Source organism: Diadema antillarum, unplaced genomic scaffold (assembly GCF_040938485.1).
Source record: "Diadema antillarum isolate AM-2024a unplaced genomic scaffold, OU_Dant_1.0 seq00001342_RagTag, whole genome shotgun sequence".
Taxonomy (NCBI): domain Eukaryota; kingdom Metazoa; phylum Echinodermata; class Echinoidea; order Diadematoida; family Diadematidae; genus Diadema; species Diadema antillarum.
This window is the reverse complement of record NW_027272108.1, coordinates 52,585-116,390: the sequence shown is the minus strand read 5'-3', so window position 1 is coordinate 116,390 and position 63,806 is coordinate 52,585. Positions and strand designations below refer to the sequence as shown.

The 63,806-nt window shown below is 37.7% G+C and overlaps 3 protein-coding genes and 1 long non-coding RNA gene across 4 annotated transcripts in view; 2 read left to right on the top strand and 2 right to left on the bottom strand.

The window, feature by feature from the left end:
• Positions 1-8,304: 8,304 nt before the first annotated feature.
• Positions 8,305-36,854, bottom strand: LOC139708473 (solute carrier family 22 member 15-like). The gene is made up of 12 exons (XM_071620425.1): positions 36,778-36,854; positions 32,988-33,068; positions 31,418-31,597; positions 29,990-30,195; positions 27,455-27,584; positions 19,075-19,166; positions 17,973-18,203; positions 16,417-16,551; positions 14,896-14,978; positions 12,005-12,119; positions 11,410-11,482; positions 8,305-9,512 (listed from the first exon to the last, which is right to left on the bottom strand). Exons 1-12 carry the CDS (start codon positions 36,790-36,792, stop codon positions 9,327-9,329), a joined length of 1,527 nt encoding a protein of 508 aa, XP_071476526.1. The 5' UTR covers positions 36,793-36,854; the 3' UTR covers positions 8,305-9,326.
• Positions 36,855-40,026: 3,172 nt separating this feature from the next.
• Positions 40,027-45,632, top strand: LOC139708472 (neurotrypsin-like). Its single transcript, XM_071620423.1, has 4 exons — positions 40,027-40,095; positions 40,810-41,023; positions 42,606-42,932; positions 43,842-45,632. Exons 2-4 carry the CDS (start codon positions 40,915-40,917, stop codon positions 44,249-44,251), a joined length of 846 nt encoding a protein of 281 aa, XP_071476524.1. The 5' UTR covers positions 40,027-40,095; positions 40,810-40,914; the 3' UTR covers positions 44,252-45,632.
• A 5,715-nt stretch (positions 45,633-51,347) lies between these two features.
• Positions 51,348-58,169, top strand: LOC139708471 (selenoprotein S-like). Its single transcript, XM_071620422.1, has 6 exons — positions 51,348-51,552; positions 53,287-53,424; positions 53,915-54,021; positions 54,687-54,776; positions 56,259-56,319; positions 57,725-58,169. Exons 1-6 carry the CDS (start codon positions 51,468-51,470, stop codon positions 57,796-57,798), a joined length of 555 nt encoding a protein of 184 aa, XP_071476523.1. The 5' UTR covers positions 51,348-51,467; the 3' UTR covers positions 57,799-58,169.
• A 3,909-nt stretch (positions 58,170-62,078) lies between these two features.
• The window catches only part of LOC139708477 (uncharacterized), a 3,001-nt gene continuing 1,273 nt past the window's right edge, over positions 62,079-63,806 (bottom strand). The window contains exons 2-3 of the long non-coding RNA XR_011709360.1: positions 63,034-63,171; positions 62,079-62,443 (exon numbers count right to left, since the gene is read on the bottom strand). This is a non-coding gene — a long non-coding RNA (uncharacterized lncRNA). The remainder of the gene's footprint in view (positions 62,444-63,033; positions 63,172-63,806) is intronic.

Genomic DNA, 63,806 nt, shown 5'->3' with positions numbered 1-63,806 from the left:
TCAAATATTAATTTTCACTATCCTCATAAGCAACATTTTTTTAAACAAAAATGCGTTAGCAGAATTTACGATTGTAACATAATGACACACGTACGCCATCCCTTTAATATCAAAGAAAGCTTCGATAGGGATTGGATACACCAGTTTGGGGTCTCTGAATGATAACGCATTTTAATTGCAAATTTTCGTTATATAGGTGAATAGTAAGGGATAATAGTGGATAATTTCATTCCTGCACAACTCAAAGCATGAGAAATTGGCATTAATCTGCACTGGACAATATATATATATATATTATATATATATATATATATATATATATATGTATATATATATATATGAATATATATCATTTTTTTTTTGGGGGGGGGGGGGGGGAGTTGTTAAATTTTGTGTCTGCTCTGCTTGAAACCATAATAACGAAACACTTTATTCCAGGAGATGACTTCATATAATATTTCATTATACATTGTTATAAAGAATGAACGGCAGCTGATTTTACTGTCATGAAAACAAATAGTTGGAATGGGTTTTGAATAACTCATTTTGCTACACAGCAGAAATGAAAATTATAATCAAAATTCAGATTGCTCTCACGTTTAGGTACAAATGAGGAACTTTAAGATAAAGTAGTAATGTGTTTTTTATCAGTTCAAGTCAGTAAGTTTTATATTGTACTACTAAGCACAATATGTACGAATTGGTACAAATGACATTTTCTTTTTCTCAATTACTAGTAGTCATATATTTCACTCCTTTTCCAAGAGCAACATAATGCAACAGCTCGAACAATATTCCAATTTAAGGAAGTCCTGTTTTTCAAACAAAGAATTAACTTGCGCAGATCTATCAGTGACCAGTTAACTGTCGTCCGTCAATAAACACTTTGGAAAAGCATCTACTTATTTGTTTTGTATTTAATGAAGTAACATTTGTTGTACTAATGTTAGGAGCATGATTTGGAAGAACGGTAAAATCATTTGAACATTGTTTGTTTGTTCATTTTACATCTGAAAAGATGGCTGGATAGCCCATATTCAGCTACGTTAAGCTGGTCTTCCATGGGGTCCAGTTGGATGAGAGGCGGGTCCCCTTCACCGGGTTAAACACCCTGCTCTTCGCGATGAATGAATGAAGCGGGATCTTTTACGTGCATGAGTTGTTACTCTCTCATACACGGGACCTCCTTTTTATGTCCTATCCGAGGGACAGAGTGTTTTGCCTCTTGCTAGAGGGGACGGTATGCTTACACACAACATTGCTCAGTCCAGACTCTGGTTCGAACCCGGGCCGCGTGATTGTGAGGCAGACGCGCTACCGACTGAGGCAACTCACCGCCCTTCACAAATTTCATGTGTATTAACCCTCGAATACCCTGTGAATCGGAGGAGTGAATACGCCTCGCATTGTGTAATATTCACACTTAATTTCCAATTTAGTTTTGATTTGAATGATCAGTCAATTAAATTATCCATGTGCAACAAATGTAATAAAATACCTTTTTGTGATATTCACTTGAACATGTGACTCTAAGTGAAACTAGAATATCCAAGTACATTGACATCTTCTCATGCTATGTCTACTGTTAATGTAGTTATCTCGAATTATTAAAACATCACGATTGTTTTGTTCAGCCGTTTTCATTGGGACGTGTTATGTTCTTTGGTCCAATCTTTTCACAAAGTTGTGATTTGTGTCCACTTAAACCTAACATGCACGCAGAAGACAAAAATAGAAGTATAATATCCCACTCCCCTCCCCAACAACAACAACAAAGGCCTTTGGTCAATGCATTCCCACACGTAAAGGGGAATTCCACCCAAGCAATGCGTTTGTCTGAAAAGAAAGAGTCAAATGATACAAGCACAACAGTGAAAATTTGATCAAAATCAGATGAAAAGTAAAGAAGTTATGAAATTTTGGTAAGGATTCGCTATCATTTTTATTCATTTATTACTTTTAACTAAACAGTTCTAAAAATATATGAATAGATAATCCATGCCTATTGTCAGGATGGTGTTATTATCTCACAATCTTCCACTGATCGTGTACCAAAAAAAAAAGAATAATAAATAAATAAATAAATAAATAAATAAATAAATAAATAAATACACCGTACTTAATACATAATATCATATAACGGAAATTGAATACTTCTGTCAAAAGGGTGCAAATCCTTGCTCTTCCTGGCCGAATATCTTCAAAATAATGAGCAAGCAATTATCATTATTTGAGATTGTGGCATAATACCGTACGAACAAAATGACTGATTTTATGTACAACCTACTATGTACACGGCAAGTTGTGAGGCAGTAACATCATTAACTCACTATTTGCATATCATATTAACTGTTTTCCTAAAAAGGAGCAAAACTTCACAATTTCAAAAATGCCCCCATCTTTATCCCATTTCTATCACAATTTCACTGTTGTACTTGTAATGATCTACTCTCAATTTTCAGACTATTATTTTAAGTGGTTTGGAGTTCCCCTTTAAGGAGCATGAACCAAATATCAAAACATACCCAGGCAAAAGACAACATACCGTTAAATGATTGAGCATTTCAAGCACATCATGTCACATGTACAAGTTACTTTATTATATATACAATTCACCACATGAAATCCACTTTACATTCTGTTGTTAACAGTATGCAGTATTTTATTTTTTCTGTACCTGCTTCGATGGCTACATAAAACTTGGAAGACATTATTTCAATTGCCATTACAGGTAGATGTTTTTTACAAGAAGAAAATAATATTTATGATATGTTCCCATGGTCCATAAGCTTCCATCATTGGCCCCTCTTTACACTGAGACAACGTAGCTTCATTTTACTTGATGATTCATACTTTCATATCACAATTACGAAAGAAGAAAGAAATAAGTACATTCGCCTATGATCACGTACAGCATACTTAATTGTCACTGATCACAACTACACAAAAATAGACATTGCTATTGTCTGCCATACTGGCAGTGAGTTCTTCATAAAATAAAAAAACAACAACAAACATAATATCTACATTTAAGAAAATGAACACGAGTGAGAGTGACTACATGTGATATCAAATGCGCTGTCTGTTACATTAGGGACAAACAACTTTAAAGTGACAAGCCAAAATTGAGAATGCTTGGAAACTCTAAGAGGAACTAATTAAAAATACTAGTAATGAGAACATATAATATCTCAGATAAATAGCAATATCATGGTCGTTTACTACAAAGTTTTATCACAGCAGTAATAATATCATAATAAACGCATTATCAATAGGCTGTGCCATATCACATTTCAAACACTGATTGCAGAGGAAAGCAATGTAAAAAAAATAAAAATAAAAATATGTTTGACTGATTTTAAATAGACATCATTGCATGGTCTCTCAGTGCGAACCAGCATCGTATTTGACTGAATTCCAAGCACTTAATACTCTTTTGCAGAAAGACGGTCAGTCAATCTTATATAAAAGTCAATACAGTGAGTTGTTTAATACAAAACGATAAGCTTTCTTGGTTTTAAGATTTACTGAAGTCCATCCAGTGCAAATAATTCTGAAGTCTTAGCTTCAAACATGAATACTAGTTTCCTCTGACAAAGACCCTGTTAACCTGAAACCTGTCGATGCACAATGATAAAGAAGACAATACAGTAGTGAACTCATGTACAGAGGAACCTTGTTATGACAAAGATATACACACCATAACATTTGCTGTGTTATATCTGGTTTCTCGCTATATAAGGATACAAAAACAATTAAATTAAGACATGCAGGGATGCTAACCTTGTAAACAGCACTAAAGTATTCCGAGGGCTGAAGAGGTGTAATTTTTGGTGAACATTAAAGTGGACTTCCGTTATAATGAAGTCCTTTTCTTTCCTTGTATCAAAATTTTGTTATAACCAAAGAAATAAACAACAACAACAAAACAAGAAATACATAGACCGGATAATATTGTGACCTGAATCTTGTTGTTACCGGCATTTCATCATAACCGTGTTCGTTACAAAGGGAGTGCACTGTATTTTTATCTTCCCTGCAATAGTCGTGTAATACATGTATCACAGTTTTTTGGGGAAAAGTATTTTTCATGAAACCTTTGATATTCTAGGCAAGAATGAAAAAAAAAAAACCTTTTCGAAATACCGCCCCCCCCCCCAAAAAAAAAAAGGTAACAGTTGGCATTTCTGAGAGTTGGTTCTTCTAAATCACCTTGTTATAAGAATTTTTGGTTAATATATCAGACCTGTTTATGACTAGGTTCCTATGTACTTGTGAGCAGCAAATGCCGAGTTTGATTCCTCTCCAGTGAAGACATCTTCGTGCAAAGTGTTGAACAGCACACTACTTTCTCTGACCATGGTTTGTAGAGATGGTCACCTGGTTTATTAATATGCACACATAATACTGTCATAATGGCAATGTCAAATCGAAGGACATAGCCCACACTTTTGATAAGCCTATATATGAATAACATCCCACCTACATTCATGACACTAACTTCTACAAAACTCTTTCTTTCTGTGATATACTTCTCATGGTTCTCTAGTTACTGTGTTAATGAGATGCTGCTCAGATGAACAAGCCTCTCAAAAGACTCACATTTTCACCAGGCATTCAATTGCTAACTCCCTTGGAGGAGTCTACACCTTTAAATGTTTTACAACAGATATATTGTGCTAAACAAATCTGCCCTACTTTGGCAAAAAGGAAGCAAGTGACAAAAGTGACATTTCTCGTAAATGAGCAAAATGTGTCTGTCATTTACACTGACGTCAATGGACTATCATGATGTCTTATCTAACATATCTCTTAGTAGGACGAGTGTTTCTACATGAAATTTGGCCTGGAAGAAGATCTCGTTATGTGAATTATGAAAACACCAGTAACTCAAATTTGGATGGTATGTCACTTGCTTCCTTTTGCCAAAGTAGGGCAGAAATGATGTGGATCATCATCATCATAATATGACTCATTAAATAAACACTAACCGTTCCAAGGCCTTCAGTAATACTCTACTGTGGGGTAAATTCCTACAAATCGTTCCTTCAAGCACTACTTTGTGCATTGTTGGCAAAGGCACAAGAACACTTGTTTAGTAGCACTACAACACTATAATACTCCATTTATGCTATACCTATTTGACTTTGTTGCTACCACACCCATATATCAAAATGTTCAAAAAAGGCTCTCTTTCAGGTACAACAGCCATTCTGAGTAATATTTCCTGCATATTGCCATGGTCAGAAGAGATATCCTTAATAATATTATCTGTACATTGCAAAGGCCAAATGAGCCCTCCTTTTTCAAGCCACAAAACATATGAATATAATGCATTTCCAGATTTCTGATTGGACACTTTATAACAGTACACATTGCAGAAATTGGCAAATTGCAAAATAATATCCACACAGTGGAAGTCTGAGTGAATATCAATGAAGAGACATAATATAACCAACCACTGATACAGTCAAACCTGTCTATAGTGGCCACCCAAAGAAGATGAAAAAAGTGGCCATTATATTATACAGGTGGCCACTATAGACAGGTGGTCACCTGTTTGAAGACAGGTTTGACTGTAGTTCTTTTTTGGTCCTAAATGGGGAAAGTCTGTGTATAGGAAATATTGTCAAGTGCATTAAAGTCAACAGGTATTATGACATTGATAAAAAAGAAACAATACGACAAACAGCATGCTATATCATAGGCAAATTCTCTGTGATACTGACTTGATCCCCATGTACCCAAATGTTGCATGCAGGTGGTATGCTATAAGTATGCGGTGATGGTGTGAAATGCTTGCATATGTGTGTGTGTGTGTTCACTAATACCCATGATGTAAAACGAGGACACACATACGAACATTACATTTAAACCAGGGACACACACAGAACGGAGGACGTCCTCAGTACGTATAGACCATTCCATGCAGCCTGTTTTTGCATGCTTTTGCAGGTAGGGGTACACGTTTGTAGGTCTTCGATTATTATTATTATAATAAGTACTCGGTTGGATGGTAATACACGTATATGAATAAGTCCTCGGTTGACAAGAGCCCTACTGACACACGTTTCCTCGGTTATGTGGTAAAATTCTTATGGGTAAAACAGGTCCTCGCTTTCCACCATAGACGCGTATGTGTGTGTATGCTGTATTCTCAAGGGCACAGTTTACATGTGTATGTATTGAAGCAGATATTGATTAATTCGATCAAGTTGATCAAGATTTTTTTTTTTAGGAGTTATGCAGAATTTTACATGTTGATATATAAGGTATAGCAAATATGCTCTGCCAAAAAAAAAAAATATATATATGTTAAAAAAGAGGTGATTCAGCAGCACAAGTGCTTGCATAATGACAGATGTGGATTGGCTTGATTAAGTTGATCAAAATAGCTTTTTCTGGGATTCATGCAGAACTTTCATTTAATTTTTTTTTTTACACATGGTATGATTTGTAAAAAAAAAATACATATATATATAATATGTATATATATTGTAGTGTATCTTTTAGCAGCACAAGTGAGAAGAATACAGTCGTTGTTCATATTAATTTCATTGTGAACATTGATCAGCTATTGAATGAAATTCAAATAAAAAATATCATAAAACAAAAAAGTGTGTGTGCGTGTGTGAGTGTCTTAAATGGTCTGTGACAGGTGCATGGTCACCTGTTACTCACCATTCCAAGGCATTCAGTGAAACTCTGCCGTGGGGTAAATTCCCACAAATCATTCCATCAAGCAATTTTTGACAAAGAGGGAGTTTGTGGTTGATGTGATTTGATAGTGAATGCATGTTCAGACGATTAGGTTGTTGGGAAAGGATTGTAACATTAAAGCTGAATTTACTTCCGGGCTTGTGTCTATGTGAAATGACAAGACTCGTGGCTGAGCTTGCCATGGAGTTCATTTCAAAGGCTTCTATCACAGGATATTATAAATGGTATAAAGTTCAAAGGTCATTAACTTCCAAGCGTTAACTCTTTATGTGCCATGTTCGCACGTCCGACTCAGTCGACGGCGTGCCAACTTCGCATATTCTGCTCAACACACAAAGCCGCCAAAACCGATCGATAAATCGCTAATCCCGCGGTACAATGAAAGCGTTTCTCGCGCTTTTGTTCCTCTCACATCAGTCTTGCATTCTACGTGGTGATTGACTATCAAACGGTGTTCCCGACTAGATTTACGTGTATATTGTAAGTTTCTGTCACGGTTTTATGTGCAAGAGTCATGCCTTTACAGTAATGTAGCAACTGGTCATTCAGAAGACAAATTGAAAAGAGATTTGTCATACAAATTATATCGAAGCAAAGTTTGGCATTTCTCTTTAACTTTGCTTACTATTATGTCCATCTTAACAGAAATCTGTAGAAGTTATACAAATTGGAAAAGCAGAATTCTTTCTCAAAGCATGGCTACCTTCGTGTCTCAGAATAACGTGGCACACAGGGGGTTTCCACCATGGCACATAAAGAGTTAACAGCATCACCAGTCAAAAAGATATCATCCCACAACCTCACTATACACAGCCCAGTCGCTGTAAAAACGCGACAGGGCTGTACCAAGATGGTGAACAACAACAAAGTGAACACAAAGCAAACATGCCGATTGCTTTGAGTTTTGGTAATTAGCATCATTTTTGTCACCTCAAACTCATTAAGGACAATCTTCATTAATTAAACTTCATGTCTACATTATCAATAATGACATGTACACAATTTACAACTTACTGAAAATGAAGATTATATGTAGCGGGTGTGAATGGTATATCGTCTTTCACTGACAACCATTTTGAATAATTGGGAGTTCATGCGATCGGAGCTGCACTTAAGTGCTGCTCCGATCATGTGAACTCCCGACGTACGTATGTATTTCAAAGTAGATCCATCATCGCATAGACCAAAATAAAACCTTTTCCAGTGATACTGCACTTGTAAAATTTCAAGGCATAATCTTGAAGGTTTCATCGAAGATATTCCATATCTTCTTATAAGTTGCTTTTTTAACAAATTTCATGGCAAATATCTCAACTTCATTAAAAAAAGAATGGAGTTAGCTCCTTTTGCGATCAAACTCTTCAACTCAAGGTGAAAGAAGATGGTCCTATATATCTTTGTGTACACATGTAAGCATCCAATGCCATGTGCGTATAGTAGATGGCTCTTCTTTGGTCCTTTTTACAATATGCACTCTTACACAAGGTGTACTGCATCTTGTAAAACATAATCTTGTATCTCTACAAGACACGCAGACATACAGGTTTTCAGCCAATGTGCAACACTGAAATAATGCTAGTAGTTAGAGATGAAATACAACCATAATAGTTTCCAAGGTGGATCTATCAGCACACTTTGTTTTTAAGACACTGTATTATGTTTAACTTGAATTTGACTTATACCCATTTAGAGTCCCACCAAACACGGCACAACCTCTAGAGGTTGTGCTGTGTTCACGCCAGACGATGGGGACTCTAAACGGTCTCAGCACAAAGCATCTAGCACGAGTCTGGAGTGAGTCTGGCGTGAGTTCGGGGTGAATGTCGTGGTAGACAGCCTAGCACAAGTCTAGCACAACCTCTAGAGGTTATGCTGTGTTCACGCCAGACGAGGGGACTCGAAACGGCCACGGCACAAACACGGCGTGAACATAGTCTGATTTTCAGACTCTTTGCCAACTGCACTCCTTTTACAAAATGCGCCCTCCGCGGATTTTGTCACTGCCCTTAACGAAGTCACCGTTTTTGGCAAAGGATAAGGCCCATCAGCTAAACCTGCTACTTATCTTGTTGTTAGAAGAAGTTAATATTCTGAAAAGGAAATTAGTGTGAGAAGACGGTCTGAAAACCAGACCAGCGTGAACACAGCACACACTTCCAGTAGCCAGCACTGTTTGTGGTGGAAAAAATACCCTTACACTGATTTCCATAGAAAGGTATACGGACTTCACTCTAGACAACAAGGGGACTCTAAACAGGGGTCTCTCTTACCACCCAGTGAGTTCATTTTAAAAATGGCTAATTTTCATCTAGCATGTCCTCCAGAGGTCCTCCTAGACAGGGGGACTCTAAACGGGGTATTACACAAAATTAAAATACTCTGTCATGTCAAAAACGAAGCAAGAATATGGTGTGTGTCCCACATCATTTTGCAGTCCTTGTAATTGAAAAGTATTCTATTATACACGCATGAGATGTTCATCATTGTTTTTTTTTTAGTGTGCTTTACAATATGACGTGGTTGGCTTATTTTACTTTTTCTTACATTGATATTGCAAAGAGTCAATGATAATGAACCAATGTCTGTGATTGCTGGCCCATGCCCGGCTAGTCCTCATCACTTTTTCTGTAATTCATGAGTTCCTCTTCCTCTGGTGTTGGTACCTTTACCGAGCCCTCTACATCTGTGATGGTCTCGGGGAGAGCTTTGTTTAAGGTCTCCGGCAGCTTCAGGTCTAGCACAGAGCAGATCAGGCCGGTGGTTCCAAAGACAAGATATGTTGTTGCTTCTCCCTGTAAAATAATTACACAGAGCTCTGCTTATCTGATGACTAAACAAAACAAAAACATTCTTTTTTTAATTTGCAACAAATAAACCTCAATCAATCAATTAGTGACAGCCGTGACATAAATACTATCAGATATATGTAGTTCTTGAAGCCGTTTTCTTTCTTATTCATATCACATGGCAAGATGACAATTACTGTGGTAGATATTGTCAAACCATCATGAGATAGTATACTCTTTTCAACTATCTACCTGCTGCTAGTACGATGTAATGTGAAAAAAAGAATAAAATAAAGAATTTCCCCTGATGGTTAATGACATGTTAAAGGTACATTGTACTTATATGCTTAATTCACTGTAATTCCATGAAATTACTTGTACAACACCCTGAGTCAATTCCAACATTCTTACGAAGAGCTTGACAACCAAAATCCTCTACTCATCATACTCATCCCTCCCCCTTATTTCTGACATTTTAGGAGATAATCACATCAGTACATTTCAAATTAGAACAAACATAAAAAGAATCCTTCCTCAGTTTGTATTTTTGGCACCATTGTGGAGACAGTAGAACTTCACTAGAAATGTCGCTTTGGTGACGGATATGCCTCCGCCATAATGCATGAAATGACAAGTTTGTCACAAATGTGTTGAATGTTCACCTTCCTTGACCTAGGTTTAATTGGATGAATAGGAGAGCATGTATCTAGGGATTTAAGGACTTTAACTTGACTTTGACCCATTCATACATTTAGGCATTGAGTAATTTTCAAGGTACAGGTGTGGAGAAAAAGTGCAATTTCTGAATTGAATAGTAAATTGTTACCATTTTCATCTGGCCCTTGACCCTAAAATTCATAAGATAATCACTTTCAGGTAGAACATGCATAATATGTACTAAGTTTCAAGATAACTTGAGCCACTTCCGAGATATGGAGGAAAAAGTTGGTTAAGCACTTTCACTTGATCTTTGACCTTTTGACCTTTGAGGCAAAAAAGAAGAAAAAAAAAACTTTCCAGAGAATTTCTATTACAACTGTAGGTTACACATGCATACACCAAGTGTAAAAAAAAATAACCCTGCTGGCATTGCATAAATATGAGGGAAATAGTAAAATTTTGGAGTGTTGAACTTGACCTTTGACCCCTGACCTTTGACCCCATGAACCCTACATTCTCTAGATAATCACTTCCAGTCAGTACATGTATATATTATGTTCCATGAAGATACCTTGAACAATTTTCCAAGGTACGGAGAAAAAAAAAGAAGTTTTAATATTTTTACTTGACCTTTTGACCTTTGACCTTTGACCTCATGACCCAAACTTTCACCAGAGAATCTTAATTGGGTAATACATGTATACACTACGTTTCAAGAAAATATCTTCAGGCATTCAATAGATATGTTGGAAATAGTGAAATTTTATGTACTGCACCCTGACCTTTTGACCTTTGACCTTTGACCTCATGACCCAAACTTTCATCAGAGAATCTTAATTGGGTAATACATGTATACACTAAGTTTCAAGAAAATATCTTCTGGCATTCAATAGATATGGTGGAAATAGTGAAATTTCATATATTTGACCTTGACCTTTTGACCATTGACCTTGAGCATTGTGCACCCAAAAGTTGATAGGCACAACTTCACCCCCTAATACACATACATGCCAAGTTTCATTAGGATACCGCAACAGGTTTTTGATAGTTACCTTGTCCACAAAATTCATTACGGACAGACGGAAGGACGGACGGACGGACAACCCGAAAACATAATGCCTGTGGCACCACTTCGTGGCGGAGGCATAAAAAACTGTATCTATGAATATCTTGTTACATTCAAATGATTATAAATGAAAATGTAAGAAAAGTAAGGATGCATGAAAAATTGATTCCAACTTACCATGGGGAGTACCTGGGGTGCAACTATTCCCCCTATTCTGGAGGCCATGGAGCAAATTCCCATACCACTATTCCTGTAGAGTGAGGAAGAAGACAACACATTCTCAAATGTAAACTAATAATCCTACATTACAAAGCACCATGAGGGATACCTAAAGATGCAGTTTCAGTGTAACTTATTTTCAGTACTTGCAGTGTTTGTACTACAAAAGTGTTTTCTCTGATAATGAAGATGACATTATGATCCCAAAAATATATCCTTCCTTCCTTAAAAGGCAAAATATCTTATTAAAAAATTCAAACAGAAAATGAAATACCCTCAATTAAGAACTCGTTTTGATCAGAACCAACTCTGCTAGAATATAAGAATGTTGTCCGATAATGTCTCATATGGAAACTGTAGATTTTATCCTAAGAACAATAAATCATCTACTTTAAGAAAAAAGATTCATTTGCTTGCTTTCCCTACGGAAAACAAGCCTCATACGTCATTTGTTGAACCCATGCATCAAACTGCCCACGATCATTATAATACATACACCACAGATGAATGTAAACGTATTTCATAGTTTGTTCTGTGTTCACATCAAACTTACCTCAATACTGTGGGAAGCAACTCCGCTGTGTAGATGTAAACGATGTTGAATGCAGACGAAATTCCCATCTTACCGACAAGAGCCATACCAGTTCTTATATTTACCATTGTTTCATCTATATGCACAAAGACAAATGCTTTAACATCTTGTCAAAAAGTAAAGGCATAAACAGTTCTGTGGGATCTTCGTGATCTTTGAATAAACCAAAAAGACTGAGAATTGAACTGCTCTAAGACATTTTTCCTATTAATATTTGTTTTTCTTTGCGTGCTGGCAGCAGAAAGAGGATACACAATGCTACATCATAGATGGTACAAAAGACATTTTTCTGTCACCTACACATGAAGCAACTGCCCAACACACAGACACAGATAATTTGTTTGCTAAACACGCTTAAATGTATATCATGTAAACATACTTATTTTTTATTTCTTTCTATATTCAGCATTACCCTCAAATTGAACAGATAAAAATGGTTATCATATCACATATATCTACTAAGTGAAGTATACTTACAGAAAGTGAAACACATAGTAGTATAAAATCTAGATTAACAATATCAATCATGAATTCTAGAAAGGAAAACATAAATTCTCTCTTTTTTCACTTCTCCATCAGTTAAGTCCAGTGTGGCTAGCAGTCACAAAATGACTTTAGCGTAAGCATGAAAATACAGAGCTTCCACCTTGTTATACTTTATGCAATTTTGCAATATGGGGAGGGGGGTTGAAGGACATGGAAGGGAGTGTCCCGAATCACCAACATTTAGAAGCTTTATATTTTACACTCAGAATCCTGCAATCTGATGTATCAATTCTAATGAAGAAAAAAATATTTCTTTATGTGACCATGCATCACAAAACAAACAAAAAGTCACACTCACTGATTTTGTGTTAGGACTCAAAAAAGTTGAAATGGGTTAACCAACCAATCCTGAGTTTTTCATATTTTCTGAAAGAGCAACTCTTCTACATTATACTAAAGTTTGGGATCATAAAACGAACAGGAACTGGTGTTTTTAGCAGATTTTCTTAAACACTTTTTGGTGGAATAGTGTGATTAGGTGTTTCTCATAGAGCGTGTTTCTACTGAGCGACGAAAATTCGAGGTGATGCCAGCCGATGTGTGGTGATACCGGCCGATGCGTGGTGACACCTCAAATTTTTCCTCAGTAGAAACAGATCGGGTAGTGGCCGATGCCGGGTGATGCGAGGTGCTCCGTCGTCCACCTATTGAGGTGGTCGATGCGTGGTGACGCGAAGGACGATTCTCAGTAGAAACACACCGGGTAGCGAAATTCGTGGTGTATTGGACGTCTACAGTTTCTCCCCGCGCTTTTCAATCGCACACACTCCTTCGAAACATGTGTACAAAATACGTGTGTACACACAGCGACCGTGTTCGCATCATGCTTTGTCAGTACCAACTCGCTTGTGTACTTGTTACCCTATACGTTACGTTACATGTGAATTGTGGCATTCATCGTCTATTGTTCGCGTGATTAACAGCCCAGCTTATTGCATTACTAAGCCCTCATCACTTACTTTGATTTTACACCGCGTTATTTCATTTTATATTGTCTCGAATCGCGAGAGTACTACATTACTTTGTCGCAGCCTTGAGAAAATCTCAACTGGACCCTCGATTTCCAAAGATTTCTCATCAGTCAGTGGCAGGATATCAGTATGTTAGTTCGGGCATTTATTGGATGGGGAGATGAAGAGAAATGGCTTATCAAAAAATAGCCGACGCAGTAGCAAAGCAGGCAGGGTTCGGATCGTATTTATTAACCACTGATCAGTGGTATTAACAGGCAGTGCGCGCCTGACCCAATCTGTGACTAAAAAATACCTGACTTCCGGAATCGCCGCATTTGCACGTCACCTTTGCATCACCTCGTATTTATCGCTCAGTAGAAACAGCTCGAGTGGTCGTAAGATACGAGGTGCTGCGTTGGACAAAATTTGTGGCGATGCCAGGGATGTGAGGTGCTCTCAGTAGAAACACGCTCATAGAGACCTTTTTTCATTTCTTAAAAACCCTATCCATACTCTTCACTATCAACTCCAATTGCTTTGGAAAGAATAATGCTACTGCATTGAAAGTTGGCATTAATCACCTACAGAATGTGTAAAGAATGCCTAATTTCAGCTTACGGGTAATCTGGTAATCACTTCATTGTTGTTGCTGTGGTGGTTGACATCCTGTTTTTTGTTCCATTCAACACAAAGCTAGCATGGCTTGGTAAAGATTAAGTGCTTGAATAGACCCTGTACTTCAGAGCCTCTTTTCTCAGTTCACACTTTCCAGAGTGTGTGCTTTCTTTTTAAAATCAGGATAGGTTAGGAGAGTCTGTTTGAATTGAGTTATACATCATTTTAAAGCTTGAAGTCTGCTCTTTCAGGATCTGCCCCTAACTAAAAATCCATGCATGGTGACTTTTTGTTGGTTTTGTGATGCAGGGTCACATATACAACGTACAACTGTACAATTATGAATCACATGAAAATGTGACCTTTTACTGGTTGGAAATACTGTACTTGTTTTAATGCAGTTTCTGTTTGTTTGATTGATTGTTTGTTTGTTTTCTTTGTTTGTTCTGTTTTGTTGGGCATGAGAACATTTTTGTCAGGCATATGAGCTTGTGAAATGACCTTTAAAGCGCAAGTCTCACGCATCAGGCATGAGAGTCAGGCATGAGCTTGTGAAATGCCCTTTAAAGTGTGAGTCTCATGCATTAGGCATGGCACTTATTGGTGGGTCTGATGCATTCGTTACATAAGACTTGGTGGGTCTGATGCATACACACATGCATACATACATTCCTACACACATGGAGACATACATCCATGAAGTAATACAGTATCTCTATATATTTGTATACAACTAACCAGTGGCAGGAATAATGAGCATACTAAGACAGGCTGCACCACCGATGAACATGGAAGCACACATCGCTTTCTTTCGACCAGTTCTACAGAATCAAGAGAGGATGAAAAAAGTGAGAATATACACAAAGTACAATGTATGCTTTGTCAGTTGGGTTTAGTACAAAACAGAATCCAAAGCTTTGCAGCAGATGGATTTCAATGGCTACTTGGCAAGAGAATAAAGAGCTAGCTGTTTTACTACACTGGCAACTGAGAATATGTTTCACTAGATATTCTATATTAGTGCAGCTAAAGCCATCATTTTTTTTTTCCCATGCCCCTTACTGAGTGAGGGAAAGAAACTGGCTAGTATGGTAGTGTGATTCATGGAACTTTGATATTTCATATTTCACTTTCTATAACCATATTTATTTTTATGACCAGGTAATCTCGTATGCAACAGACCTCAAATGCAGTCTAAGATGCTTATCAAAGTCAAAGCCAAAGGGATATGGGACAATCCTTCAACTTACATCAATTTCAACTTACAGTGATTTAACATTGATTTAACATGTTTATATTCATCCAGGCAATATTTTTCTTCAGCTTAAAGGGAAAGGCTAGTAACTGATCGGTGGGAATCAGTGGAAATGCTGGGAGATGATTGTTCCAATCCTTATGGGATTCATTCAAGAGTTCATTGTATATCTATTGTTGTGTGACAATGATTTGCTTCAGGATGGTCTCATATTCAAGTAATGTGCAGTTTAATGCTTCCAGGTTAGCGTCCCTGGTCAGTGACGGAGCATTAATCTGCACATTACTTGAATATAAGACCGTTCTGAAGCAAATCATTTTCACACAACAATAGATATACAATGTACTCTTGAATGAATCCCATAAGGATTGGAACAATCATCTCCCAGCATTTCCACTGATTCCCAGTGATCAGTTACTAGCCTTCCCCTTTAAACCATTTTCTTTAACTTGTGTGAGGTCAACTTGCATAGGGAAGGTTGACGGTACTTTATAGGGGTTATATTGAAGGTACTGACTCTTTCCGCCAAGACACAATTACCAAAGATTACACCAAAATTACCAAAGGATATTGGAATTTTTGCCGGGAAGATATGCAAAGACACTGTGTCCTATCAGGTCTTCCTGCATGTTCAGTGAGATTTGATTTGAGAGGTCAGAAAATCTATGACTCCTCTTTAATAATGCACACAAAATGTGCTAACTGTGAGCATCCATGACAAGGCCATGATGTCACTTTCATACAAAGTGTCATTTACCATGATTAAGGGACTGGCATTCTATGGGAAAAGATTTCTTTTCTACATACAATTGTATCCTGCAAGGAAATCAACAGACTGGCATCTCTAATTCACTGCTCTCCCTACAACAACTTTCTCTTCACTGCAAGATTTCTGTGAGAGGGGAATGTACAGGTGACTCAAAGCTGCAGAAGAGATTGGCAGTGTACAAATAAAAGAACCATCTGAGACTAATCATCATGTTTGATGAAGACAAAAAGCTTACCTGTTTAGTAGGAAAAAGCCGAAGACGTATGCAGGGATTTCCACCAACCCGGACAGGGCAAAACTGACATACATGTTGCTCCCAAGGTTGCTTGCATTCATCGTAAGGCCATAGTACACTAAACTGCTGGTAAACCTGAAGGGAGCGTGGGTTTAAAATGAAGAATCATATCAAGCAGCTTTCTTCAGCGTACAAGAAATGCATCCTATTAACACAAGAATGTGAGTGATACCAGGGGCCCGTTTTATAAACGAGGCACCCCCCCCCCCCCCCCCCCCCCCCCCCCCGTTGACGTTTCGCGCGATGTATCGCGATCGCGAGAAGCTATCGCCGCGACGTTTCATGACTTCTTTCTTTCGAGTCTCCCGCATCTTTTGACACCAAATTTGTGATGCCGGGGCGTGCGTTTCCGTAGTTGCGCATAAATATGCACATGCATGTCAGACCAGAAATTGCTTAAAAATGTTAATTCATGTACAATTTCAATGCAAACTGTGTTTACAGGTAAATTTCATAAAAGCATGATTATTTGGGGGTTTTATTGATCAAAATCAATTAATAACATATTTTCTTGTTCAGAACAATATCATGGACATATTTCATCGAAAAAACAATGAAATACATAAGAAATTAAAAAAACAATAAAACACTTAGGAAATTTTTTCTGATTGCACAATTTTTTTCTCTTACCTTTGCTAAGGACACTAAAAAGAATAATTACACAAAAAATTAGCCTGTTTTGAGCTTTATTTAGTGATTTATACCAAATTGTCCGATTTCATGCATCATTATGCATAAATTGGCATAATTTAGAGTAAATGATAATTTTTGAAAAAATTAACTTCATGGTAATTTAGATTACATTATAGACAATGTGTATGCCAATTTTCGTCACAATCGCGCAGTCGACGGCCGAGATCTGGAGGGGGGGCCTGGGAGCCCCCCCCCCCCCCCCAGCTCTATCATCTACCTAAATAGCCCGGCCTAGTTAGGGTTAAAAAGTAATTAAGTTTTTGAGCACATAAAGGATCAATATGTCCCACTTGAGAGTACTCCCTGTCACTAACTAGTTATAGAAACCTATAGAATTTCAAAGAATATTCAAGGGAGGCTTATAGTTGTAAATGTGACAATTTAACCCATTGGAAACTACCGACACTGTACCTTAAAGCTGTCCGCAAAGTTAAGCACGACTTTACGAACTACTTAATTATGGCAAGCCAAGTGGGTTTCGAAACCACTGTTAATTTTGATAACTAACATTTGTAGATCCTAATAACTATTCTTACACGTTTTTAGTTGAAAGTGTATTTTTTGCCCCAATGTGAATGAAATATTGGCGTACAGTCGTACTTTGCTAAAATGTAAAAATAAAAAAAAAATGGGCACACATATTGGTACTTCATATAACAGTCGTTCATAAAGTCATGAGTAATTTTACAAACAGCTTTATGAAACAGGCCATGGCAGTCCCCAATGTACTTGGGCAGTTGACAAGAAATGTTTGTTACAGCAAAATCAGCTCATCCTTGAAGGGTTAAAAATAATGTATTCACCAGGAGCAAATGAGGATGAGCATCCGCATCCTTAGGACCGGTGTCCGGAAGCAGTCAAGGAGACTGGCATTCTGGCTGCTTGGCTCCGCCTTCTCCTTCTTCGTGTCGGAGAGTTTGATGGCTGATCGGGGGACAGATCTCCCGTTCTGGAGGCCCAGCTTGTACAGCACGTCCTCCGCCTCAGAGACTCGACCCCGGGTCATTAGCCATCGTGGAGACTCAGGGATGACGCTATGAAAAGAAAAAATGGGACACATGACAAGTACAATGTATATTCAGTAGAACTTTTGTATGGAGCACTTCCGCAAAGTACATCAGGTTAAACAAGGTTTTCTGATAACATATGCAGGCATATGATTTGAATTGATGAAATTCTTGCATCAAGTTGTTTTAATTGCAAGTGATTGACAAATGTAGGGCAATTTGTCTGTAAGCTGCAACTATATGTGACCCGCTACAACAAAAGGATCCATAAGTCGGGGGAGGAAAATTTTCTGAAAACGGCATGACATTATTCCCTTACTCTTCTACTTTAATTTCATATATAACACAACTCATAAGAGTACTCGCTTGCGGAGATATCGATGGTTTTATTAGCGCATGTTAAGTGGTTTTGAAATTAGAGTTTCGAGAAAAACGCCTTCAAAGTTTTCCTTCCGACGCTATCGTGATCAAGGGTTGGCGAGACATTTTTCACCGCTTAACAATAGAGGTATGCTCCTAGCGATCTCCACGATGCTCATTCAAGCTTAGCACCAGCGGTCTACGCACGACCAATCAGTAATCAGTAAACCATAAAGGAATTAAAAGAACAAAAGAATAATCCAGGGTCCACACTTTTCATATCTGAGACTCAACTATGCATGTATTAGTCATTGCCATTGCTACCGTGACACCAGGCAAGCCTTGGCAGAACTTCACAGTTATAAGGCACTATTTGACTTTGTTTGTTAGCTACTCAAATCATGGCAATGGATTCAACATTGGTCTTTCTTCTTCGCCACCACCTTTTTTGTCTTGAGAAAAGTAGGAAATCCTGTAACAAAACTGTACCGGGACTCTTTAAAACAAAATCAGAAACATAGAAAACTTTGATACTCACAAATACATCAGTAGATACGCTGACACAGGAAGTGCGGCTGCCAAAAGTAGATTTCGCCAGTGACGTATGAAGTATGCCATAGCAGCAAAGATCTTGGTAGAGAAGTGAGACATGCATATGAAAACCCAACAATGAGGGAAAATATTCTGCATGCTACAACTGTCATAAGGGAAGAAAAATCAGCTATGCATACTGGTCTCTTCATGTTTAACAAAATTGTCCTTTTTTCAATAGATTATGAGTCAAGTGACTTGACTATTAAATACAGGGGTTATCTGTGTGTGTGCTTTTGTTGCTTTTTCACGGCTACAAACTTCGATGTATTATACTTTGAACAAGAAGTGGACAAAATAAAAAGACAAAAACAGAAAATCAAGTCAGGAAAGACCTCACAATATACACATAATCCTACTGAATAGAGAAGTAGAAAATATGATAATACATCTATCCATGCGTCGCTTAATGCAAAGTTAGTATGTATCTCAGAAATCTCCACTAGGACCCTGTTTACAGTGCGAGGCTCGGCCGCCTTCATTTCAGTGTCAACACACAAAAGGCCAAATGCGGGGTCAAAATTGGCAGCGCATATGGCCACGCTCTGGAGGTGGCGGCCACGGCCAAGCCCGGCCTTTTCTCAGTGTAAACGAAAACTGGGCAAAATGCGCGGCCAATTTTAGTTTGGCTTCCAAACCCTCTGCCCGTTCTATTTCGCTATTCAGGATATTAACCCCCTCAATGTCGAAAACTAGTATACTTTAAGGTGGTTTTGCGCTTGTTTACAAGCAGAGCGCCACTACGACAAAATATTGAAAGGTTTGAATTAAAAGCGCGGCCGAGTCCGGCAGTGTAAACTGACAAAATTGTGGGGCTCGGCCGCGTCTCGGCCCAGCCCCGCACTGTAAACGGGGTCCATTAAATCATAATTTGAACATATTTTATATGAATAATACACTGGAATTTCTAGTGTTTCTTCACCTGTGGTTTAGCCAAATAGTCTTCTGTTACATTAGTATTTGATCTGCCAGTTAGCAGCTTGCATATCATACATAGTAACGTGAATAATACTAACTAAGTGAGCAAGACAGAAAAATATTGATTATAGATTTAGTGCACGTACAGATGAAAGTAAAGGAATTGTGCAGGAAAATGACAGTTTTAGGACGAAATGTAGCAGATGGTACCACATGGTTTTTTGGAGGAATTGCAATATTCAGTGGGTTTGTTTTTTTCTTCATACTATTCTTTTTTCAACACTTCAATAGCAATGTGGGCATGTGACCATAATTTGAAAGAAACATTTAAAGTTTTCACAAAGATTGTGCAATGAATACAGTAACAGGCTGAATGGAAAATGGCAAGTGAAGTAAGGATCTGACAAAATGTGCCAAAATGAAAGAAAAAGTTTACCATTCACTGGTCAGTGAAGGGACATGGCATTTATATGGCAAGTTTTAGCAGGGTATTAAACAGCTATTCCCCACTGTGCTTCCTACAATGTAATTGATGACAAATTTTGAAGAAAAAAAAATGGAACACTATCACTTTATTTGGTATGGTAGCAGGTTGATGAGAAACATGTATTTTGAGCCACAACATTGATAAGATTTTTTTTTTCATTGTTTTAACCACATTTGAAGCAATCACCACCTGAGGTCTGTGAGTCAAAGTTTTGGATTCAAGCTTTGAGGTTGCCTATTCCATCTGGAATCTGGGATTGAATATGCAGCAGATTCCAATTTTAAATGGCACAAGACCAGAAAACACTGAAAAAATCATGGAACCCATGAAAACACAAAATAGAATTATACATTATTCTCCCTAGCTTTATTTCATCCCCTTCCCAGGCCATTTCCACAGGGGTATACAGTGTACAAGGTGCATGTCAAAGCTACATGAGGGAGATGTCAGGCACTACCATGGCTGCCAACCTTAACACATCAACTACAATGTATAAACATTCTCAGACTGATGCAAAGTGATAAAAAGAAAAATTAAATTCAAAATTCAAATCTTGGTACATATGCTTTTTTAGATTATAATGAAAAAAGAAAAAGAAATGAGAATTATGAAAGAATTGCATTACACATGCTAACACTGATTTCAAAATACATGTATGTAAAACACATTTTTCATCTTTTGAAAACGTATTTTCTGAATAATTCTTAAAGGGATGATATAGTATTGGTTGTGATGAGAATTCAGTGTTTATTTTTTGGCGATATACTTAGAAACCCCCTTCTAGAATGTTAAAAAGCATACAATTCTCCATAGAATTCAATGTTTATTTGAGGAAGAAATGGCTTTTTAAATGGCCGAGATATCCCAAAACAAGGTAAAACAAAGCAATCCCAATTTGTCTAAAAGGTGGGCCCTACTTTTGATTAGGATAGCTTTGTTTTGGATATCTCAGCCATTTCAATACCAATTTTCATCAAATAATCTTTGAATCTCTCTTGGAATTATATGTTCTTTCATATTTCATGAGAGGTTTCTCACTATCTCAAAAAAAATAATCATCAAAAAACGTTGGGAAGCTCAAGTCCCATCTCAACCAAAACATTGTACCATGCCTTTAACTCGTTGAGGACAAGTCCAAAGTACATACTCGGCCAGGGGTCTACGGGAAATGTGTGTTGTAGCAAAATCAGCCCGTCCTCAACGGATTACATCGTTAACGAGAAAGTCATAATGGCTGGCAGCCTTGCATTACCATGACTCCAACTGAGAAGGAGAGTTGGCTGAGGCAGGCGATGAGAATGCGTCGTCTGCCCGTCAGGTTCTCCGTTTGCAAGATAAACGTGGTTACCATCCCGCCACACGTATAGCCCATAAACAATCTACGGTGCATACACAAGAAGACATGCAGGAGGAGAGGTAAAGGAATGGCTGTGAGGTACCAGGGGAGGGTCATGCTTTAGCACACTACTATAGCAACCACCTGCCTCTAAATAAATTGTCTCTAATTACTGTCAAAGTGGAAATTTTCGCGCATTTCGTGCAACCAGAAACTAGCGCGAAAATAAAAGCACGCGAACATTTTTGCTCGCCATATGTTCCTGTACTTGCTGTCTTGATTCCGCGGAATTAAAAACATGCGAAACTCTTCTTACCGGGCCAAGCGCGAAAAATTAGTCGCACAAAAATATCCACTTTTACAGTACTACGTATGTATAGCAACCACCTGCCTCTAAATTGTCTCTAATTAGTCATACAATGTACATTTGTATTTCATGCACAGAGACATCTGCTCAGGTAATACAGATAATTTTTCTCTACACTTAACTGCCAGAAAAAAATGTATTCAATTTGTATGTATTTCTCCCCATTTCTGACTGAAATCCAAGTTACGTAGATCTTTGTGAAGAAAGGATTTTCCTTGATCATCACAACAGTAACCTTTCACAAACCAGATTGTCTTTCAAACACAAACCATGTACACTATATTCATAATTTCCTAGGGCTGTATATTAAAGGTGAGGTGTTGCATACTGTGTTACATGTAGCATCATACTTTAATACACACGATGTACTAGATTACTATCATTCCTGGGGTATTTGGAGGGTACATGCTATCATACAAACCCCTTCCATTATATATATATTGTAGGTTTTCTTTCTTTTTACTATGATTAACAGACCAGCCCCACTTTCTTCTCACTCTGTCTTGTTTCCTTTAATAGTGTTTGCTTGTTTTTTTTAATGACTGTTTTCTTTGTATCATTCTACTCTATTCCTTAATGTGCTCTGTCCACCACCCCCCCCCACCCCCCCCCCCCCCCGAACTGACATGATGTCAGAAAACTAATGGCTAATGAATAGAGATTACCTAATCTCCCTAATCTCTATTATATCATGGCCTTCCTGATGGACTGAGGCACATGCCATTATTACACTTGAGTGGGTTTGCTATCAGAAACCTTATAACTACATGCGACAGTTTTGGAGGGTTATTGAATACTAACGAAAGAAAACTTGGCAAGCAAATCTATTGAGTGTCTGGTCATACATAGAGTTAAATGTGTCTATCCTTATCTATAGTATGATGTTCCCTTAATAAAAAGCAATTAAATCAATTAAACCACTGCAGGTGACTTTCAGTGATCTAAAGTTGGAATTCTTTGCTTGTTTGCTTGTTTGTTTGTCTATCTGTTTGATTGTTTGTTTCTTTAGAAACACTTGATTCACTACCCAATGTCATTCCTTCACATCATTCCTAAGAGAGAATTATCAATGCTGGCATGTTACATCTCATGGTCAAATTATACCTATCTTAGTGGTTGGGATCCATGTGTTTGTAAATGACAAGAAATAATTATGAACTAATGTAACACTGTGAAAATCAAACTGCTATTAGCTTTAAGCCTTGGAATGTCTCAAAAAATAGTCGGAAAGCACACTATCTCTTTCATTTGCACAAATTCATAAGTACACTGTATCTTTTGTCTTTCTTTCTTTTCTCTTGGCATCTTTCAACTATTTTATTTAATAAAAATAAAATATACAAATATGTCTGACGTCATTGAACACCAAACATGCAAATGCCTAATGCAATAAAGTAAGAAAATACAAACAAATATCATGGTTTTAACAACATTTCTACATATTTGAATACTTCAGCATCGTTGGTGGCAATAATGTATCATAATGCCAGCCAAGGCTGGCAGATGGCAGATGGTACCAGCAACAGTGTCAATATCACACAAGTGGATGTTCTGGTGTGAATTTCAACTGCTCTTAAACATGCACTCCAACTGTCAGAAATATTAGTCCAATAATGAAATTCAGTTACAGGTACAGTATTTGTGTTTCGAGTGCAGACATGATATTCTATACATCAAGTACAAGGAATGTGAAGAAACACATTATGGGATAAAACACTGCAACAAGAACAACAACAAAGAGGTGGGATACAACTGTATCTATTTGATTTCATTGTTAGGCAGACATGCAACCTTCACTGCATTGTCCACATTTCTATGCTATAAAAAGTATAAAATGCAGACAAATTTTGTGTTGATATTTCTTGTTTAATCTATTATTTTTTTTCCCATAATCTGTTTTTTGCTGTGTAACTCTCTGAAGATTAAATCAAGTTGGGATTTATTCTACATCAATATGGACACCAAGGCAGTCCCTGCAATGAACTATGTAATGAGGATGATGTAGGGCCTAAAGGCACAAGTGTTGTTGCAGGTGGACTTGAACCAGAGACTTCTGAGAGCCTGTTGTCTGAACCACTGCATCATCCACATTTTTGCCCCTCTTGCCCTTTTTTCCCCGAAAGTTTTATGTTGTTTCTTCGTTTTGGGGGCCTTGTTTGCTCACAATATTGTGCATGGAAATTCAGTCAAACATTTCATGTAATTAATTTGGCGGTCTAATAGACCACACCTACATCTGTACACATCCTGACCCATGGCACAAGAGTCATTTCAATTCACCGGATTCCTGATCAAATCATAAATCTTGTACATTGATTCAGTGCAAAATGGTTTGCTAACAATTCAAACCAACCCACTCATGGATGATATCATAAAATCAGTGTGAAAGTGAGCAATACATTTTCCCTTTAACTTGCTCAGGAATGTCTGATTTGAAGATTTGTCAAACACTATACCAGTAAACTAAAGGCCAGTATCATCCATGGGCCTTATTCGTAACATGGAGCTACTGTACATCACAAGCTAATGGTAATATCACAGCTAAATGTACCTTGCACTTCAAGGAAAGCAAACTTATGAAATGATTTATAAAATACAAATATTTACCATGCAATAACCTATTAATGTGATTCAGACAGTGCAGACCTACTTGAGTAACAATCTCAAGTGTCTTATAAGAGTGAATACACAAAGCCACAATCCCTGTCCTAGAAAAGATATAATGCTCATTTCTGCAATTGAATGCTGAAAATCATGACTGTGTTTGCCAAGACATGAAATTTCTTTGATGTAATAGATTCTGGAAAGACATGTAGATACATGTATGATGCTTGCTGGATAACATGATATGGCTACAAGGATATACACACATGGGACTACAGAGATGGGACTTCAATCACTGTACAACCATGAAGCACAATGCATTGTACATTGGAGCATGCCATCGTGACAATAGATTCTATATCAAGGCGTTTCCCTCATGCATTTTGCTTCACTGCATAATAACTATAGCCAATATTCTCTCTCTTTCTTTCTCTTTTTCTTTTCTACCTTCCAATCCCTAAAATTATTCTTATTCTGAATGCAGGCAAATTAGAAAAAACAATTCTGAAATTAAAAGAAACACAATGAATATTTGGGTTCTGCTATGACTGTTATCTTACATCTTATGACCTTGGTACTTTAATTGCTCTTTCTTTAAAAGTTAGTGCAGTCTCTTTACTGCTGTTTTTCCTGTTCTCTCACTGATGTTATTGTGCATTTGAGGTGTTAGATTGTTCGCAGGTTTCACTAGGCATTTTCACATCAGCCCAATAAAAATCCAAGCTGGAGATATTTTTTGCGATCGCAAATTAGCGCGCTATTTCATTTCCTATTCACATCAGCCCGAAGAGAAATAGCCCGATTTTTTTTCGAGCTAATTCGACAGCTGAGCATGCACAAACAGTGTCGGGTATACCAGTAGAGCGCGCGATTTCAAAAAAATTACTTGGTGATCCCCATCACACACTCTAGGCATGATGGGATGCATCACGCTAATTTCGTTAGGCAATTTCACATTATCAAACAGCGCGCTAGTTCGCAAATTATCCCGCTATTTCAGAAATTTTTCTAGTTGGACACGAGAAATTTTCTCAATCAGAGTGATAAAATTAGCGTGCTAATTTGTATTCACATCATCAAATAGCGCGCTATTTCGTGATTGCGTTAATCTCCCAAGTCAGAAAATAGCACGCTATTTCGAAACATCGGGCTGATGCGAAAACGCCTAGTATGTTTCTGCTTCATTGCCCGTTCCATTTTATGCAAGTTACGCAATTCCTGTGGACCACACACTGCTCTCGTGATGTGCAAAACTACTGCATTAAAGTGCTTTGACTTTCCATGATATCCCAGCAGGTCCAAGCAAAATGTGGTGTTTGATGTATGGTTGCTATGAAGAACAAGGAGGAAAAGGACTTGGGAGAAACGGAAAGTGATTGAGACAGGTGGTGGAGGGACTAGCGTAGAATAAGCCAGTTTGGAGAGTAGCTCATGTCTACATGAGTGCAAATGATTTTTTTCTTTTTCTCATCTGGTCTTGAAGGCCCTTCATTCATTTCAAAGTGACAAAATGTATCAGCATGGATGACTAACAATGCATGGAATTATCAGCCATGTTAAAAACAAATGATGAACTTGTGAAGACCAAGTGACCAAACGGTCCATCAATTCACACTTGGCAAAGCATCTACATTGTATCTAATTATTTTGCATCACTCAATGTTCAATGTTATAAAAATCTTTTTTCTATTAAGTATTGCCAAATGCCTTTTGGTGATCAGATGGATGTGTTGGCAAGTGCCACCTATCACGACTACTTGAATAATAATTGCATCTCAGATGCTTATCTCAGTGAATTTAAAGGACAAGTTCACCTTCATAAACATAAGAATTGAGAGAATGCAACAATGTTAGTAGAACACATCAGTGAAAGTTTGAGGAAAATTGGACAATCGATACAAAAGTTATGAATTTTTAAAATTTTTGTGTTGGAACCGCTGGATGAGGAGACTGCTACAGCTTGTGAGTCATATGCGTACAACAGTATAAAGAAAATATAAAGAAAATTCAACATATTTTCACTTTTTTCACATAATAAAAGAGCACTTGACTTGGCTCTTTCTAAAGGCAGGGGGAATAATATTACCCATAACATTTGTTGGTAACGAGTCGGGGGAATGTGAACTTTTTTCATAAGATGAAATTTTGTGAAATTCTCTTTATATTTTCCTTATATTGTTGTACGCATGTGACATCTAAGTTATTCACACTGCAGTAGTCTTCTCATCCAGCGGTTACTGCACAAAAACTTCAAAAATTCATAACTTTTGAACGGATTGTCCGATTTTCCTCAAACTTTCAATGATGTGTTCTACTAATATTGCTACATTCTCTCAATCCTTATGTTTATGAAGGTGAACTTGTCCTTTAAAGACCAACATGCCCTCTTGGTACAATGTCCAAGGCATAAGTGACATTGTTTTGGTTTTTTATGCTTTGTTTTTGTTTTGTTCTTATTTTTTGCTCATGTGCAAAATGGAACTCCAAACTGGCTTAAATCAGCTCTTATATGAAACACATGCGCTAATGTGACCACAGGTTAGGACAGCATGAGGCACTCACACCACTGGTACCACATTACAGAAGCCACACCCGAGAAGCCACGCCCGACATACCATCACTCCGCCGGCAAAGCATGCAGGAATGCACGACGCTACCTTGGTGCGGTAGCTGGACGTCAGGTTCTCCGTCTGCAGGACAAAGGATGTCAGAATGACCCCTCCTGCCCCATAGCCAACTAAAAATCTGCGAGAAAGGCATTATACATCTGTCTAGCAAGATGATTGGCTAATGATAGGCTAATCATTTGCCTTCACACAAATCAGCTCAATGAATGATAGTATTTGGCATTTGAGTGCTGTTAATGGAGGTTAGTTTTCAGTCTTTCTGAAAGGTAGATTAATTTGGGAAAGGAATGATTAAAACTGAATTTACCCTCAATAAGAAGCAGTCAAATCCTTACAACGAAAACTTCCACGTTCCATGTGATAATCCAATATGGTCCAAGGCTTACAGGCTCATTCTACCTATACAGTATACTTATTAATTGCCTGTCATTACTGTATTCTTCAGCAATATCAAAGTGGAATTACTTTCCCAAACTTTCAACCTTATTCACCAGCGATAAAGCTACGGGAAAAGTTATGGCCATTCCTAGAACCTGAAATTGGACAACTGACATGAAATATCATACTTTGTTTAATTTTCTTAAAAGGGTCTGAACTTCAAACAAATAAATGACACATTGTTAGGTGTTAAGAGTCAAAAGAAAGGGACAGGGTTGGGGGTTATCACACTGTACCAAAGCTCACCAAAAACTGAATTCTTAGTTGTATGTTGCCCACACTTCCTATGAGAGGCAGTCAAAACTGAGTCTCACTTTCAAATAAACATAACAAGCTCCTAAAGCTAATGTCAAGTTGCAGAAGTTCTAAAGGAGTAATATCCAGTTTAATATTGTTTTTTACAGCACACTACATAATATGTGACCGGCTACAACAAAATGATCCTAAAGTCGGGCGAGGTCGATTATTTGAAAATTACTTGATATAATCCCCTAATCTTTCTGCTTTAAATCGATATATAAAACATTTTATGAAAATAATCGGCTGCGGAGATATCGATGTTTTAAAGAGAGCATGTCGAGACGTCTGGAAAATCACTGTTTAGAGAAAAGCGCCCTAAAAGTCTTCCTTGCGACACAATCGCAATCGAAGGACACGAAGTCATTTTTCACCTCTGGACAATAGAAGGTGAGCCCTAGCAACCCCCGAAGAGTTCATTCAAGCACATCAGCGTCGGCGGTCTCCTCACCAACCAATCAGTGACCAGGATGTGAGAAGCGGCTGAGCATAGCGCACCCCGCCCGCACGCACCAGTCTACTGGGCAGTGTGCGAGCTCACGCTTCGGTTAGCAGCAAGCAGCAAACTGACCAATGAGATCACTATGGTCGTTGTTAGGGGCGGAGCCTATCTGTGGCGCTCAATCCAAATTTTCGAACCAGTTTCTGCTCAGTTGAAACGCCAAAAAACATAGCTCAGAAAAACGCTATTTTTTATCTTTCCTTTGATCATTTTGCTTCAAAATTTCGACAGATGATAGAAGACATGTTAGACTCCAATAATATGTCAAAATCAGAAAATCGTAAGTTTTGACCAATTTTAATGCTCTGACTTCAAACTCGATTTTCACGGCTTCGACCATGCACGACTTTAGGACCTTTTTGTTGTAGCGGGTCACATATGGTCCTCGGTCAAAAGCCATCAATCAACTACCATTTACTCAGTTGCCAGTAATTTGCAACATCTATACTACTTTGTGGAAAAATACAAACAGCTGGATAATCCCCATGACCAGTACACATACTGCAAATGTTTTCTGTAGCCTTATAGACACTGTTTGAAAGGTTATACCAATTAAAAGTTCTGACAGAAGCAAACAGTGAGAACACACTGAGCTTGATAATCTTCTATGAGGTGTGAGGAATAATACTGATTAATGTATATTTAATTAGGACAAAAAAAGCATGGATGGAGATTGTGATTGCGACTACAGTGCACTCCCGTTATAACGAACACAGTTATATTACAAAATTATGGTTACAACGAAATAACAATTCAGGCCGCAACATTATCCTCTTTATGTATTTTTTTTTAGTTTTTTGTTTTTGTTTTTGTTTTTGTTTTGTTTTTTGTTTTTTCGATTTGTTCCATTAGAACGATATTCTGATATAATGAAAGAAAACTGCCAGTCCCGAGAACTTCGTTATAAGGGAAGTCAACTGTATCGGTGCAATGAAATTTGCTTTGCAGACAACAAAATTTTACAAAAAAGTTAACAGCATAGTAAAGCTGGCTTATCAATTTCCCTGAGTATGTACAACTACATGTATAAAATCAAAAAGCAATGGATACATGTATGGCATTATTGTATGTTATTACAGTTTTCTCCACTGTGGTCATCACAAACCTAGCAGCTGTACAAGGTACAACTTAGATGAAATTAAAATTCAAATATCTGTTGGCTTGTCACAAGAAAAAGAGTAATAAATTCATTAACAAATAATTGAAAGTGGTAGAGAAAACAAATGCTACAATTGTAGAGAGAACACAGAGAACTTGGGAGTATTACGGTCAATTTTTGGACCCACCTAAATATAAAGAAGAGTTTGAAGGACCAGAGGACGGCGCTGAGTGTGCCCAGTGAGGTCAGCAGGAAGAGTGAGATGAGGGTCATCTTCAGACGGCCGTAGCGGTCAGAGAGTGTGCCGAAGTGAAGATTGCCCACCAACACTCCAGCCATGTACATGCTCTGGGCATAACCAACGTAGTGGCTCTTGTCACAGACCAAATCCCACTGTGGGGAAAATTGATAAAGACAGATCACAGTCAAACAAACAGTCAGGTAGACAGACAGATGGACAGAAAGACAGACAGAGGAAAAGATAAGAAGAATTCTTGGATTTTCACAAAAATTCATACAGTGGTTGTTGGCTCCAGAGGTATACCTGATAATTTCCATTGTAAGAGAGTACAATTGTATGGTTCACCCAAGACTTGTGGTGCACAAATGACGGCAACCTTGTAAACAAAATTGCTGTATTCTGAGGGCTGAAAAGGTCTATTCTGGCAGAAAAGAGTATTTCCACCTTTACTGACATGTGTAGCCATAAAGTCTGGGAAATGCAGTATTGTCCACAAAAACCTGTAGTAATTTTGGCAATATTCAGTAGAAAAGACTGTAGAAAAAGTAACTTTTTTTTTCCAACATATGCACGTACGCCATAATGAGTAGTGTCTCTATCCAGACTGGAAAGATGGTAAATGTTTAACAATAATGCAGTAAATGATATTGAAAACAAGATCCGTTGATCAGATGGAAAGTGTAGACTGTACTCAAAACATCTAGAAATAAGAGCTGCACAATACAATGAATAAATATTATGCCACTGAAGAAATAAAACACATAAAGCACAGAGTTAAGGAAATGTTTGTTGAGCTTGCATTCAAACAGATAGACATACCATTGTCCAACACTAGATAGTATACAGTAGCTTTACTGTCCATTAAAAACAAGAGACCTGGGGATCTCGCGTTCACGTAATCCGAGTATCGCAAGTTTACCTTCCATGCATTCTGGCAGACTCTTACAATGTACCTGAGAACATTGGAAACTTGTGGTAGGGTAGCTTTGAGAGCTGGGGACATGGTGTCCATTTGCATATTCCACTACAGTGGTAAAATACCTGCAAGGTACACTGTACTTCATAGAATGTTGGACTATGCAGTTTTTGAGAAAAAAAAAAAGACTTGATAAAGCCCTATCACTTTTGATTCTAGAGAACAATATTATTGAATATTCCTTAATTTTGGAGGTGTGTTTGGACCCCCCCCCCCCCCCATTGTTCAAACTTGGAACTACATTGTACAGTCATCAATGTACATGTACAAACTCAAAGTAACTTTGCTTTATCAAGTCTGGTTCTAGAGAAGAACTGTAAATCCTTAATATTGGGGGGGGGGGGGGGATTAGGCCCCCGGGAGCATCATGCAAGACAAAAATTATGAAAACATGGTACCTCAGAAACAATTGAAGTGAATTCTGTTCCATATCTGTACTCTTGGCAAGGAGGATCCATGTCACAAACATCATCGTACACAGGCGGCTTGCCTTCACAGTACACTGTGGGTGCCTTGCCAACAAACGCCAGGGATAGCATCTGAAAGGCGGAGAAGAACTGCAGGGTGCAAAGAATGACCTGGTGGGGAAAGGGCAAAGAGCAAAGGTCATGACAATATCCCACTTCCAGTCTACATTTATAACTCCAACTAAATACAGTGTATTTGCGCAGACATGGATCACCTACAATAGTACGGCAGTCATCCAACCATCAGTGACATAATTACAGTCAAACCTGTCTTAGGGGCCACCTGTCTATAGCGGCCACCTGCCATATAGACCATTGTAAACAATTCCCTTCCAGAGAAAAATTATGTTTAAGACCCTGTCTAGTGGCCAAGTGTCTATAATGGCCACTTTATTTTGTCTCCCTTGGGTGGCCAGTATACCGTAGACAGGTTTGAATTTGACCGAAAGACTGATCGGTTTCTGGTTGTCAGGGATACATGTACCAGGTACATTGTATGTTCCACAGAGACTGTGTCTGGCTTCAGGGAATCCCCTCTGAGTGATAACGTCAAAAAATGAAAGACTCCTCTGGACAGACGGATCTTTCTGTTTAGGTTGGAATGTACTCTTTTCATCCCCAGACAATCATAATCTGGAACTACATTGATTGTATGTACAGTGTACCTACTGGGCATCTCTCTTTCTCGGAATCCTGTCATACATGTACATTGTAGCACTATCAACTGCTCTACAATTGTATCCAGGAGGCTGCCCCATCCTGTCTTCAGAGGGATGCAGCTTGCTGTAGACTCAGCTCCAGTCTACTCTAAACCCAGCCCAAGATTTCACTTGTAAACTCATCTTTTTACTGTACATAATTGTATTGTACAACTGTATTTCCTTATCATTTCTTTTATTTTCCACACTGCCTTCTACTGGACAGTTACTGTAAAACATGATATATTCGCGGCATGAAATTTTTGCAAATTGGAGCCGACAGCCTTTTTCGTGGCATGAAATTTTCGTGAATTGCTACTGGCATTCAATGCATGTAGTGTAGACAAAAGCTTTCGCGTGCATTTTAATTTCGCGAATTTTGGCGCTCGCGAAATTCGCGAAATTAAAATGCACACGAAAATTCCTCATTTCACAGTACATTGCGCAACCATCAGAGTTTTACTAGCTTCATGGACAAACTGCTATCCGAATTACAGGATATCTTCAAGGTTCGACTTCACAAGGTCATCAACAATTATTCGGAAGGACCTGGCAATTATACATATTGTAGAGTGACATAGCATCAAGGAAACAGGATTATAGACGGCATGTAGTGTATACCCGAGGGTTTTTCAATTATTTCCTGCTACTCATATGATCTGCATGGTTGGAAACACATTCACATTAGCCTGTGTAGCAGCACAGATTGTACATAATGTTCAATGCAGCAGAGCTGTGTGAACAGTTTGTAAGCATCAAGAAATTAGTTTCCACTCATTCTTCTCCATCAATTCCCAACCCACCTGATGAACGACTTGTGCACGACCAAACTCTCCAACTTTCTTCAGAGCATCGTCAAAGTCCATTTTTGCTTCCAGTCCTTTCTGTATTGAATGCAGGTACAACAGCAAGGAAAAATATTAAAAAACAAAAGCACAACAGGCTTGCCTTCAGCATCAGTTTGATTTCTCGATCTTAATACACTTGTACATACATTGTATATGCATCTTGCGTTTTATGCACTATTTATACAAGTCGATAATAGTTCAGTTCAAACCTCATGCTTTCACAGTTATCAAACAGGGCAGGGACTAGGCTCCTACTCCTATTAAACCCCGGGTGGGGGGGGGGGGGGGGGGGGAGGGATCCTGCTGCAACTATGCAGCCCGACTGCGAAGCAGTTGGGCTGGTCGCAGTTAGGACTGCTCCATGCCTCATAAATTTGTTTTGTGTGAAATGGCTCACAGCCAATAGACAATTACATTACCATTATTATTCATATAAATCGTAGTCTTACAGCATACGAATTTCAAACTCCAACATGAATCACAGCGAGGATATATTCAATATATTTATTTGGGTGATTGAAAACCTAAGATATTATTGAGCAGGACACAGCTTTCATAATATCAACAATTACCAATGGACAGTTTAGTGACAAGGCCAAGGGTGTGTTTGACTCAAAAGACACAGAAAGGTCAACTCGACTCAGAAAAATACCATACAATATAATACAATTATTGCATATATCATAAAAGCAAGTGGAAGTAGCCTGACCAGACCGCTGTGGCGCAGCTGTCGCTTCGCGACAGCGGCTGCGTGTAGTTAAAAAGCAAGCAGTCCTATGATATTGTGTGGATATACAAACAGGGCAATCCACTTAACAAATGTTACAGTATATACCAAAAGAAACTTAGCGTTAATCAACATTAACGTTTCATTAACGCAAGCGCTTTCACCTGAATCGTTAGTAATGCTTGCATCTCCGCTTGCATCTGTATCAGATCTCCGGTATCTAGGGTTAACTTTTTCATCCAACCTATCCTGGCAAAGTCACATCAACAACATCACATCCCGGGCCAATCGGATGCTAGGACTAGTCAGCAGAAACCTACGAAAGACCTCGCAAAGGATCCGCCAACAAGCATACTTCTCCCTAGTGAGACCACACCTAGAATACTGCAGCTCAGTCTGGAACCCACATACAAACAAACACATTTCCCAAATAGAAGCCATCCAAAGGCGAGCAGCAAGATTCACCCTCCAGAGGTATTACCGTCCAGACAGTGTCTCTGCCATGATTGATCAACTTAAAGGACAAGTTCACCTTCATAAACATAAGGATTGAGAGAATGCAACAGTATTAGTAGAACACATCAGTGAAAGTTTGAGGAAAATCAGACAATCCGTTCAAAAGTTATGAATTTTTGAAGTTTTTGTGCAGTACCCGCTGGATGAGAAGACTACTGCAGTGTATGAATAACTTAGATGTCACATGCGTACAACAATATGTGACCGTGCACCTCAAAACGAACATAAAGTCGCACACACTGATTTTGCGTGAGAACTGAAAATAAGTGAAATGGGTCAACCTAGCCGAACTTGACTTTTTCATATTTTCTGAAAGAGCGGGTCTTCTCTTACATTATGCTAAAATTTGGTATCATAAAACGGGCAGGAAAGTGTGTTTTTTAGCAGTTTATCTCGAACATTTTTGGTAGAATAGTGTGATCAGGTGTGTCTTTAGAATCCCTTTTTCATTTCTGAAAAACCTTGTCCACACTCTTCACTTTCAACTCTAATAACTTTTGAAAGGATAGTGCTACTGCTTTGAAAGTTGGCATTGATTATGGACAGAATGTGTTAATGAGGCATGCTTAATTTCAGTTTAATCTAATAATCCCTTCATTGTTGTTACTCTGGTGGTTTACTTCCTGTTTTTTGTCCCATTCATCCCACAGCCAGCACGGTTTGGTAAAGATTAAGCGCTTGAATAGACACTGTACTTCAGAGCCTCTTTTCTCAGTTCACACTTTTCATGAGTTTGTGCTTTCCTTCCAATATTTAGATAGGTTAGGAGAGTTCATTTGATTGGAGTTATACATCATTTTTAAAGCTTAAAGTCTGCTCTTTCAGAATATGGTCTTATTCTAAAAAGTCATGTCTGGCGACTTTTTGTTTGTTTTGAGGTGCACGGTCACATATAAGGAAAATATAAAGAGAATTTCACAAAATTCCATCTTTTGAAAAAAGTACACATTCCCCTGCCTCGTTACCGACAAATGTTATGGGTAATATTATTCCCCCTGCCTTTAGAAAGAGGCAAGTCAAGTTCTCTTTTATTATGCGAAAAAAGTGAAAATATGTTGAATTTTCTTTTACATTTTCTTTATACTGTTGTACGCATATGACTCACAAGCTGTAGTAGTCTCCTCATCCAGCGGTTCCAACACAAAAATTTAAAAAATTCATAACTTTTGCATCGATTGTCCAATTTTCCTCAAACTTTTACTGATGTGTTCTACTAATATTGTTGCATTTCCTCAATCCTTATGTTTATGAAGGTGAACTTGTCCTTTAAATGGGAAAGTCTGGAGAGGAGAAGAAATGCTGCTAGCCTCTTCCTCATGTACAAGATTCAGCACAACATGGCAGCCATCAATGCACAGCACTACACATCACCCATGATTGTTAGCAACACACGACAGTACCATCCAAACAAGTTGCTGGCAATTCCTACCCGAACCCAACTCTATCGGAACTCATTTTTTCCACGTACAGTAACTGCTTGGAATGGGCTTCCTAAAAATGCCCTTGAAGCCACTTCATTGGAGGCCTTCAAGGGAGCTCTTCCACTCAGCATCTAGACTGAGGAACTGGATTTTTACTCGCACCATATATTTTTAATGCACCAACAAGCATGCACTGCAAATGAGCAGCTAAGTTCAACTCCTTAGCACTACATCCTGACTTATGGATCCTGCTGAGTATCTTCGTAGAAGTAGAAGTAATGCAAAGTAACGATTGGGGAAATTAACGTTTGTAGTAACGATGAGTAACGATGAGTAACGATCCCTCACGCAAATTAACGATGTTTCGTTAGAATTTCTTGCCAGTCCACATGACAAGTCCGCTAACGCAAGATCTAAAAATTAACGCACAGTAACGATCTGTAACGATCTGTAACGATCATTCACGCACGGTGATCGTTAATTTTGTAACGCAGAAAGATTAACGCAGTACCGATCGGCGCTTGCGCTACACGTAAATTTAACGCAAAGTTTCTTTTGGTATATACTGTAAATAACTTCAGTAGATTACAAACAGTGTAAAGCCAAATTATAAACTGTGATTACATCTTTAAAATTTGATACTGTGATAGACAGCTGAACTATCTCAATGAATCTAACGTTACTACCATCTATAAGCTTATCACATTTCACAACCACCAGACATTGGCCATTGCACTGGCTAGTCTTCAGCCTATAAATTTACTACATACTAGTCTAGGGCTGGCATCACTCTTTCCCCTCTCTCAAACAAACATACACATAGATTCCATCTGGCTTTTCTCACGTCAATAATGGAAGTAAGACTTTCACGACTTTGTGAACCGCAAGGGCCCCAATGTTAGTTGTGATGGATTGGTTCTAGCTATAGCCATTTCAGTTTGAGTAGCCAGGCCAGGCCAGGCTAGCATCAGGGAGCACCACCACACAGCCACAACACAGGCCAATTAGCTGGCCGGAAGCCTCGGCTACTATGAACAGCAGCAGCAGGGTTTGTGCAGCGGGAGCGTATGGGCATACACACCTGTCGATCTTGCATACTCTGCAGAAACTACACGTAAATCTACGTCTGTTCGTCCGTCGGTCCTGTCGTAACCCTCTGGAAATTCAATAATCGGGGTTACAACTTCTCTTGTTCCTTTTGCATAATCTAGCAAGGAAATCTTCCTAGCGTAAAACAGCGTTAGTCACAAAACACGTACAGTACAAGTGTAGGCTCTACTTGTTCAGTCTAGATACCACACTCGTTTGTGCAGATCATCGCGGTACAGGTGGCCGTGGTGCTGTGCTGCCACGTAATCTTGTTGTTAGCATGCAGTGGGAAGATAAATGCAAGCAGCGCAACGAGCAATGCGGAATAACAGGACATTCCGCTGTGCAGTATTCCCATTCATTCGTTCATTCATTCATTCGTCCATATTTGTTGTTGTTGTGTTTGAGACGCGTCACTCACATAAGAGGAATACTGATTATTTGAGCCTACTGTACTTGAAAGCTGAAAATTGAAAGTTGAAAGTTTATTTTGCTCATAACAACCCATACCCTGGGTACTATCGGAGTCCAATGTAAAAACATATACATATGTGTACAATGCATCACATTATTAATTCAATAATACACAATTGCAAATAACTTTAAAAAGTCAACGGTACAAAACAACTATAACAAAGTAGATAAGAATGAAATACGATTGGTGAAACGAAAAAAAAGTAGAGAAATATACCATATAGTGATACACGATATTCTGAAAAAAAAAGGAAATGACGAGAGAGAGAGAGAGAGAGGGGAGAGAGAGAGAAAGAAAGAGAGGAGAGAGAAGGGAAATGGAGGTGAAGAGGGAAGAGTGAGTAGGACACAAAACTGGTGACAATTCAAAGTACCTATACAAATAAACAAAAGAAACACGAGTGGCATATAGTTCAGAAAAAAAACAATAAAAAAAACAGGAAATAGAAAAAATGCAAAGATATACGGAAATATATATTCATACGCTAAGTGAACAAGGAATGAAGGAAATAATTATGGAGACGAGAACGAGAAGAAAAAAAAAGAAGGGGAGAGTGAAAAGACAAATAATTTATGAATTAATTGTAAAGAAGGTATACAGCCTGTAAAAAGGCTTATATAGTATTATCTATTTGATACAATACACCACGACGTCTGCAGGTCTTTTATGAGACGTCAGGGTGGACATACCCGTTTTTTAGTCACTGAATGATAACACTGCCTGACTGTGAAGCAAACTAATATCCACGAAATCATCATAAAACATCATCCGAAAAATTAAATGACAGAAATTAAAAAGAAATAATTCCTAATTTACATTGACGTCTACTTTTGTCTTTGTCGCTTTATTGTCAAGACACCAGCCTACGGCTCATAAATTTAAAGAGTCAATAATATACGTCAAACGTGCACGCGTCAGGGACAACCAGTGCACGGTTATACATACGCCTTAAATGCTTCAAATTGAAAATAAAAATATTTAGGAACTTTGTCGAAAAATATTTAATCTTTATGATCTAAGAGTGTATTTCCCTGACCAGGGGTGATTTCTCACAGTGCTTTGCCTCTCGACTTCATCTCAGTGTATAGAAGTTCAAAGAAATTACCGAGGGCAGATAGCTTTAATCGTTACGCGAAAAGAGCAAGAGGATATTTGCTTTTTAGCGCGTCCTTCCTAATATACAGATATTTAGTTGTCGGGCAACAGAACTGAGGTATCGAAATAAAGCAGAATTTCACAATGCGCCATAAGATCCATAATATACGAGCGCAACATAGGATCATCTTAAAAACAAACAAACAAACAAACTGACTGCCGGGGCAGCATAGCGAGAATTAGTGAATGCACGTCTCAATAATCGGAATCGAAGATTCATTAAAAAAAAAAAAAAAAGGGGGGGGGGGGTATGTAGGGCCTACTACAGCCAGTATGTTGACTAGATACTACATAAAATATAAGAATATGTCTTCATGTTGGAGGTAATATTACTTAAATATCTTCACCTTTTGTGTATAAAGTAAAATTTGTCCATCTGATGAGAAAATGTGTGAGAAAGAGTCGTACCCATGTATCTTAAAAATATGTTGTTGTTTTTTTTTAAACCAGAATCTAAATTTGAAAATGTGTAATCAACACTCTAACAACCAAATTGAGAAACATGTGTGTGTGTGTGTGTGTAGTGTGTGTGTGTGTGTATGAGGGGGTGTAGAGAGGGGGGGGGGAGAGAAACACACCACAGAATACAGAAGATATAAGCACAATAATGTAGGAGTGTATTTACATAATGACTGTGTTATAATAGCAAAGCAATTCATGCCATTTGTATTTCATACTGCTTAGAGCTTGCTTTCAAAAGGCGATAAATCCATCATTTTCAATGGATTCAGTGCCTTTTGGAAGCAAGATCTTCATTCATATAATAATTATATATATATATATATATATATATATATATATATATATATATATAAACACACGCACGCACACACACACACACACACACATACACATACACATACAGTACATAAATATACGCGTATATAATGTTGAGAATTCACGCATTGGCTCCACGAAGAAATGAAGAAATAAACTGGTAATGCATTTTTGCCAATAAAGAATGAGTTTATTCTACTCATAAGATAATTTGAATAATGAAAGTATGAGTTTCATCGTAAAACGAGCTAACTCCATTCTTGATAAGTTGAGAAATTTGTGATTAAAGCTGCTAAGAAACAAAGAAAATAACAGGATTTTTACTCATAACTTCAAGAATATTTCTTGTCATGTCACAAGCGAGGTATTACTGTATCTGGTAAGAGTTAAGTTTGCTCTATTTGATGATGGACTTACTTTGAAATGTTTAAAAATGACGCTTTTATATTTAGCTCATGCATTTTGCAATAAAACTCTTCATATATCTATACAGATAATCATACAAGTATACACGGCACACATACGTATGTTATACGTATACATTATATATATCTATATACTACAGTATATATATATATATATATATAGAGAGAGAGAGAGAGAGGGGGGGGGACATACTGCCAATAGAGAAAGGGCAACGGAGGGAGAAAGAAATTGAATGAGAATTGAGAAGTGCACGTAAAATAGCCTATTATTGACACTGAACGTATTTCAACAGCGTTATTGAACTTTCAAAAAGGCAAAGTTTACTTTTTGTTATTCCACCCTTTTGTCAAACTTCGTACAAGGTCAAATGCTGAACTGTAGACTGGTATAATGAGCTGTATAGTCACAGTTACTACCTGTCGTTTGACCACCATACGTGGTCTGCATTTCGTCAATTTGCTGGCAAGCAATAAAGTGGTACGTATGATAGTGCCTTGGTCATTTTGATGAGTCTTTGATCTTTCTTGCTGTGTTTCTGTACCAGAACCATCTTATTTTTTTTTTAATCTCTTCTTTTCTTTTCTTTGCTGTGTAGGCAAGACCTAATTTTGTTTGGTAAAATTTCAATTTCCATGAGCAAATACCATGATGCAGCTAAACAACGCATATCCTTGATGTCAATATGAAATATCAATTCTACAAGTTTTATTACACTTTGATTATTTTTCCATTTACACGCTGAAAGACAAGAATTGATTTAAAATTTCCCTATTTTCATTTCATTTTTTTATTGTTGCTGTTATCATTATCGTTTCTATCACAAAAACTATATAATTGTAGTAATTTTCTCTTTATAGCATAATTTGTTATGACAGCAAGGCTATTGATGCTGTTAATAAGGCTTTGCATGAAAAAAAATTAAAAAACTTCTCCTTTCGATATTGCATTATCAAACTTTTTCACATTAAATCAAATCTGTTCGGAGTGTTAATGTTTGCCCCTAACTTTGCTTCATTATGTGAAATTCCTCTATGTTTGCTCAGACCTATATACATCACGTACATTATCAATATGCTGAAGAAAAGAGAAGACCATGACTAGCGTTTCCGTCCCTCCTTTGTTCAAGTTAGTACGTCATCATCTATTATTTTCTTTTCATTTTTTTCCCCTCTGTAATCAAACAATACCGAGCACTCTTGATGTAGAGTAGCCGAAATTCATCATTGCACTTGCCTGGACTCGAACAGACTACACACACTGTAACTGAAAGAGCGATTCAGAACCTTTTCTAACAGGATGGCAGGAACAATGTCGAAGGCGATTGTCGTCCTGCTGGTCGTCGTCCTTTTCGAAAACGCCAAGGCAGACAACACTACACGCACAGTACCTGAGGATGTTCTATCAGGTAGGAATAAAGTTTCAAGCGCTCAGTTTGAAGTAGATGTCCGACGTTCTTTATTTTGTGTATGTTTGTGAATTTGCTGAACCACCTCCAATTTCTGCCATATTGAGTAAGATAATTGTTAAAGATGTGACATAAATGACAAGTGACTTTAATATCTGAATGAACGTTTTGTATCATTTCTTTCTTTTCTCTCAAATTTTGCTTTTCTTACTTGAGTTATTCATTTAAAGAATAATTATAAATGATTAAGTTTCTCCAATTTTTTAAATCAATAAATTATATAGATAAAAATAGTCTGTATCTACTCGTAAAAATGATAAACATAAAGATATTCAGATTCAGAAATGTCGCAAATTTTAAGACACTGTAACGGTAGTGAGAGAAGCACGCAAAAGGCCGGCATGATGTGTCATCGTCTATATAGATGCAAACGTCCCCTGTATTGTCATAATTCGAGCTAGGATTATACGTAAATACATTATCAACTATATTCCCCCGTAACATCTTGAAATGATTTTTTTTATTACTATTATTGTTGAAAATCAAGAAGAAATTGCTGCAGTTTATGATATTAATATTTCCTGTTTGTGTTTGCAACAGAATAAACGAAATTTAAATATGCGTGCAAGCGAATTGGAGTCTCGTGATACCATTACATCATCCCCTATTTATAGCCCCATACCTGTATACAGCTATGCACATTTGGTGATATTATTATCAAAGGTGTTGGGTGGGGTGGGCTGGTCTGGAAAAATACAGAGCTGGTGCGCTAACTTTGACATTCCTTGAGCTTCCTTTTCTGGTTTGTTTGTTTGTTTGTTTGTTTTCTGTTGAGCACATTTTGCTTACTAACTGCAGTAGTAGTACTACGCGAATTATAGATTTCCAGTGGTTGCGTATAGTGTCACCTTATCTGTCTTCGCTGCTAATTTAGTCTCTTTTAAAGCTATTTTGATAAACACATTCTCCTCTCTCTCTCTCTTTCTCTCAATCTCGACACACAAATTTGTATGATATGCACACACACACACATACACACCACCTATCTAAAAAATGTACTCGCGTGCTGTGTCAGAGTGTCAGAACGCATAAATGTATCTTCATGATAGTTTTATGGCTATAGTTATAAACTTTTATCGATGTGTATCATTCTTATATCATGCAATATTATTGCATTCTATTAATCATAGTTCGTGATCATTTTTTTTTTGGTATTTCCGTTGAATGTTAGCTATTCTGTTCTATATTCTATTCTATTCTATTCTATTCTATTCTATTCTATTCTATTCTTTTGTTTTGCATTCTATAGTCCAGTGTATTCTTATACTGGTCTGCAATAGTCTACTTTCCTCTATTCTATTCTATTCTATTCTATTCTATTCTATTCTTCTCATTTCTTTTCTTTTCTTTTTTTTCTGTTCTATTCTTTTCATTCATTTACCTTCTTAATTTATGCTTAATGCTATAATAACACCTATATTGCGATAATAATTCAGTCCTTATTATTCTAACACGTGACTTTGTTCATTCACTATAATTTGTTCTGTTTCTTTCCATTCGTTTGCATATTTCCCCCAAAAAGGTTCAGTTCGCCTTGTCGAATCTAAGAATGACTACGAAGGAATAGTGCAAATTTTCTTGAACTCCACGTGGGGCACGGTGTGCGCAGACTATTTGTGGGACGAGGTTGATGCTTCGGTGGTCTGCCAACAGTTGGGGTACTCAGCTGGCGCCTATCGGGTGGCTCGCTGGTGGGAGTACGACCACCTGGATGAGTTGGGCAGTCCTGTCCACTACTCGCGGGTGCAGTGCTTTGGTTTTGAAACAGAGCTGTCTGAGTGCCGTCATGAAGAGGAGGGGTATGAATGCGAGTGGGAGGGGCCTGCAGCTGTCGAGTGCTATCACGAAGGTATTCTATTTTTCTTTCTCATTGTCGTCCCCCCCCCCCACACACACACACACACTTAAAAAAAAAAAAAAATCTGGGTTCGAAATCATTATCTGAGTACCGGTATTTTTTGAAAGTTTTCAAAGTGTTCTTCTTTAAATAAAAAAAAAATTAAAAAAAGTGTTTTAAAGGTAATTTTTGCATTTCCCAAAATAATTACTTCAGACAATAATTATATATAAAAGCTCTAGCTAAAACAGATCTAAGACTGAATGACATTCTTTGAATGATATTTTAGTAAGATGAAGTTTGAATGTCTATAACTTATGCTAATTGCTATAGCTGACAGCCAAGAAAAGGTTTCTTGTATGTTTGTTCCACCTAAACACGTTACAATGATTATAAAACGTTGGCATATTATACATTTGTTGTGTGTTCTTATTATCATTATTATTATTATTATTATTATTATTATTATTATTATCACAAGACACACTGTTTTTAGCAAACAAAAAAATGACATTCTCAGTGCGATAGATCTATGCCATAATTAATCACTTAACCCGTTCAATATCTGAATTCTAAAATCCCCACAGACTTAATGCACGGGTTACCAAGTTCCCGTATGGAATGGGTTAACAAAAATAACTTGTCAAAAATCCAACGTGATTCAAACATATTAAATTTAGGCATCGGGGCGGCGGTGACAAGAAATTTGTCAGTGACTTACTGTAATTATCTGCAGCATTATTAACAACAGTGTATAGGCCATCATGTAAACCCACTTTCAATACCATGTCACCTCGAGAAATATCAGGAAAGTAAATTAACAAAATCACATGACTATTATGCAATAATGGAAATAAATTAAATCAGAAGGTGTAGGCTCTGTTGAATATCTCGGCCTTTCTCGTTACTTTAATTGCAAAGGATCACTGCGTCTTGTGGGCGGCCAAACGATCTACGAAGGCCGCGTCGAAATCTTGCATGACAACGAGTGGGGCTCGATCTGCTATGACGACGAGTGGCATTACTACGAGATGAGCACGGTCTGCAGGCAGCTCGACTTCGCCGGCGTCAACGCTTCGGAGCCGATCAGCGTGGCGGGACTCGACACTGGGCCCATCCACCTCACCAACGTGGACTGCCCCTGGAGCTACGGGACGGATCTCTCGGAGTGCGAGCACGACGATTGGGGTAGAGGCAACTGCTCGAACCAAGAGATCGTCCGAATCTCCTGCTATCCCTTCTTTGTCAACAAGGGCACAAGCCTATACCTGGCAGCTAACACAGTGTTTGCCATCTTAGCTGCATCTCTTCTTGCACTGGTTTACATGTAGCTTAAAGATGTTATGCTGAGAAGTTAAATGGATGGTACAGTATTAGTGGAGATGAGAATTGGGCTTTTAACTTTTTGTGAGATACCAAGAAAACACATATGATATAGTACAGAGCATACCATTTTAAGAGGAATTCAAACTTTATTTGCTGAAAATCGGGTTTGGAATGACTGAAACATCCAAAAACAAAGTAAAACAAAGCGATCGTAATAAAGTGTGGGTCCCACACTTTATTAGAATCGCTCTTTTTTGGATATCTCAGCCATTTCAAAACCAATTTCCATCAAATAAACGTTGAATTCCTAATAGAATTACATACTCTTTCATATTTCATAAGAGGTTTCTCATTATCTCACCAAAAAATGTTAGAAACCTGAAATTAGGTCTCAACCAAAACTGTACGATCTCTTTCACAGCCAAGGCCAAGACAGTTACAACCATAAGACCAACACAGTTACATCTTTCACGGAAATAGTTCGTCATTTAGGACAAATTCTATGCATCTTTCCATTTAAGATTATTCAAATAATCTAAGCTCTATATCAATACAGTAATGTGTCTCCTCCGATTATTTTCTTCTCGCTGACAAGAACATTAATCTGCATGCTAAATCAGGAGTATCAACTTGTAAAATTTACCCAAATATGATTATTTTATATGATAGCTACAGAAATCGGGGTCAACGTTGTCGGTAAACGGTTCAAATTTGCCAGTATACTTATGTGGAGATAACACCTCTTTTCAATCATTTAAGTTGACCATACAATAGGGCCCATGTTTTATAATATGCATGGCTTGTCGGCATTATACCGTCAATCATTGTACTGTATCAAATTGATCGACATTTTTTTTTCTCATTTGCCAATTCATATCTTACAAAGTAACTTCTACCGCGCAGTTTCAAACTTTGTATTGTAATTCATAATGTTCAGAATTATGAATCATTATTGTGAATAACATATCGGGTTATGATATCCAACAGGTTAATTTTCAAAGAACAATTTTGAGAATCTGTACTATGTAAAGTCTGCATTCTTCTGTATATTTTCCACTAGATTTGAGCGGAGTTTTTTTTTTATTATTAATTGGTAGTGACCGTGTTGAGGAAAAAAAAAACACTGATTGAACATTTTTCTAAAGGGCATGTTGTACATCTGAATGATAGAATAATCAACCATTGTCACTAATGTAGAACCCAGTGGACAGATCTAGTTTTGAATCAGTGAAGTGATTGTCTCACTTGATTTACATTAGAGTGTTTGTGAACAATAATGGCTATCACTCTTCTTCTGAAGCAGTAAAACTTCGCTAACTTTTCATCATACTGTAGTGAAAATAAAACGTTTGTTTGAATTAACTTTCTTCGGTGAAATGAACTTGACATTGCGTGTTTCATTGGTTTAATTCGTGTTTCAATGACTGTTAAGATTTCAATGCATCTCAGTGCACAATATTGATAGAATTGAGTGACATTGATATGTTTGATGATGATGCTTTATAAGTGATAAAACATATCAGTTGCAGACACTTTAATGTTTGTACATGTATTAGCAAGCAACAATGATGGGACGAACGCAGTGTCTTTAATTCCCATGTTGCAGTCAATGGGCATAAATTAGAAACTATACCTCGACGAGAAGGTATGTCCCAAAAATTAACAGTGGGGACCTCCACAATGATAACTATAGTGAATCAATCCAAATACAATATCTAAGGGTACGAAACTACAGCTTATTACTCACGTACAGAAAAAACACAATCCGTTTTGCTTCAGTGGTCGAAGAGAATTCGATGAGGATCTTTGTATAGAGCATGTCAGACCGGTCCTCAATCCCCTCCACGTTCTGTCTATAGATTGTGTTCAGCCTTGTCACACACACACACACACACACACACACACACAAGCATCGAAGTTCTAAACTTGGGAGAAACAGACCTATGTAATTAATGACATTAGGTTTTTCACAACGATCCGCATTTCTGTGTGACCACTGAATAACGAGATTGAATGCGGTGTTCTTCATAATATACACTGTAACTCATTTCTAAAAGGACTGGTAAGATGTTACGTTTCAGACCCTGAAATATAGCGTTCAGACAGTTTAATCACATTTGTTGGGGATGGTTGTAAATATACATGTATAATGTTGTTAAGAAAGACAGTTGGGGAAAACTGTTTAGGTGAATGATTAGTTTTATGTTGGATAGGACCCTATGATGCACATGTATAAGGTCTACTTCCATTTCAATTTTTATCGGTAATTAATGGTGTGCTATATTGATTTCATTATAATGCATGTTTCATTCATTGCCCCTGTTAAATTTTCTTTTCCAAAAATGCAGAATCGATGTTATGCACCAGAATAGCTTATAAAATGTTTTGCTACGATGTGCAGTTATACCAAATTGTTTGTTGTTTTTTTTTTTTGTCATTGAATGAAGGTAAATAATGGTATTTGGAGAAAAGTGTTTTACAAGGCAGTTCAACGGTGTATAGGGAGAGAGAGAGAGATCAGTATAGAAATGCTATCATGGACTATACCACATAGTCATATGTGTAGGCATCCTATAGCTGGCAAAGAGAACAATTAATATTCGTATTATGGCGCGAAAAAAAAACACTCGCATTTGTCCATTTCAGGAGTGTCGTTGCGTTTTATAAAAGCCCAACGAAAACACGTCGGCGACTCATCAGTGAGGTGTAATGACACAAACTCACATAGGTGACCGTGCACCTCAAAACGAACATAAAGTCGCACACACTGATTTTGCGTGAGGACTGAAAATAAGTGAAGTGAGTCAACCTAGCCGAACTTGACTTTTTCATATTTTCTGAAAGAGCGGGTCTTCTTTTATAAATTATGCTAAAATTTGGTATCATAAAACGGGCAGGAAAGTGTGTTTTTTAGCAGTTTATCTCGAACATTTTTGGTAGAATAGTGTGAATATGTGTGTCTTTAGAATCCCTTTTTCATTTTTGAAAAACCTTGTCCTCATTCTTCACTCTCAACTCTAATAACTTTTGAAAGGATAGCACTACTGCTTTGAAAGTTGGCATTAATTATGAACAGAATGTGTTAATGAGGCATGCTTAATTTCAGTTTAATCTGATAATCCCTTCATTGTTGTTACTCTGGTGGTTTACTTCCTGTTTTTTTTTTTTTTTTTGTCCCATTCATCGCACAGCCAGCACGGTTTGGTAAAGATTAAGCGCTTGAATAGACACTGTACTTCACAGCCTCTTTTCTCAGTTCACACTTTTCCTGAGTTTGTGCTTTCTTTCCAATATTTAGATAGGTTAAGAGAGTCCATTTGATTTGAGTTATACATCATTTTAAAGCTTAAAGTCTGCTCTTTCAGAATATGGTCTTAACTAAAAATTCACGTCTGGCGACTTTTTGTTTGTTTTGAGGTGCAGGGTCACAAGCATATCACACACAAAAAGGCATGCCGTTCCACGCAGACACGCAAACAAAAACACACACACAATACACACACACACACACACACACACACACACACACACACACATCCACACACACAAACACACAAACAAACAAGCAAACACACACACACAATCACACAATTCAAGTTAATGAGAATGGTATGTGAAGTTGGATCGCAACACGAGTTAAACGTCATTTTTTTAACATTTTAGAAAATCCAGTCCATCATCCCTATAATAAAGCAAAGTAAATCCTTTTCAGTGATACTTCAGGAAGTTGATGCAAAGGTCTAACAGGGACTATTCTAAAAGCTTTGATAAAAAAGGATATCCCAAATTTTCTTTTATATTTTTTGGCAGATTTAATCTCAAAATAATAGATTTGATAAAGAATGTTCCGAAATTTCTAAATTAATATATTATTTTTTTTTCATTTTCGAAGAATAATCAATCTCAAAATAAAGTGATACCATAATATATCCATTTGCTTATTTATCAGCGCATAGGGATCTTTGAAGCTAAAAAAAAAAACTTTACCCATTTTTTTAATCTACTATTTTTTCATTATACTTTCATCATTTTTTCCTGTATCAATACACCGTAAACAGTGGAACAACTGTGACGCAGTCAGAGGGTGTCGCTTTGTCTAAAATAGATGTAATGAAAATATTATGCAATTTATGTGCTTGCTGGGAACTCTTGATTAGAGGTAAGTATTAGCAGGGAGGTGCTCACCTCCCTGGTATTAGAGATTCATCGCAATTAGATGGGCTAGCGCCATAAAGTGCCATTTTGGAACCGATTTTTAAAGTGACTCCATTGCAAGTTAGAGTATAGGGCCTATATATTTTTATCAAGAAACTGGAATAAACCCTGACAGTGATCCTCACTTGGAACATAACAAGGAATATTCCTGAAGTTATGATTACATAAATCCTGCATTTTCTTATATTTGTTTTGTTTGTTTGTTTGTTTGTTTGTATGTTTGTTTGGCATATCACAATCAATCGCAAATATCATGCGTAACAAGAATACAGTTCGTTTTGCGCCAAAGCCGCGAATTCATTCACTGACCAATTCCTGAACTCCGAAATTTATAGTTCATGCAGTTCTTATACTTGCTCATGCATACCCAGTCACTATCCTGGGATGATAGCGAATGCAATAACGATATGATACTTTAACGGCCCTACAAGCTGGCAGGAAAATATATTTCTAAAGTCAAGAAGAAAAAATGCACCATACCAAGTATATATTCAGCTTCAACAGTCATGTTTTGTATAATTGTTATTCTTTACTTGAATGTGTACATATGGGAATATTTAATAATTCTATAATTATGTACACATGCAAGTTAAGAATAACAATTATACAAAACATGACTGTTGAAGCTGAATATACATTTATAAGAAGAAGTTCACCTTCATATAGAGTTGTGGATTGAGTGAGTGCAGCAATAATAGTAGGCCTAGAATGCATCAGTGAAAGTTTCCAGGAAAATCGCACAATCCGCCGTCAAAAGTAATGAATATTATTATTGGTCTTTTTCAGCTCAGTTACAGCTGGATGAGAAGATATATACAGCTTGTAACGTCACACGTGTTAACACTCTCGCCGAAATAAGTCAATGACACATCTAAAGAACGATACATTTTTTAAAGAAATATGAAGAAGATTCAATATTTTTCACTTTTCTCCCATAATGGAATAACAATTTATACTTGTCTCTTTCAGAAAGCAGGGGGAATAATATCAATTTCACACGCCTGTGACAAGTCGAGGAAATGTGCACTTTTTGTTTTCAAAAAGTAAAATTTTGTGAAATTTTCTCTAATTTCCTTTTGTCGTTCTATACGCATGGGACATAGTCTTCTCACCCAGCAGGGACTGCGCATGGATGGTTATTTTTAGAAATTCATAACTCAAGAACGAAAATTCCTCAAACTTCGGATTTGTTCTAATAATAATGCTGCATTTTCTCAATCCACACGGGAAAGTGGACTCGTCCTTTAATACATTTAGTACATGAATATAAGAACGACCCAAGTCCAATTTTTGGCCAAATTCAGTTTGACATTGGAAATTGTAGCTTATGCATGGACTCATCTTGTGTATAAATGATAAATCCTATTCACCGCCGGAAGTGCCTGAAATGAATGAGTTAAGGACTTGGGTCATTCTTACATTGATATTATAGCGCCCTCTCTCATCCTTCTCTCATCTCTATATAATAGCAGAATATCATTTATATGATTCAAAGAACGACCCAAGTCCACCACACAAAATGGCCTCTGCACAATTAATGTAAATGTTAATTGTCATAATAATATATGTTCTAATTTTCATATACAATGTTGCCTTCCCATCACAGTTAAATAGAATATTATTGGACAAATAATAAAGAATATGAAGTTTTTTTTTAGTTTACTCGAAATGGTCTTCCATGGACTTGGGTCGTTCTTATATTCAGATACTCATTTATATTGCACAACGGTAACCAATGGGCGTTCTTGATCAACTAAATACAAATTTGACTTTGAAAATAGGAAAAGTAGTAGAATTTACAATATATCTAAGCGTAAATGATCTAGCTATTCAAGTGCAAATCAACCAACAAGGCCCTGAGCACTGTCTGAAATCTTAAAAAATAAAAAATAAACAAAACATAAGTATCAATAGCATGACTCTCACTTGCAGTAAACTTGCATGATAATACTGTGTTGTTGTAAAAGAGAAGAAGACGGAGAGGAAGAAGAAGAAGAAGAAGATTGAGAAGAAGAAGAAGATTTTACAATTTCCATGCGGTAGAATCGAGGTGTTAAATGCAAATCAGGGGATTCAGTAGACGGTAAATGGAAATGAACAGACTCTGTGTAACTGTCGGGTCGCGTGTTTTTTTTAGACGGCACAGATTGGGGAAACTAAAAATCTATCGGGGACCCTATCCCTAAACCTGACCCTAATCCTAATCCTAACCCTAACCATCAAACCCTAACCCTAACCCTAACCCTAACCCTAACCCCAACCCTAACCCTAACCCTAACCCTAACCATAACCAAAAACCCTAACCCAACGTTTTTCCCATAGGTTTAACACGCGCCATGCCCCAATCTGTGCCGTCTTAAAAAAAAACGCTGTCGGGTCCAACACTGATCAAGGACTGCGTTTGCAGTCGGCATAAGAAGAAGAAGAAGAAGAAGAAGAAGAAGAAGAAGAAGAAGAAGAAGAAGAAGAAGAAGAAGGAGAAATAAGAAGAGGAGGAGGAGGAAGAGGAAAGAAATAGAAGAAGAAGAAGAAGAGGAGGAGGAGGAGGGGGAGGAGAAGGAGGATCGAGGAGGAGGCCTGGGTAGACAATTATAAAATTGGAATTTACCTGTGGGGAATACGAGTAATGGTGGTACATGTATACTGTAGAAGACTGTACAATCCCCAATGACGACCGATACTCTTTCTGGAAACGAGGTTGCCACTATACTGATCAACAACACGTCATGCTTGGGACTTTGAACAGAAACGAATGGGGTCAGCAAGCTTTTCTCGCGGAGCGAATGAGCGTGCAACGAACCGTTTGTAAACAAGGAACATTCTACACGTATTGCAGTACAGCTAGCTGTCTACGTAATCAAGTGCATGCGACTTGTGACAACAACTCGTCCGTAAAACAATTTAGAGGTCAAACTTATCCGATCCCGATGGTCCCATGTGACAGATTTACAGTCTAAAGATTAAGATGCAGTTCTAGCGAGTCAGATCTGAACTTTCTTCGCAAAAATGTCGGGAATCTTTGAGCATCGAGAGCTGAATGAGGAGGAAGGAAACACAACTCCAGAGAGTGTGTCTTATGGCTTTGCAGCAGGTAACGGTTTAACATTAGCAGCTGAGCTGACTGAGTAAATTTAGACCAAAATTAGTGAATCGTCTCATGTAATACAGTATCTGGGCCCCATTTCATAAAAAGAAAGACTTCCTCTTGAGACAGCCACCCCAATCATAAGTGCAGATCTATACAATTCTAACACAGGTATGGGGCCCTGGAATAATTGATAACTGGGTACTGATACTTGCGCATTGCGTTGGCTATCAACTGTGTACAATGGAGCTACAGGGTTAACTTTCTGATAAAAGTAAGCTATAGATATCTACATGTAGAGTCTATATAACTAAACTGTATAGAAATCTAGGTATGCTGTATCATCACTGAACTGCCACTGGGGCACTGCACTGCACTGGCACTGCTAGTGCTAACCCGGCCGGGGCACTCCGTATCACACAGTTATACTCTAACGTTACAGTAAAAGGTCTAGTCTACATGGTGTACAGGTGTACTTAGGTTTGTATACTGTGTCTGTCTGTCTGTGGGATCCCGAACGGGCTGGTCGCAGTGTGTGCCACTGCATGCACTTGTAATTTACTAAATTAGTAAAACATTGTAACAAAATAGCTCTAGATGTCGAGTGTACAGTAGATGCTCAAGCCTCAAGACATTGGTAAAATGGTAACAATACGTGTACCCTTGGTACATACGTAATACAGTGTAAATATAATGTTAGTTGCAATCAGTTGCAATGAAAACATCTTGACGGAAGAACTTTATGAATTTGAAAAATCTTGAGTCTGTGCAGGAGTGCCAACATGAAAATTTTGGGGCGAACATCACCATACGTAACACTGGACTGTCATCTGTGTACAAACAATGGTCAGCAAAAAATGTTAATTGAAAATTTGTTGATACTGTATTTTCAACTGAATGGCCTGATGATAGTGTCTAGAAAAGCTGTAATATTATCAGCTCTCATACCTAGAATTGTATTGACTTTATTGTGGTGACCATTGTATACTGTAAAACGAGAAATTTTCACGTGCATTTTAATTTCGCGAATTTCGCGAGCACCAAAATTCGCGAAATTAAAATGCACGCGAAAGTTTTTGTCTACGCTACATGCATTGAACGCCAGTGGCAATTCGCGAAAATTTCATGCCGCGAAAAAGGCTGTCAGCTCCAATTCGCGTAAATTTCATGCCGCGAATATATCATGTTTTACAGTACCTTAACCCATTCCGTGGGAGCAACTGAGTTGTACGGGAATCACCGGGAACCTGGTAGCAGGATGTACATGTAGATATCTGGGTTCGCTGACCCCAGTCATCGCATTCTGGCGCCTGATTTATGTAGAACAAAAGAGTCTGTGAGTCCATCAGTGCACGCTCTACTCATACATCGCACCCGATCCATATTTCTATTGTTCAAGGGCACATGTAGTTGACCGTGGGGAGGGAATGCATGTACCACGTGACTGCTTTCGCACAGGTGGATTGCCAACCTGTCCGTTCTCTGTCAACGGGCAAAAAGAATCTCGTTTGGGAACATTAAAGGTATTAAAATTTTAGAGAATTGCGGAAGGAACGGGTTAAGTGGAGTGACCCCCCCCCAAAAAAAAAAAAAAATGAATAAATAAAAGAATAAAAATAAATAAATAAATAAATAAATGTGTACAGGGCTGAATACCACGGTATGGTGTTATGGCTATACTCTAGTGAATCATACACAATGTGTGACTGTTTAAAAATGTACATGTATCTCTTCCCACAGCCTCAGATTTTGTAGCCAGCTATGGTTGGTACATTCTGTTTGGAGTAATCGGTCTGGTGTACCTCAACAGCTGGCTGGATACCAGGCTGCAAGGATGGAGAAAGCAACGGAAACAGGAGGATGAATACTCAAGATACGGTAAGTCTCACTTTCTGTAAAATTATCTAAAGCAAATGAAAGTAAACCTCTTTCCCAATCTTCCTGGGTTACACAGTCTTCATTTTAGGATGGTGATGGACCTGGAGACCTTTCACACTCAAGCCCCTACAGCTTATTATTTCAAAATGGAAGAGATAGGGGCTGATACAAGAGCCTGAGATGGTGTGGCCATGCATGGGGCAAGGACCTGTGAAAACCACCATTTGGCTACAAAAGACTATACATGCTTTGTCAGTGTGAATCAACACCTTGCGAAATCAAGAGTGAAACAATTCACATACAACTGTACATTGTAATTGCGATCTCACAACTAACCCAAGTGGGTATCACAAACCTAGAACCCAGAAAAAGTTTTTTTAATAAAAGAGAAGGACAAATAAAACATCAAACCTCCTTATGAAGTGGGAAATATGGATGATAATAATGTTAGGAATGATAATGTTGTATTTATGAAATGATTTCTCTCCAGACGCCAACGAAGTGCTGAAGCGGCAGGAGGCTATGGAGAGGGCGAGAGAAAGATTGCAAGCACAGTATGATGCACAGGCTGAAGAGTATGCAAAGAAACAAAAAGAGGTAAAGTTGGTGAAGTAGATTATCACTAAAATACAGCTATAGCGCTATGCCTGTGCAAAGAGGCATGCTCTAGTTTTTGTACGTATGCAATGCTTATACGACGTGTCTACTCAAAACTGATATCTTACATTGATGTAACAAACGAAAAATGATAATAGTAATAAATAAAAAATTAGCAGGCATAAGTAGTAGGCATAATAAAGCCTTGTGTTTTCAGAGATATTTCAGATAATAAATTTTGAAGAAGTGCTCATTTTTAGTGTCATGAGAGAGAGAGAGAGAAAATAAAAGGATGTTTTGTATACTGTAAATCATAGATATTAATTGAATGTATGTACATCAATGAATACCATTTGTCCTTCTACATCTTTATTTCCTTTTTTGCTGGAGTTCTGTAATTTGCCATGAGACTCCAGTGATATTGCTTTTCCTAAAAGGCGAAATTAATCGATAGATAGTACATGTATTTCATCTTTGGTTTAGAAGCCATCATGCTTACTGTTTTGCACATATTATAATTTGTCAAACCTAGTTTTGTCGTATAGTTCTGCCATGACAAAGTACTTTCTGTTGAAATGATGCCGTACAAACATATTTTATTTGCTGTATGGTGAGATATACAATTGATGCAATGTGACATATTCTTCTGGAATCTTTTGACACAGAAAGCTGAGCAGAAATCCAAGGAGGAGATTGAAGACTGGGAGAGGCATCAGAAAGGATTAGGCTACAAGTCCAAGAAAAAAGTTACAGAGGTAACTCAGTTAAAGGGATGGTACAGTATTGGTGGAGATGAGAATTTGGCTTTTAACTTTTTGCGAGATACCAAGAAAATACTTGTGAAATAGTGCAGAGCATGCCATTTTAAGAGGAATTCAAAGTTTATTTGATGAAAATCGGGTTTGGAATGACTGAAACATCCAAAAACAAAGTAAAACAAAGCGATCGTAATAAAATGTGGGTCCCACACTTTATCAGAATCGTTCTGTTTTGGATATCTCAGCCATTTCAAAACCAATTTTCATCAAATAAACGTTGAATTCCTCATGGAATTACATGCTCTTTCATATTTCATAAGAGGTTTCTCATTATCTCACCAAAAAATGTTAGAAACCTGAAATTAGGTCTCAACCAAAACTATACAATCCCTTTAAGGGCACGTAAGGGTGTTTCATAAAGCTGCTCGTAAAGTTACGAACCACTTACGAGTGACTGGTGATCAGTTCTTGTGCTGAATTACGGAAATTCTGATAAGTATAGCACATCAGATCTTTGATCACCAGTCGCTCGTAAGTTGTTCGTAACTTTACAAACAGCTTTATGAAACAGGGCTGCGGTGGTTTAGTAGAATGCATACGCGGGCAGACAGCGCAAATTTCCTACAGACACCTACATGTATGCTATCGACTCCTCTTTCGCACTTACGCTTAGACCCATTTCCAGTCTGGGTGTACGCATCTTTAAACCCGTGTTCCAACCTGTGAATCGATACTTTCTTCAGCCGTTACATTTTCTTTTTTCTTTCTCTTTCTCTCCCCCCCCCCCCTCGTTACAGGTATGATGTCATAACGTACTGTACCAGAGTATGTGTATGGCATTACATCCATGCATATATTTGTTCTATGTCACAATGTGTAGTTTCATATCAAGAGGGTCACCATGTGTATTTGGAGTGTGAATAGTTTATGTATGTTGCATGAAAGAACTTGTTGATTTAAGAAGATACTGGAAACTGTCTTTATTTGTATCAAGCATGTTTGAATTGTAGACAGGTAAAGCACTGTCATTTGAACCCCACAATGACAGGCAATGAGAGAATATTTGTAACATTGATGGATAGCCCATATTGAGCTATAAAGCTGGTCTTCCATGGGATCCAGTTGGATCTGAGGCGGGACAACTTCACCGAGTTAAACACCCAGCTCTTTGCGAGGAATAAATGAAGCGGAATCTTTTAGGTGCATGAGTTGTGACTCTCCATTTTATGTCCTATCCGAGGGACAGAGTGTTTTGCCTCTTGCTAGAGGGAATGGTATGATTACACACAACATTGCTCAGTCCAGACTCGGGTTCGAACCCGGGTCGCTTGGGTCAGAGGCAGACGCGCTGCCGACTGAGCCTACTCACCAATTCATACAATTGTAGTTTCATTTTTGTATATTGTATGACTCTGTACTGTAATGAAAGCATTGATGTTTACACTGTATGCACTATTCACTCTCATTTCTTTGTGACAGGATGAAGGAGCCGCTGCACAGAGAGTGAAACAAGACAAACCCAAAAAGAGGATAAGAGATGGTGAGAAAAGTCATTCTGAATCATCTGCATTACCATTGCAACCAAAACTAGAAAAGCACTCGGAGAGCGCAGACCTCCGCCAAGCAACCCACTTCTGTCCATACAGGCATGCAGAAAATTGCCCAATTTCCCAATATAGAAGCCTTTTGTTTTAGGGACCACTACCAAAATGATCTATTTCTGGTGTCATCATCAACTTTTCCTGCAAGTTCCATCCAAATCTCTTCACAGATTTTTTTTTTTTTTTTTTTTTCACACAGACAAACAGACAAACAATCAAACCAACGTGGGCAAAATCATACATGTAACCTCCTTGGCAGAGGTAATTATGACTCACAATTATCATACCTGCCAAGGCTGTTAGGCCCATTGAGGCAGAAAGTTACTGTCAGGAACATATTGTGTACATGCAGTATTTTCTGAGATGATAGGAATGTCCTGAAAAAGACAACAAATTCTCATCGAAGACTCATGATTTGTAACTTATATGAAAGTTTGTTCTGTTCGTTTACCAGCATTCAAAATGCTTTGGAATTACTGCGTAAGATTGGATATTTGGCCATCTGTTAATATTCCGCGTTGTCTTTATGACTCACAGGAATGAAAAATTTTGATATGAAGTAAACTATTCCTGTTACACAGATCAGCCCTAATATGTTTACACAAGCAACTTGCTCTGAAAGTAATTTTATGATATCTTGAACATTCCTCTTGATAGTGCAGTGTTAGTATAAAAAAAAAAAAAAATCGTCATTTAGCTTGGCAATTCTATTTATACAGTTAATCATCATAGTCCTTCTTTTCATGGCCATTGTGCACCCTGCTAGAGGACTTGGTTAAAACAATTAAAATGACAATGTCTTTCATGTACTTAAGAATTAATGTCAAGTTGTATTCTAGCTTTTAACATTTCACTGTTGCTTAATTGCTTTAGTCATTAGGAACTCCTAATCAATGAAGTCGCGTCTCTGTCGTGGCAATGGCTACGTTCCATAAAATTTGACAGTGCATGACTTTCTGCATGTCTCATAATCACAACAGTTCTCCATCATAATAATAAAAAGCAATGATGTGATGATAATGACAATACAACCGAAAATGCAATGCATATTACTTCAGACTGTATGCCCTGAAGAATAAACGCATGACATTACATGTGAGTTGATAGATTCACAACTTCTCAGCCAAAGCCTTCCCCGAACAGGACAGTTTCAAAGCCTTCTTAACCTGTTGAGGATGAGTCCTGAGTATGCTCGGGCAGGTGTCTATGGGAAATGTATGATGTAGCAAATTTAGTCCGTCCTCAACGGGTTAAGTGCATTACATAATTTATCATATCGTACTTGCTCTCCAATGACGTTATTCCCATTCTCTCTCTCTCTCTCTCTCTCTCTATGTTACACAGATTACAATCCTCTCTGGGGAGGTCAGGGGTCAGGCTTTCGTCCAGCCCGCCGTGGCTTCAGCGGAGGAGGATGAGGTTAAAGGTCGTACACAAGCCGCCAGATCGTCACGTGATGTCCTTATCTCTGTTTCTTGTTTTTGTTATTGTTATTTATTGTAGATCAGTCCTGTGCAATCAGTGCCATTGCTTAACAACACATGGTGCCTGTGATCTAACAAACTCAATTATTCCATTTACTGTCTGCCAGCAAGATTTTAGAAAACTTCCCTTTGGAAAGAATGTTTTATATAAGGTATAATGTTGTTCCCATGCTGATATTCCTTGAATAGGTGTCCCATGCAAACAATCAATCAATCCTCATGGAAATCGTCTCAGTAAATTTGTAAATTTGGCATATTGAAGAAAGAATTTATAAAATGTGATCAACTACTCTATGCGCTAATACTGTTAAAGGGACTGGGGATGAGTGTTCAGTTGTGCAAAACATGCGAAAGAGAAGGTGCTTTGGGTATAAAATGAAAGGTAGATATGTAACTTAACATGTGTGAAAATATCTTGGAAATCGGAATCTTCTCAAATGTTTTTAAAAGCGAAAAACAAAACATACTTTTCTGGAAAAAGACCCTTCGATACGATGGCGATACGTATTTGAATTGCGGAATACTGCTTGTTGACTGCGAACATCAAGCCAACTTACAGCGAAATCAAGCCAACATGCCGAGTGAGCTGCGGAACTACTAGTAGTTATACGTAGAGCAATTGTGGCTAGCTCTACGGCTGGCTGTGCCTATGGGCGCGGCGAGCGCTGGCCGCACTTCACTTGCCATAACTCGCATCATCATACACAGTGTCCAGTGCTAGTGCAGTGCTTCTAAGCTCGAGCTGCGGTACGATCTTGCGTGTTTTCATTTGATGAGAGCGCTAACCTAAAATCAAAGGACTCCTCCTTTTCCGATTCACATGTCCTTCTTCCAAGATATTATGAGAGCTAGTTCTATCGTCGGAAGACTCGGTAGGCTACGTATCCTAAAAGCCATCAAACTCCATTTATTACAAGATTCTTCGTTGAGAAGTATACCGAAAGCGGGATAGGTGAATGCGGTACAGTAATACGTAGCCCGACCAGACGCCGGGCGGGCTATACAGCGACTGGGTTGTGCGTGTACGTACATAGAAACTTTTCCGGGTAAGGACGGACACAGCCGGCCCAGCGCTAGGTCGGTACCATGTACGCAGTAACTGCCGTGCTTCGCACGGCGTCTGGTCGGGCTACGTAGAAAAAAAAAATCAACGAAATCTCAATTTACAATAATTTACAATTTATGCATGTAATTATTACATGAAACACAAACGGGTTGTGTTATTACATGTACCTGCAATTCAATGCAATCTTCATGGCAAACCCATTTTTTTTTTTCTTCAAAGATTTGAAACACAAGTACCGAGTAGGCCAGAGAATTCGAAGTATCCGGTACAATGTTATATCTAAACTTGCATTGGAACTAACCAATAGTTCATTTTTATTACCGGTACAACTTGTCATGTATTCGTAATTTCATGTGACTTTAATAGTTGTAACATTTATTGTGGATGATTTTCTTCACAATTGACACATGCACATACTAGGTTAGAAAGTTGGTCATTGGTATGGCTTAGGCCTACCTATTTTCTGTATAAATAGGGTTAATTGGAATTATTTCACAGATACACACAAAAATGTTGGGAATCAGATCATTTTCAGTCTTCTAGACTGAATAATGTGATACCTGTAATAGTCTAATAACCAATCCAACAATTTCTGAGGCTATCTTATACATTTTCTTATTTATCATACACATTGTACAATGCAACCATGCATGATGCAATGTCTTGTTCACCTATACAAGGAGAAAATCAAGACACAAGGAATAATCTGTTCAAGTCAATTATTTCCACATAGGTCAACAACATTCACTCAGTTTTTATCTAGAACCCTGATTAGGTTTCTATCATCCAAACACATTTTTTTCTCATTGGTAAATTGATGCTTAACAATTAGGCCTGTATACACAGGTAATATCTTGTGATATTTCAGTGAATTTAAATCTAACACATTACTTATGTAGGGCTAGGGTTCACTTAGCTCTCTAGCACTCATCACACTAAAAGCAAACTAGGGCAGCACACATGTGTTACTTGGAAGGAGTCCCCTGGCTAACTAACTTGTAGCCAGTTTATTCTTCACATAATTTGGCATGGGTTTACATGTAAATGTGGGTTGTTACATAAATATTCATGCATACACAAAATCAACATAACAGAACATGCAAATAAAGAAACAAAGGTTAAAACTAAATATTCATAATAATATGTAAATGATGTGCAGGCTTGGGTGATTTAGGCATGATTTCAGCATTACAGGGAACAATGGGTGAGAAGTGAAAGAGTGGAAAATGTCATGTGATATGTGGTGTGTCTGTGATACGATTGTAGGTGGGGTGTGTGGATGCCTGTGGATGTGAATACCGGTACTACCCGGTACTGTATGTGTGGGTTGACGTATTTATGTGTAGAGGGGTGGTACCTGTAATAACAGAAGGGGGGATACACTTATAATAAAAGGTTCAAAATAAATCCCTACACTTACGTTAACTACCATGCATAAATACAAATTTCATGTGCACATATAAATTGCATGTGTACATGGGACCTACATTAGAAGTTGTGTGTACCAGGGTACACTGACCTTACATTTTCTTTTATCTTTGCATGTATATTTGCATTTGGTGTTGCATCATGAGCACAGGTTCTAATTGCAAATGTGCTACATGTATTTAGAAACTGCTCTCACAGTAATGTGATGTGATATACAATGTAGAGATAACAAATCTGTGCTGGCTACTTGCATGTAGGCCTATATCTTTTAAATATAAAATGTCATAATAGAAATAGTTGTAAAGCAAAGATTGCCAATTGACACAGGTAAGGTAATCATTTGCAGAAAAAAAAAAGAAAAAAGAAACTGCTCAGCATTCTGTCAGTAGTCAATTTGGGCATCTACACATTATACTCCTATCATATTGAACAATTATGATAATAATACTATAACATGTAAATTAAAGAACCTTACAAATGCAACCACTTTCAAATAACTTGCACATTTGCAGGGAAAAAATATTGAAGTGAAAGTCCAAGAATCAATGTCACAGGGTTAATGACTTCAAGTACAAAGAACACTATACTTTTCAGTGTGGAGACCTTCTACATATTGCATTGTCAAAACACAATTGGTTTAGGGTTTGAGCATATACAATTATATCAGTAGAACATCATGTAGGGACCTACCAAAATGTATATTACAATGTATTTTTATATCTATGTGAATGAAAACTGAACATCTTGTTTGACGCACTTCCAACACATTTGTTTATCAAAATTCATACTTTTTTTTTTTGGCCACAAAATATACAGTGTAGATGCAATGAATATTACAAGGGCACAAACTCCATTTACCACAAAAATATTGTCCTCATAATAATGTGATTTGATAGAGTTATCACAAAATTTTGTGCTGAAAAAGTGTCTTCCAAAATGCTGATGGACAATGCTACTGTGTAGGACCTGCTGTGCCACTTGAATGTAACACATGGCATGATATCAGTGATCACATATTAAAAATGATGAGGATAATAATCATTATGAAGATGATGATAGTAATAAAAAATTAGCAACAACAACAATAGTAGTAGTAGTAATAATAATAATAATTAGAGCAATAATGAAATGTGTGAAAGGCCCTTCAGTGATGTACACTGTTGTGCATGACAGCCCTGCTTAAGTTCACTTTAAAACACTGATGCAATATTTTATCGTAACGGAGTAATTGTAGTTTTTCACCTCTGAAACACCTGGGAAACACAGGGGGAAAAAAGACCAAATGAAAAAAAAAAGGACAAAACACTTTGTGCCTGGATATTGCAGCCCTTTCAGTTTCCAGTAACAGTTTAACGCACATGCAGTTTAGGAGTTTACAGGATTTATTTTCCCTACTTGCTACATGGGGCAAGAACAAATTTTCCAGGCAATCAATTCACTGTTTCATTCTGATTCACACATTTGAGTACTAACATGTTTGTTGTTACCTCACAGGAAAGACAGAAATAGAGAGTTCAGAGATATAAATGTAGTGTCATATCAGTTATCACTGCCATCACATGAATGTGGTCTATGATTGGAATTGATGTTATTCATGTTCAATGTGCATTTATCAGAATCCCCAACAATCCTGGTACAAAGGTGCAGCTTTTTCATTACTAACATGTCTTTTGCTATAATACACAGTGAAGGCATAAATTGACAGTAGGCCTACAGGAAGAACTGGTGTCAGAGCTATTATCATTGCCATCACTTGAATGCACTCAACATAATTATGATATTGAAGTCATCCAAGTTCAGTTTTCAAACATTTGCCAGCCACAAAGAAGAACATGAGAGGGGATGTCACTGGCTTCATGGAGCTAAGTAGTTGGGAGGGCTGGTTCTGATTGATGAGAGGGGATGTCACTGGATTCACTGAGCTTGGTGGCAGAGAGGGCTGGTTTCCACTGGCGAGATGGACGTCACAGGTCTCACCGAGCTGCGTAGCCTAGAAGAGGCAGTCTTATTTGGCGAGAGGGGTGTCACTGGCTTCAACAACCTGGATATCTGTGATGGCACTTGGATGTGATGCTAGCTGTTCCACTGCAATAGAGGCCAACAAGCACATTCTATTGATCTCTCATCTAATGACTGAATGTTGGTAATAAAGTAACTACTACACATTTACAATGAAAAATTATTTTACTACTCATATAGACTCAATTAACTATTCAGTAATACACATAGTAAATATTCTCTTTAAAGACTATCATTCAAGCAATGACAAGTTTAGTACTGATGAAAGCAATTATGTTATATGCTGAAAGTCCAATGAAAATAGCTCATTTTATTTATGATATTTACATAAAAATTCCCTAATATGCATGCCAAAGGGACGTCTTCATCATCTACTGTAAAAGTGGAAATTTCTTGCGGTGTTGGTTGAAATTTTCACGCATTTCGCGTAAGCCGAAACTAGCGCGAAAATAAAAGTATGCGAATATTTTTGCTCGCCATTTGTTCAAGTAGTTGATGTCTTGATTCCGCGGAACTATAAACATGCGAAACTCTTCTTACCCCGCCGACCGCAAAAAATTAGTTGCGCTATTAAAAATATCCACTTTTACAGTAACCTGTTATCTCCTTACATTTGCCCAGGCTCTGATAAAATCAATATCTGTCAGCACTCTCACCAGGTTTTGATCCACTTCAATTTGACCCAAGTCCTTTCCTCAGAGTAGCATTTTCCTCCACAACTAATTGGAGAAGGCAACAGCATTCATGAACTTGTCCTTTTTCCATTTCACAGGGGCATCTGGACTGGAGTTCATCTGTATATCAGACACAATGAAAGGCATTAACACTGACTTACAATTAGGATAGTCCCGTTAGTTCTTCACCAATCTGTAAATTTAGTCACAGAACTTGCTATCCCATGTATTTCAGTGTAGAGTCTACCAGGTAGCTTTATCTTGTAGTGCTCACATACATGCAACAGAGAAAACTCCATGAAATATGTTAGAAATAGACTGTCTACTGTAGAACTTAAATAGCAAAAAGGAAAATAAGACCTACAGAGACCCTAGCCAAATTTTTGATGAGTTGACACTGCACATGACGTCGGGATGACCTCAGCCTCTCATTGTGCATCTGGGTAATTCTGTGAAGTTGGGGCACGAAGTGTGACATTTTAGCATAACTCAATACTAATTATGCTATACATGTATTGTTTATAGGCTTTGCAGTTGTATTGAGACCATACATTTTCCTGGAAATTTTGTGCCATTCCGACTCAATTTTGATGAAATTATTAAAACGATATGTAATGGTGTCCTGTAGCATCGTGACGTGTCCATGTAGCATCGTGATAGTAAACATTTGGTCCTAAAAGACAAATTAAGACAATTAGCTTGACCAAAATTTGATATAATATGCATAATTACTAGATTAGTCAGATAGCTAAATA

What these genes read in the sequence shown, in the direction of transcription:
- LOC139708473 (XM_071620425.1), bottom strand. An exon ending in GGCTTTTTCCTACTAAACAG is followed by an intron (nt 14,979 to 16,416) that starts GTAAGCTTTTTG and finishes TTGATTCTGTAG; the next exon opens with AACTGGTCGAAAGAAAGCGA. An exon ending in GCTCATTATTCCTGCCACTG is followed by an intron (nt 12,120 to 14,895) that starts GTTAGTTGTATA and finishes TTGTGCATATAG; the next exon opens with ATGAAACAATGGTAAATATA.
- LOC139708471 (XM_071620422.1), top strand. Translation starts at nt 51,468, where the DNA reads ATGTCGGGAATCTTTGAGCATCGAGAGCTGAATGAGGAGGAAGGAAAC. An exon ending in ATGCAAAGAAACAAAAAGAG is followed by an intron (nt 54,022 to 54,686) that starts GTAAAGTTGGTG and finishes CTTTTGACACAG; the next exon opens with AAAGCTGAGCAGAAATCCAA. An exon ending in CAAAAAGAGGATAAGAGATG is followed by an intron (nt 56,320 to 57,724) that starts GTGAGAAAAGTC and finishes TATGTTACACAG; the next exon opens with ATTACAATCCTCTCTGGGGA.
- LOC139708472 (XM_071620423.1), top strand. Translation starts at nt 40,915, where the DNA reads ATGGCAGGAACAATGTCGAAGGCGATTGTCGTCCTGCTGGTCGTCGTC. An exon ending in ACCTGAGGATGTTCTATCAG is followed by an intron (nt 41,024 to 42,605) that starts GTAGGAATAAAG and finishes TCCCCCAAAAAG; the next exon opens with GTTCAGTTCGCCTTGTCGAA. An exon ending in TGTCGAGTGCTATCACGAAG is followed by an intron (nt 42,933 to 43,841) that starts GTATTCTATTTT and finishes TTAATTGCAAAG; the next exon opens with GATCACTGCGTCTTGTGGGC.